The 72,089-nt window shown below is 41.7% G+C and overlaps 1 long non-coding RNA gene across 3 annotated transcripts; it reads left to right on the forward strand.

Moving 5' to 3' along the window:
• Window positions 1-15,631: 15,631 nt before the first annotated feature.
• LOC310714394 lies at window positions 15,632-44,833 on the forward strand. 3 transcript variants are annotated; one of them, XR_014529696.1, is made up of 5 exons: window positions 15,632-16,750; window positions 23,930-24,700; window positions 31,484-31,615; window positions 43,275-43,440; window positions 44,160-44,833. It is a non-coding gene; the product is annotated as an uncharacterized lncRNA (long non-coding RNA). The 3 variants fall into 3 exon arrangements; XR_014529697.1 differs by lacking the exons at window positions 43,275-43,440; window positions 44,160-44,833 and having other exon boundaries at window positions 31,484-31,739; XR_014529698.1 differs by lacking the exons at window positions 43,275-43,440; window positions 44,160-44,833 and having other exon boundaries at window positions 23,933-24,700; window positions 31,484-31,739.
• The last annotated feature ends 27,256 nt before the right edge of the window (window positions 44,834-72,089 follow it).

Here is a 72,089-nt window from a genome sequence, read left to right on the forward strand (position 1 = left end):
CATCCAAATGACAATGTAGACCCCCACCCTCTACCTTGGGTACTCTTGTGTAATTAATCACATAAATTATGTGAATTAAATGATTTTGCAATACAGCTAGACAAATTACGTACAGTGGTACCTTGGTTTTCAAACTTAATCCATTCCAGAAATGCATTCGACTCCCGAAACCATTTGAAGACCAAGGCGTGGCTTCCGATTGGCTACAGGAGCTTCCTGCACTCAAGTGGAAGCCATGTCAGACATTCGGCTTCCCAAAAAGTTTGAAAACCGGGACACTTACTTCTGGGTTTGTGGCGTTCGGGAGCTGATTTGTTCAACAACTAAGCCATTCAAGAACCAAGGTACCACTGTACTTATCATGGGAATTGGGGTTGCTTGTGTGTAAACCTCCAGCCGTTCCAAACTGCTTGGGGTGGTTGTGTCTTTCCCTGGCTGAGCAGCCCTTTTTGCGCTGCTGCTCAGTCGCTGGCAGAATCCGTCAGTGGGCGTCTCCTAAATTTCCTCCAGCATAAGAATTCCTTAACGGACAACCTTCGCCCCGCCTCTCTGCGCGGAAGCCTTCTGCGCAGAGTGGGCGTGCTAAGTGGTGGTCCTCCACCCTCCTCACTGACTTCACTGGAAGAGTCTCGTAGCCTCCCCTCCGAAGTGCTCTCTGCCTCTCCCTTCTTCCTGGTGTCACCTGGATTTCTTTCCCCAGAGGACGTTCTCTCTCTTCCCTTACTAGTTTCCTCTCCTGCAGAATCTGGGAGCCTCTCCTCTCCACTCTGCTCCGATGTCAGTTCCCTGACAGTACTTTTTGTGATAAACAAACTGTAGCAGAATGGAAACAGAGTGGCATGTGACAAATACAAGTTGGAACAGAAAATGATGCCATGTTACATCTAGTAAGTGTCACCAAGTGTTTTCAGATATATATCTCCCCTTCAAACTTTTTATTTTCTCATTTCTTTGTTTCAGTTCTACCCTATATTTCTCTACATTCTGGACCCCTTATGTGTCCCCCACAGAGAACAGTGGATTAACTTTGACATATGGGTCTAAGGCTGTCAAGTGTAAAATGCCCTAAGGTAAAATATACCAGAGAGCAACAATGGATAGTGTACTGGGTGCCCCTAGACTCAAATCCTACTCAGCTTTCATGCTATCTCCCAATCACATTCCTCCAACTGTAAAATAGTAATGACCTTCCTTGAACAGTTTGTGAGGATGGATGAACTAAGAATTTCAAAGCACTTTATGCACTAAGGTTGCTATATAAATGGTAATCAAAACAGCATTTTTGGTGCAGAAACACAAAATAACTTCACTTTTATGGAGTCTTAGCACCAGATGCTTTATAAAATGTAAAAACACTGGGGGCTTGCTATAGAAAAGAGTTACTTTCTCATCATCCCAGCATGTTGTAGAGAGAGAAAAACTCAATAAAAATGGAAAGGGAAACTGGAATAAATATTTAGCAGGATTTTCAAACCGGGCAGATTTAATGAGACTGAATGGTACATCTTTGAACGGAGCATTCTCTTTATATGTGTGTGAATTTGAGTATTAAAATCTTCATGCTGGCTTTGTATGATTAAGTCAAGCTTCACACTGTATAAACATATTGGGAAAAGGCAACATTTACAAATATTTCAGAACGGTAGAAATCAATAGACTACATTTAAGGCATTAGCATCAGAAAAGAGAGCGACAGCAGGAGAGAAGGAAGACAACAGTGATAGAGAGCAACCCTGCACAGACATACTCCGAAGTAAGTAACACTGGGTGAGTGTCATAAAGCCCACTAGCCCCACCCCCTATGACAGCATATTCTGATGAGTATCAGAATATCCAGCTTCTTCTACATCCCAGCTTCAAGTTAAAGCTAAAGTTTCTAATCAGAAGTCAGTCCCATTGAGTTCAGTGAGACTTACTCCCAGGTAAGGGTACATAGGATTGCAGCCTAAAAGTCACCCTGCCCCTTAATTCTTGCTATATGTGGAGTTTCTTTCCTTTCTTCCTCCCCCTCCTCTTTATAATTGCAAGATAGTAAAATATTTGTGTTGGATACATAAGGCTCTTCCAATTAGACTCAAACTCAATTGATTAAGTCTATTTGCATGGGGCGTTGAGGTTTACTGCAGTGCTCAGTATTATGCTTTCTAACAACGAAGAAAACTCATTCTCATTACACAACTATTGAGACAGTGAGGCTTGTTGTACATCAAACATGTCTTAAAATACCTTGCTCAGAGGCAAACAATATGGTAGCTAGGAACACAATAATACCTTTATGGTGCTTGGCTTTGAAACAATTATACCACTATGTCCAGATGTTCAAAATGCAAAGCGCACCAGGAAGAAAACAACTGCATATATTCTGTTTTGATTATTCAGTAAGGTGTTTGGGTCTGTGCAAAGCTGGGGTTGCCAAGGTGAAGGGGAGGGGTGTGATGTCACAGAAAACTTGTGTCGCTTTGAAATTAGAGGTGTGAGGAAGGACAAGCAGAGGGAAGGGGAGGTTTTGCATTTGGGGAGGGATGCTGGGAGGAGAAAGGAGAACAAGAGGAGACTTCCATGAGGTGATGGGCAGGCCAGAATCATATTGGGGGGCTGGCAGAAGACAGTCTAGGAGAGATGGCTGGGGACCCAATGCTGCACTGCTGTGGGTGACAAGCCCCTCTTGAGATGACCATGCTGTAAGGTCTGCACCCCCTCCATGCAAACTAGAGGTGTAACTATGTAGAATTAAACCATATTTCTTCAAGATACAACAGCCACATCTTGATTCTGAAAGGAAACACGACCCTGGGACTGCCTGGAGTCTTGTGCACCACTTGGCACAGATTGGAGGGTGGTGTGCAAGCTTTGTAAAAGTATCTTATGATACTTTCCTCTGAATATCAGTTGTTGGGGAGAAACAGTGGGAGAGGGCTATTACCTTTATGCCCTGCATGCGAGCTTCTTATCGGCATCTCTTTAGAGACAGTGAGAAAAGGATGCAAGATGGGATTGGGGTTTAGAGGGTGGGCGCCACTACCGAAAAGGCCCTCTGCCTGGTTCCCTGTAGCTTCTCTTTTCTCAGTGAGGGAACCACTAGAAGGCCCTCAATGCTGGATCTCAGTGTCTGGGTTGAACAATGGGGGTGAAGAAATTCCTTCAGATATACAGGGTTGAGGCTGTTTAGGACTTTAAAAGTCAGCACCAACACTTTGAATTGTGCTCGGAATAGTACTGAGAGCCAATAAAGGCCTTTCAGGACCGGTGTTGTTCCAAGAGCTGCTTCCAGTCAACTACTTTTGTCAACTACTTTTGTCTACTTTATTTCCATTAAGTATAGGTTCATACATTACAAAAAGCTGCAAAGTAAAACACCCACCCACGACATCAACCCCCTGCCCCTAAATCGTAACACATGATACAAGGCTGAGTTGAGAGGTTATCTTTCTCAGAGTTGCGTTATCCAAAAGGCAAGTAAACAGATATAATTGAACCTCTGAGGAGCAAAACACATCAGGTGGAATATGGCGCACCCACACAGATTCAACAGCTTGCATCTCTTCCCGCTGATTCTCCTGCCAGCTTATCTAAGGAAGCTATGGGAGGCATCTGGTGCTCTGTGTGTGATCTGGCGAAGCTCCAGAAGAATCACAGAAATCTTGATCTTCCCTTGTGCAACCATATATTTAAGTGTGGTTGTTTTTTAAAGCTAACAAAATTCCATACTGTATGCTCATTATGTTTTTGCCAAAATGGCTCCACAAGAACCAAGATAAAAGAGGTATGTGGACACCTCTTTTAAAGAAAGAATCCAAGAAAAATTGTCCAAATACGGTCACAATCTTGTGTTAACCAACAATTAAGAGGCAGGGGGACTATCTATGCTGATAACTCCTTATATTTTCAGTGCCTGACCAAGGGGAAATAATGAGGAATTGTTTCTGGTTTTGTTTTGTTTCGTTTTAATGTAACATAGTTTGCTTTGTACGCCCTATCAGGAAGTGAGCAGTGTTTGCCACACTGCTGTTAATAATGTGGCATATTACATCACAAACATAAGCATGTTTTTTGAGGGTTTGTCCACACTGGAGCAAAATGGAGAGCCCATCCCAGTGTTGCCCTGGACTCCCCTCCCTCCTTTAAATGTGCAAGGTTTGGATCCTTCCTATTCTAGCCCCAAGGGATGCGGGTGGTGCTGTGGGTTAAACCACAGAGCCTAGGGCTTGCCGATCAAAAGGTCGGCGGTTCGAATCCCTGCGACGGGGTGAGCTCCCGTTGCTCGGTCCCAGCTCCTGCCAACCTAGCAGTTTGAAAGCACAAAGTGCAAGTAGATAAATAGGTACAGCTCCAGCGGGAAGGTAAATGGCGTTGCTGTGTGTTGGTCTGGTTCGCCAGAAGCGGCTTAGTCATGCTGGCCACATGACCTGAAAGCTGTACACCGGCTCCCTCGGCCAATAAAGCGAGATGAGCGCCACAACCCCAGAGTCATCCGCGACTGGACCTAATGGTCAGGGGTCCTTTATTCTAGCTCCAAGATCCTCAGTGGGGCTTATGGTGGTGCAGTGGGTCAGTGCATCTGGCTGTTACCCAGAAGGTTGGTGGTTTGAGCCCACCCAGGGGCAGATGTGGACAAGATTCCTGCATTGCAGGGGTTGGGCTAGATGACAATTGAGTCCCTTTTGACACTACAATTCTCTGGTAAGTGTGCATTGCATAGGTTTGTAGGACATGCTGCAAAATGAAGTGGAGAATAGTGGGAAAGACTATTGAAAGTTGACTTAAGATTCACTGCCTGTTATTCTATAAAAGAGAACATGACGATGTTTTATAGATGGCACATGACACCACCAAAGATTGCCAAAATCTGTAAGACCAAATCCACCCTTTGCTGGAAGTGCAGGGAAGTTGAGGGTACTGTGATGCACTTATGGTGAGGATGCAAAAAAGTCCAAAAAAATTGGAGCTGCATCCATGAAGAATTAAAAAAGATGCTCAAAATATCTTTTTTTTTGGGGGGGGAACCTGAGACATTCTAGCTGAGCATAGTTGGAAAGGAGGTACCACAAGATAGGAGGAAACTATTCCTATATGCAATCACAGCTGCCAGAATACTCCTTGCAAAGAACTGGAAAGAAAATCACATACCTACAAAAGAGGATTGGTTAATTAAATTAACAGAGTTTATAGAATTGGCAAAATTAACTGCGGTAATAAGATATCAAACACACCAGAAATTAAGGGCACAATGATTATGGTTTGAAGAATATATGAACACACACTGCTCTAAAGATAACAAGCTGGTATGTTCAGACTAAGCTTGTAAGGTGATTTGATGTTATACCATAATAGTACTATAAAAGAAGTAATTACAGCAATAAATGATATGCAACGAAATAAGAACTTAAATGACTCAAAGATGACGAGTGCTGGTGGAGGGGAGTCAAATGGGTGTGGTACTTCATCCTTTTTTTCTTTCTTACCCTTTCCCTTTACTCTCTTTGGTTTTTGGGGTTAAGTGTGTGTACCTTATTGTTTGTTTGCAAATATGCTTAAATAAAACAAAATAAACATTAAAAAGAAGGTAATGTCCTGTGTGTGGTTCTTTTTTCTTTTCTTTTGAGAGAGATAAAACAAGGCATTTAAATGCACGCCAATAGTATTTTGAGATAATTAAATATCACAGACCAATGTAGGAAAAAAACAAGACTGTGGGTTGCTGAAGTTGTCACTGACTTTTGGAAAGAGTGCTGCACTGACAGCAGTAGAGGTGAGGCCAGCAAGTACAGTATTGCTGTTCACTCGGTGCCAATTTCTGTTTACTCCTAGGAGATGGGCAAATGGCAAACTGTAGCTTTGCTTGAAAGTTGTTAGGTGCCTATTTTCCAGGGACAGTCCTGGATTTACAGAAGCTATCCTGTTTTCTGATTTGATTCCAGAATGTAACGCTTTTTCTTAGGACGTCCCTATTTCACTGAAGAAATGTTGGAGGGTATTGAGTTATGTGGAGATAAGCAACTATACAACTGTTAGAAGACATCAGAAGGCAGCCATGCATGGGAAGTTTCTTAACGTTTTATGTTTTATTATGTATTTATGTATGTTGGAAGCCTCCCATAGTGGTTGGGGCAACCCAGTCAGATGGGCGGGTTATAAATAATAAAATGACTGTCATCATCATCATCATCATCATGGAACAGGATGCCCCTATTTTCATCAGAGAAATGTTGGAGGGCATGCATTCAGGGCCAGCCCTACTATTAGGCAAAGCATGACAGCTGTCTCAGGTGGCAGATACTGGGGAGCTAGTGAAGTCCACTGCTGCTTCTGAGTCTTCCATCCAGCCATCCCCCTCTGTTGCCGCATGACTTGTCCTGGCATTTGTGGTAGAGTCCACTATCCCACCCCCTAGTGCTGCAGTAAGATTCAATTGCTAGTCCATTTGCTTTCTGTACCTGGAATGGGAAGGACCCACCATCTTATCCATCACTGCAAATAAGCAAAATGTTTGGGATTGTGCCTGGTGCCTTTTAAATTCTTGCTCTCTTTAAAAATATATATATATTCCTGATATATGGTACAGTCTACTTAGGCTCTGCTGCTATGTAACCTCCATCCATTCAAATGAATGCATGAACAAAAAAAAATTTGTCCATGATGGTGTAGCAGCAATTCTCACTGATGTGCTCCCTTAAAAATTAGTGGAAAGAGAATAACAATTTCTGGACACAGATTGGATAATAATAATAATAATAATAATAATAATAATAATAATAATAATGCTGTTTCAGAAAGCACCATGAGCCTGGATAGAAAGGAAAAGGCCTATAAGCTAAATGTTACAGAGAATATTTAAAATTATATGAACTGTGTGCATGTTCTGTAGCAAACAGGAAAACCTTTACACCAGCTGTTAGCTAACATTTGAAAACCAAATGAAGCAAACTTGGAAAAGAATGCACCAGATGGAGGAAAAAAATACACACTGAGGGAGCTTTATCTGTCATTCTATCATGTGTGCTTATTAGCAATTAAATGTGGGTGTTATTAAAAAATAGATTTGCATGCCTGTAACATGCATGAGGAAAAGTGCAATCTATTCTCGTTTACTTATCAGTCCTGCTCTTAAGATAGAATCTGGATTTGAACATCTTCCTTGCCTCTGACTGTTATCAAACCAGAGCAGCAATAAATTCAAGTAGTTTCTAAAGCATACATACAACTGAGCAGCTTAAAGAAGCCATTTTTTTATGCTGGATGAGCAATGTTCCCTGTGGGGCATTTGGGAAATGCCTTGCACAGCTGAATAGCCGCAAGAAGCTTTGCCCAATATGGTGAAATGCAAAATAAATCCTCATGAAAGAATGGTGATTGATGGCGCTCAAAGATGTTGGTGGAATGTAGGAAGCCTGACTGGCCACAAACTTTCCTCAAGTTCCCCCCATGCCATATAGGTCTACTTTTACATATCCCACTTTTCAAATTGGCCTAGAAGACTACAATGACATCAGTGACAAACATGCAAGTAAAAACAATGCCATGATACTATAACAGCAACCAGGGGCACTGACTTGGGCCCTAGTGATGCCATGATGCCATGTTGCAATGTGACATCATGGGCCCGTGACCTCAGAACCTGACTTCCGGTGGCACTGGTAGTCAGGTTTCGAGGTCTCTCAAGGCCTTGGACAGCTTCATGAAGCACCAAATGTTGCACCGGAGGCCTTACGATGTGGGTGCTGAGCACCCACAACAATTTTTTGTGGGTGTTTGGGCCCCTAGGGCCCCCTAGAGATGGCACTCTTGACAGAAAGACTAATACCATAATTTTAAAGAAGCAGATATTAATATGACTCTTATTAAGCACGAAACACTTGCTGGGGGGGATCAGTAGGGAGTGAAAATGAAATAGGAAATGGTTCTAAGATTTTGGTCCTATAAATAACAAGTCTCACACTCTCTTTCTCTCTTGTACCTGATTGCTTGATCTATTGAAACTTTGGGATGGACATTGGGATGGGTCTATGATTTTGATCTCAGTGCTCAGGCAAGCACATATGGAAGTAAAGGTAAAGGGTAAAGGGACCCCTGACCTTTAGATCCAGTCATGACCGACTCTGGGGTTGCGGTGCTCATCTCACTTTATTGGCTGAGGGAGGCGGCGTACATGTGGCCAGCATGACTAAGCTGCTTCTGGCGAACCAGAGCAGTGCACGGAAACGCCGTTTACCTTCCCACCGGAGTGGTACCTATTTATCTACTTGCACTTTGATGTGCTTTCAAACTGCTAGGTTGGCAGGAGCTGGGACTGAGCAATGGGAGCTCACCCCGTCGCGGGGATTTGAGCCGCCAATCTTCTGATCAGCAAGCCCTAGGCTATGTGGTTTAACCCACAGCACCACCCGCGTCCCTTTACATATGGAAGTAGATAGTTATTAACTGAACCTGGTCCTAGGTAATTAGGGATTCAAAGACTCCAGTCATTGGGCCTTGGTAATATTCTGGAAGTTACATTTCACATCATTGGGAGTTTCTGACCTGTTTTTAAAGAGAGCCCATACGAACAGCATCATAGTCAGGGGTGCCAACCTGAATAAAATATTGGGGGGGCAGGTAAGCCCCTCCCTATGAAATCAATTACATGTCAAAGCACATTCACACAATTTGAGCATCAATTTCATCAACTTTGGAGGGCAGAGCCATCAAACATCTTATGGGTTGGGGAAGGACCTGAAGGGACCCAGCCCCTAAGTGTTGGCTCCTATGATCACAGTAGTCCAGCCTTAAGCTAAGTAGGACATGAATGAGTGATACCAAATCTGTGGTGGTGATGATGATGATTTACCTTTCGCTCCCTGTCTTCAAAGCAGGTGTGGAGGCTGAGCCAGTATTCAAACATGAAACAGACTTTTACTCTAAACCAGGCATAGGCAAACTCTGGCCCTCCAGATGTTTGGGACTATAATTCCCATCATCCCTGACCACTGGTCCTGTTAGCTAGGGATGATGGGAACTGTAGTACCAAACATCTGGAGGGCCGGAGTTTGCCTATGCCTGTTCTAAACATTGTACTGAGTTCTGGAGCACTTGTCTGAACTTCTGCTAAAATTACAGAACACCCATAGCATGTCTCTATTAAGAAAATATTAAAATGTAAGAGAATTATGTGCTGGTCTTCCATCCTTCACAACCCAGCTTAATAAGAAAGAAAGAAAGAAAGAAGAACTCCTTTGTTGTCAGCACAGTTTTTAATGTTGCATAGAAATGAAATTACTACTGAATGCTTATAGGTTTCCTTACCACCCCCACCCCCCAAAAAAGAATGGAAAATGATGTTTTTCTTGTTTGCATTACGACTACATAATAACTTTGTATAATTACTGTAGCAAGTGCTGGAAAAAAACCCACCAAATCCACAGAGAGAATTAAGTGACTGCAGTGAATTCTCACAGTACTGCACCATTCAATGTTCTCCTTCCTATGTAGGCAGAAAATATATTGGTTTATGAAGAAAGGGCTCTGACATCCAGATATCTTACTATGGAACATTAACAGAATTTTAAAAAAGTATTAGCATTCATTTTCTTTAAAATATCTCATTTTAGTGTTTCCCCCTCCTGGCTTCATTCAAACAACCAGATGGCTGGAGCATTTTGAATTACGAGCTGTTCACACTTTCCTGTCTTGCTCACTCATTTGACTTTAACACAGGAAAGGGAGACTCTGCTCCTTTCCCTTGAAGGAAAGGAGATATATTAGAAGCCAGGGAGGCAGGAACTCACTCATTCCTTTCTCCAAAACCACTCTTTTGCATTTTATAGCCCCACCACCAGTTTGGGTCTGAGTCCCGGTGCCCGATCACTGAACCAACAAACCACAGTGCCTTCATGCGGGGCTGAAACTGTATGCTTCAAAAAAGGGACAGCTGACTGTCCTGCTAGTGTTGGCCTTTCTGCCTCTGTATCCTCTGAATTTAGCTATTTCATCTGTATCCCAAAATTTCTAAACAATTTACAACCATAATTTAAAATACACAAAAAGTTAAAGCCACAGTAGAATAGGCTGGGACAAATTAAAACACATGCAACTTTTCTCAACATCTTGCTAAGCTTGTTTAACAACAACAACAACAACAACAACAACAACAACTTATTATTTATACACTGCCCGTCTGGCTGGGTTTCCCCAGCTACTCTGAGTGGCTCCCAACAGAAAATTAAAAACACAATAAAGCACCAAGCATTAAAAACTTCCCTAAACAGGGCTGCCTTCAGATGTCTTCTAAAAGCCAGGTAGTTGTTTATTTCCTTGACATCTGATGGGAGGGTGTTGCACAGGGTGGGTGCCACTTCTGAGAAGGCCCTCTGCCTGGTTCCCTGTAACCTCACTTTCTCACAGGGAGGGAACTGCCAGAAGGATCTCAGAGTTGGACCTCAGTGTCCGGGCTGTGGATGGGGGTGGAGACGCTCCTTCAGGTATACTGGGCTGAGGCCATTTAGCGTTTTATTTAAAGGTCAGTACCAATACTTTGAATTGTGATTGGAAATGTACTGGGAGCCAATGTAGGTCTTTCAGGACCAGTGTTATATGATCCCGGAGGTCACACCCAGTCACCAGTTTAAATAAGACAGTTTCCTGGCTGTGTCCTACCAACTTTAGCCTCCTCTGGAGAGCTAGTGTGGTGTAGTGGTTAAGAGCGGTAGTCTTGTAATCTGGGGAACCGGGTTTGCGTCTCCGCTCCTCCACATGCAGCTGCTGGGTGACCTTGGGCCAGTCACACTTCTTTGAAGTCTCTCAGCCCCACTCACCTCACAGAGTGTTTGTTGTGGGGGAGGAAGGGAAAGGAGAATGTGAGCCGCTTTGAGACTCCTTAAAGGGAGTGAAAGGCGGGATATCAAATCCAAACTCTTCTTCTTCTCTCTCACCTGCTGGCTTTCTTACTTGCAGTCAATCAGGTCTGACCCTGCCTGTCATTGGCTCTGTCTTCACTTCCTGCCTTTTTACCCTACCAGTCTCAATGAGCAACAGCCACCAATGTTGAGGACCTCGACATAAGCCCTAGGCTCACCATAGCCCCAAACTGATGAAGAGAATGATGTCAAGAGCAGTCTTACCATTCCTGGACAGTGCTTGAATGGGAGACCTCTTGCAAACCCCTTGTTTAGCATATCTATGTATGAAACTAGAAACATGGTTGGTTTTTCCTCTTTCCAGAACTGTGGCCATTCTGCCTTGTCATTGAGTAACTGGAAATTGTTCGTACCTGAATTTGCATGTTTTTCTCCTCCCTCCCATGCATTTTTCCTTTGTGATATGTGTTTGACTATAAGCATGAGGGTAGAGGCTGTATCATTTATCATCTTTCTGCAGCGCCTAAGAAAATGTATAAACAGTAATACTGATAATCAATTAATATCTCTGTTATCTCTGCAAAGGTTAAGAAGTCAGTTCTTTCTGCCGTAAATTTTGCAGGAATGGCACCTCACATTTGTACAGAGGAGCTGGTTTGTCCTTTATAGAAATCTTTAATGCCATCCAGCCATAGGGTTTTTCACCACATCCACAACAGCTATTGAACTAACCTAAAGTAGTGTGGCAACGGAAATGGAAACTTTTAGACAGATACACTTACAAATAATTGCAAACTGAAATGTTTCTAACTGATAGCATTGAAATTCCCGGATTTGCAAAGTTCTTCCTGCTTCTCTGACACTCTCCATCTGTTTCACAAGTCATTGTCTTTGAAGCACTAGGCATAGTTTTAACACTCGAAAAATGCTTTTGGATTTCCCCCCATTCTTCTAGGAGATTAATAAGCCCCCTGTAGCCTTCAGTAATGCTTTAAAAACCATTTATGAAAGCAAGAGAACATGTAAATACTCTAAAGTATTTTATTTTCTCTTGTCAGAGCAGTTATTATCCTGTCGGTGCACAGCTAGCTACTGCACTTATTATGCACGATAATCATGCCTCTATTTTTAGGTAACGAAGCAATCAATGATTCAGATAGAAATACTAAAAGGTAATTCATCTTTTTTCCTTCAATGTTCTCTTCACGCCGAAAAAACAAAAACACACTATGCAATTTGCTAAAGAGCTAGAAAAATAAGGGGGGGAGTGTGTTCAGCAATAATACATAATCGTCATTAAATAATATTTTGTATTTAAACAGTTCCTTTTCTCTGCAAAACTCAGAACTTTCAAAGGCTCTGTGCACAGGACAATTAAAGTAGAGATGGATGAGTCAATCTCTTTCTGGCCCATGTCAATTTCATATGTTTTCATCTGTAAGTGTATTCTATAGCGTAACTCAATTGTATAGTCTGCATTTTTTTTAAAAAAAAAAATTCATTTGACATAGTATCTACATTTAAATACACATTTTAAAGGTATATTTAAATGTTTATGAACAAAATGTTTTTATATACATATTTTATCTTGATGTCCACCTAGTTGTAGGAGAAACATTTGATTCAGTTCACATTTAAAGGCAAACCTAACTTTCCAAAGCAATATGTGAAATGAAACACAGACAGCCATCAAAGTTCAGACTTATCTGAATTTTGTAATGCAGTTCTCCAACCAAGCAATGAGGACAAAAATGCATATACTTGTGTAAAGTGCATATCAAAATGCATACATTGGTGAAAATAGCTGCATACATTTAATATATCTGAAAACTGCTTTGCAAAATGAGCACACTAAGCAAAAAATGGATACAAAATTATGTATAGTATTAGCGAAATTCATAGTAAAATGCTGATTCATAAGGACATGATTGGGAAGAAAAGAGAAATGAAAAAATGCAAGAGCCCTGGAATTCTTTCTTTTTTTAAAAGGAATATCAGATTCAATGTGATGTAGCTCAAATAAACAAATGTTATGTCAAGAACCTGGTTATCTGGGAACAACAACCTCTTGAATTCCCTTTAGATACCGCTTTATTAAACATTTAAAGGAGGGAATGATGAACTTGCTTGGAATTAACATCACATTCCACATCTCAGTTCATCCCTCTTTTAACTGGAATAAGGAGTCTTGCATGTAGTAGAAGAGTTGGTGTTATTTCTGATGGACAGCTGGATTTCAAAGCTTTAGTGAACATTTTTCTCTTTGGTGATCAGTAAAGCTTAGGTTGAGAGACAGGTTTAAGGTCACACAATGAGATTCATGGCTGAGTATAGGGTTGAACCCAGGTATTCCCTGTCCTAAGCTTGTACTGTCTTCACTAGGATTTCCTTCACCACAGTAAGCTCCCTTTGAAGACAGTTCAGAAAGGCAGTAGAATTTGGTAGCCAGACTTGTAACTGGGGCCAGAAGCGATCTCATTCTCTCTCTCTCTCTCTCACTCTCATTCTGGTCCATTTACCACGCCTTTGATTTACAGAACAAATTCAAAGTGGCTGGTTTAAACTTATAACACTTTATATGGCTTGGGACACCATTGCCTCATGGAGTGTTTCACACGGTATGAACCTGCCTGAACCCTCAGCTCACCTTCAGAGATCCTTTTACAAGTGCTCCCTTTAAATGAGTTGTGGATGGTGGCCCTTTTTGTATTGCCCCCCCCATCTTTGTTAGAGCTGGGAGATGCACTTGGTCCCAAGTCTAACATATTTTCATCTAAAAAATTTTTAATACACCAAAGCATTGGAACATTGATATTTGTCTGGGGATGTTTAGTGTGAACAACTTTAGTTATTATTGTACATTCTGAATATTTGTTTGCTATGTAAACTACCCTTAGACCTCTGGGTATAACGTTATATAATAATAATAATAATAATAATAATAATAATAATAATAATAATAATAATAATAATAGAAGAAATGTGGCATGCTATTCCTTCAAAGACTGCAAACCCACACATATAAATAAACCCAAATTAGTGGGAAGACAGTGTATCAATCTTTGGGTGTCCTACATTTACATTAGGCCTTGAAGCTCTGCTTCCTAATTTGTGGTCATCTTCGGGGGGGGGGGGGAGTAGTACAAGTGGCTAAGGTCTTTCTTTCTCTTCGTCATGTCTGAGTTCAAAGGCATAACATATCCAGTAACATGTTTCCAGTAATTATAATAATATAGCATTGAAGTTGAAATCTCTTTGTTCAATGCTCATCCTGTTTCTGCTCAGTGCTTAGGAATACAAAAGCAAGCTCGACTCTTAAAGACCTTCATTATACCATTCCAAACAAAATTATTCAAACCTAATGTTGAAAAGCTGTGAGGGGGGAAGGGAGTGGCTATGTACCTTTACTATTGAGGCAGTATGCCTCTGAATGTCGGTTGCTAAAAACCACAGGAGGTGCTTGTAGTCTTCCTGTCAAAAAAGTAGCCCCGCCTCCCCAAAACGTATTAGTAAGAAAAACCCTGGAAGGAATTTTGTGTTCCTCTTTGAGAGAGAAAAATGCCTTGTGTAACATTATTCACTGTCATATCAGGACACTGAGAATGCTTGCCAACACGAAAGACTGGGAAGGAAGGAAGTGATTTATCTAATTTAATTCATGCTTAGCCCCAAGCCTCTTTCATTAACGAAGTACAGTCCATTTAAAGAAATGTTTGAATGTGAAGCCCGTTTCCTTCAGAGGTATCAACACATCGGATGAACAATTACGCATTCAGAAAGCCAATGTACAATAGTGGCAAATGTGTTCCTACAGCTGTTATTGCAAAGCCCACTCCAATTTCCGATGCACAAGATAAAAATGACAACTGCAAAAAAGAAAGGGGGGAAAGGGATATCACCATAGAAGTAATCTGCTGCTCTGAGAGGGACAAAGGAGCAGTAACAGACACATAGCTATAGCATTTTCTGGATGGCCCTTTAAACAGAAGTGGCTTTCAAAATGGTGTTCTGTATCAAAGAAGCAATGGTGGTGTATTTGAAGTTAACCCTTGGGTAGGCAAACTAAGGCCCGGGGGCCCGATCTGGCCCAATCGCCTTCTAAATCTGGCCTGCAGACAGTCCGGGAATCAGTGTGCTTTTACATGTGTAGAATGTGTGTTTTAATTTAAAATGCATCTCTGGGTTATTTGTGGGGCATAGTTCACTATTATTTTTGTCAAAATATAGTCTGCCCCGCCCCCAAGTCTGAGGGACAGTGGACCGGCCCCCTGCTGAAACCCTACCCTACCTGCTATTTCCCCACTCCAAGTTACACCCGCTAATCAGCTTTCTGGCCTGCAGGTTCCAACATTTATGTTTTGCCCTTTGTGCAAATGTGCAAAACTTTGAAAGTAAGTGGCAGTATATCAAGCTGAAGCCAAAATCTTGACCTTAGTTCCAGAAATGTGCACATGGTTACACACAGAAATACAGAGGACTGTTTATAATACAAATACTGGAATGAGAAAAGAAGAGCTTTGATATGTGATCAAGAAAATCTGAATGAATGGCTTTAGAGTGAATAAAAACTCTACTCTACCCAGGATCAATATGTTAAGACTATTATTGTGGCACAAAACTATTGGACAAAAACAACATGGTTTTTGCTGATGAGCAGAGAAATTAATGGACTTAAGGGCACTAGGGACTTACACAACATGGAAGATGTCACAGGGAGAGGGGGAAATATCAGAAATGTACCAGTTGAAGATCCAGTGAAATTTTAGAATTTATGTTCTGAAATGATACAAAGATCACTTACATTATAAAGAGTCATTAGCTATAAAAACTAGGGAGAAGGAAAACTCCCAGAGCTTCTGGATTTGTATATGTCATGAATACACCAGCAACTTTTTGTAGTCTTATTAGCTTTCAAATATGCACAGATATACAATGATGTAAAGACCCATTTTGTATCATGTAACCGTTAGCTTTGGTCAAACTCATGTTAGTAGCTTTGAGAACACTGTCCAACCTTCTGGTCCTCTGTCGTCCCCTTCTCCTTGTGGCCTCAATCTTTCCCAATATCAGGGTTTTTTTCCCCAGGGAGTCTTCTCTTCTCATGAGGTGGCCCAAGTATTGGAGCCTCAGCTTCACAATCTGTCCTTCCAGTGAGCACTCACGGCTGATTTCCTTCAGAATGGATAGGTTTGATCTTCTTGCAGTCCATGGGACTCTCAAGAGTCTCCTCCAGCACCATAATTCTAAAGCATCAATTCTTCTGCGATCAGCCTTCTTTATGGTCCAGCTTTCACTTCCATACATCACTACTGGGAAAACCATAGCTTTAACTATATGGACCTTTGTTGGCAAGGTGATGTCTCTGCTTTTTAAGATGCTGTCTAGGTTTGTCATTGCTTTTCTCCCAAGAAGCAGGTGTCTTTTAATTTTGTGACTGCTTTCACCATCTGCAGTGATCGTGGAACTCACTTGCTATACTGGTTTTGTTTTGTTCTGTCTCCATAGGCAAGACCCTTTTGTTGTCTTGACAACTGCCCCTACCAACAAACAAAACTACTAAGCAGTTCACTGCAGTAAGCTGGAACCCAAACATTGTGACATAGGAGGCAGGTTTCCTTAGCAATGAACAAGAGGATCCTGCTTCCTATGTCACAGTGTTTAGGTTCTGGTTTCTATGAGGACAGAAATGTATAAAGGATGCTCCACAGACCTCCAGGCTCAGATGGAGTCAGCAGGAGCTTGAGGCTGGACATAAGAGATGTCTTGCTGGGTTCTCTTTGTCCTTCAGAAATGGAAGGAGATCCTGGTCACACTCAAGTAAGAGGAAGAAGATATAAGGGCCTCAGTTCAGCAGGGCACCAAGTACATTTAAATAAGTTGATGACTGAGGAAGCTAAACTGACTGAGAGATGATGGGAAAGGTAGGAGACTTGTTAGGGGAGGAAGGGAGAATTGATTGTATAAAGCTGCTGGGGGTGAGGGATTAATAAGTGAGCAAGGAATGATGGAACCTATTCGCGACTGGACTTAATTGTCAGGGGTGTCTTTACCTTTACCTTTAATGACTGAGGCAGAAAGAACAGTACTGAATCAAGGGAAGAAGTTGGATATTTTGGCATTTGAAGAACTGGGATGCTGTTAAACCTGAACATGTGTGAATTGATTGCTGAAACTGCAGCAGGGAAGGGTGATTTACTTGTTAATGATGGCACAGGAAAACTTCTCTCCTTATTTCAGTCAGATGAAGGATTTAAGAAGCATTCAAAGGAAATGCCCAGCCCGTTACTCTGACACCATTTGACACATGTAGGAGGGTTTAAAGTTTCCATGTTTAAATAAGGCAAGTCTTTATGTTTCCTCTTGGGTGCAATTTAGGGAAGTTTAGTTAACTGCCATCCTCCTCCTATAACTGTCAGCTCTCAGCATTCTTTCACTCCCCCTCCCATACTGGGCACCAGTTTCTTGAATTCTCCAGATTCTAGAATGTAAGGAGTATAGGATAGTCCACTCCAGTGGAAAACTAAGGCTTGTGTCTTGGCAGTCCAGCTCAGCTGTCCATAGATACTATGAATAGACAAATCTGTTGATTTCAGTTTTTCATCTTTCCATGCTTAAGTTCAATTCACCACATTTTTGCATCAGTTTGCTTCTACTTTCGGGGAGAATGTTATGTTGCCATCTTTTTTTGGTGATACCATGTTTTCTCTCTTTTTTGAGAGATTTTTTTCCCTACACCTATTTGCTAACCGTCTGGAGTTTTCCCCTCCATACTCGTAGAAGCATTGTTTAGAGTATAGAATGTTGAGCATTGTTTTGTTGATTTCTAGGGAATCTAGTTCCCTCCTTTTTTGTTCTATAAGTTTAAGAAGTTTCTTTTAGCTCCTGTTTGTTTGTAGTGTGATGAGAGGATCGTGGTCTTGTTCTATTTTGCTAATTATTGAGGATTGTTTTTTAAGGGATGTTTTCTCTTTTGTGCAAGATGCTCTGATGACTGCTTTCATTGCATCCCATAGGAGGGGAGTTGTTATAGTGTATTTTGCTAATATATACTCTTTTTTTGCCTAATATGCAGATTTTTGTAAGCCGTTTCCTCTAATACAATGCATTTCTGTATGCTATTTTCACTATTGCAATTTGCTTTGGTTAGCATACTGTTTTGAGAAGTGTGACTTGGGTAGGGTCACATTTGGCAGTAGTGGTTAGAAGGCTGAAAAAGGACCTGGGTTCAAATCCCCACTTGGCCATAAGGCTCTCTGGGTTAGTCGCTCTCAGCCTAACCTACCTCACATAGTTGTTATGAGGATGAAATGGAGTGGATGAGAACTATGTCTGCCACCTTCACCTTCCTGAAGGAAAAGCATGATAGAAATGTTTTGAATAAATAAGTAAATATGAAGCAAACCATTTTTTTTCCTCCATCCAAAACATGCAGGCCATAGAAGTCTTAGGAATTAATCAGCCGTGTACTGCATTTTTATTCAGTTTGTTACAAAACAACAAAAGCAAGCTTAACTTTTCTAGGGGGATACAAAAAGGAGAAGAGCTGTAGAGGCCTTACCTAGATTATGGATGAAAGCAAAAGAAATTAAAAAGTAGGAGGAAAAAATAAAGCAAGGGGGGGGGGAATAATGATGTTTTAAGAAAGCACTGAAATGTGAAAACACAAGAGAGTTGAATGTCACATTCCAAAGCATTTCTATGATAGGGTGCTGATCAGCAAAAGTATGCAGATGTGCAATTCAGAGGGCAATTTAGGCTGAACAAGAGGACTGGTGCCTGTAGATTAAAAGATGCAACAAGGAACATACAGAGGAGGAGGAGATAGATATGAAAGAATAAGACAATGGGGGCACTTGCAGTTAAGGGCATAAAGTTTCAGGTTAATACAAGATGTGTTAGAATTCCTCATATGATCAGCAAAAGGTGCCAAACCAGTAAGATAATTTGGAAAGGGGCAAAGAGAGAGAAAGTAGAAACTGGGAAACCAACAAAAATAATCTTAGAATAATCAGTGCAGAAAATAATAGGAGAAGGAACTAAAGAATTGATACTGACCATAGAAAGGAAAAAGCAGACTTTGGGTATGTTGACTGAAAATGAGAAGAACTGGCAAGAGCCAGGCTATAGGGAGAAAATGAAAGAGAAAAATCAAAAAGAATTCCAAGATTTATTGCTTGGAGAACAGAAAGCAACCACATTGTCGAGAACAAGAGAAAGTGATTTTGCAAAAGGAATGAAAAGCAGTACGAAAGACTCAAAGCTAGCAGTATTAAGTCTGAAAAAATAAAATAAAAAGGGCATTCGTCCAATGAGTTTAGCGAAATCAGCAGGTACTTGGGCAAGTTATGAGAGGGAAACATCAGTAGAATAGTACTTCATTGGCTCAGCAGTGGGGTGAAGATCAAATGCACTTATTGTGGGACCAAGTGTAAGATGTTTTAATACTGATCACTGAGGAACTCCTGTACAAAGGAGAAAGATGAAGAAAGGGATCTACAGAAAGATTTCTTAAAGGAGAGATATGATTGAAACCATGGCAGAACAGTACCTGAAAAAGCAAGGGAATCATGAAAAGAAAGGAGGAGCATCAAAGACCCAAGAACACTTCAGAAAAAGAAGTGTGAGAACCAAATCAGAAAAGACCAATAAGATAACAGAGAGAGAAGAAAGTATAAAATATTGGTTGAAAAGAATCTGGCCAAGAACTTTAGAAAGAAAATGAAGGAGTGGGATGAGATGCTGGATGAGAGAAGGTCAAAGGATCAGAAGACTTTTAAAAAGGGGTGGAATTGCATAACATAGGCAGACTTAAAAGAAGGATGGGAAAACAGAACAATTGTTGACATGAAATAAAGAAAGAATAATGCATGGGGCAATTCATATATTTTTTAAAGGACAGGGATGAAGCTATCCCACTCAGCAGAAACCTTCAGAAAAGAATTTTCTCATACACTTTCTAAGAATTTAGTTTTTGAGTTCCCACCAATTGTTGAAGTTCACACACCCCACACAAATAAAATGGTGAGCTTCAGTTGTACTGATGTTTCTGTCCCAATATAATTATTGAAGGAAGTCATGGGTTATGCTTCTTTGGTGGCGGAGGTGAAATGCCTCTACAGTTCATCTCCGAAATTCTCCTCTGAATTTTTTTAATTCACTTGATGATGAATGGAACTCTATAGTTAGTTTGTGTTTTTGGATGAGGGAAGCAATAGACTAAAGGATGGTAAGTGGAAGGAGCTTCCTTCAACAAAAAGAAATCTATCTTGAAAAATATATAGTGAACAGTTGTGCCTGAAAACAAATAGGTGGTAAAACGGAGAAGGCCATATCACTGAATATTCTTTTCAATTCTTGGAAATTCTCCAACAATTCAGGAGGAGCTTGGTGAAATAGGCTTTGTTTGTTTTTTTAAAGTCAGAAAATCATTTTCTGAGGCATTTTGGCTCATTCTAATTCACAAATATTCACTGTACATAACTAATGCCTGTAAAGACCTTTTATTTTTCTATGCATACACAAAACCACTTAAAACAGATTGGTTATCCTGTAACTGGATATGTTCAGTATCAGTCTGGTTAAGCTGGCGTTTCCTACCCTTACACTGTCAGCTGATAAAACCTGCATTCATATGAATTAATGTTTTATACCATACTGTATGTTGCCTATGGGCTCTTTACATGAGGCAACTGGGGGGGGGGGGATGGCATAAACAAACAGAAAAATACACAGTGGTCATTTCTTTTTCTCAGGATAGGGTGGATACAGAATCCGATTTACTTCCCCAAAACTAAAAGCCATCATTTCCCACCATCTATTTCCATTTAGAAATGTTGCTCACAGCACTGACATTTATAAAGCATGTCTCATTTCCACTGCAACAGCAGATGCTTGATGAATTGCCTAATGATTTGGCCACATGCATTCTTTAACAACGCTAAATAAATTGCACAGTAACATAACCTTGATAGCTCAAGCATAGTGGCTTAAAAATGATCAGCTGTGTACAGTCTGGAAGCTTTGCAAAATGAGATTCCATGAACATAAGATCATATTTCACAGCTGTTAGAGCATCTACTGAATGGCTTATAGAGTTTCATAATTAAAACAGTGTTAAAAGATGCTAAATAGTTAGGAACCAGTTCCATATTTGGTAGCTTGCAAAAGTGCTTTCTACGAAGACAGGATTCAGCGGCAGACCTGAAATTTCAGCAAGATCCTGTGCAGTGCCAAAATTTGGCAACCCTGCCTCTCATCTTCCATTCTACATCATAGTCGTGGCGCTCCCCTAAATCTGCTTCTGCAAGATTAGACAAACCAATTGTCTGCTACTATGAAGTACTCATGAGTTACTTTCTCTATTGCATCCCATAACAAACATTTATCACAACAAGTTACACCACTGAGAAACATAGCTGACTTGATCTTCTGCACAGCTTCTATAAGACTTTATCCTCTTTTTCATATGACTGACAAACAATTACTTTATGCTGAAGGTTGGCTTGTTGCCTATAGACACTAAACAATATGTGAGTTATAGGTAAATGAATTTTCTGCATCAGTAGGAATCAGTTAATGTCCTCTAAAGCAACATGGACCTTTTAGCTTCCAAATAGCCACAGTTGCTTTAAGATTGTAGTATGATGCACACATGCTTGAGAACATGCTCTGTTGAACCTAATGGGACTTACTTCTGAGTAAATATGAATAGTATTGGGTTGTAAGATACTAACTGCATGATCCTACTCAGAAATAAGCCCCCTGCCTTTATGGGAGTTATTTGCAGGTAAGGATGTATAGGATTACAGATTAATATGGGTTTATAATCAGCTTCAACTTTCATAGGGAAAACACACCCTGAAATCGGGCTGCAAAATTATGCAGCTCATTACTCGCGTATAGTGATCCATCAGTGGCTATGTAGATTTCCTGGTTTTGCTGCTCAAATAAGAAAGCAAAAATGGGCATTGATGAAAAATTGACCATGGCAGAGTGCCTAGGGTCAAAAACAAAGGCTCTGGTGCCTTTGATATTTGTTTACATCAGGAAACTTCAGAAGCTGCTTCTTTCATGGCAAATCGTATCTGCTTAAATTCCTTCTTCTTTACAAAGGTGTGTCATCCCTGTCCTATTCAGCATCTGGCATCTCGTAATTTGAGCCCATGCATAGTCTAAGGTAGGGTTAGTCAATAGGTGCCCTCAAGAAGTTGTGAATGACAACTGCTGCAACCCTGACCATTCCAATGCTGGTTGGAGCTGATGGGAGTTGGAGTCCACAACATCTACAAGGCACCACATTGGCTACCTTCTGATCTAAGGACATTGCAACACTGTAGATCAAAAGTTGTTTAATAGCCAGTCCCTGCTACTCAGGGAAATCTGGCTCTCTGTGGGGATTATTTGGACTTTGTGGGCCACAAGCCCTGGGATAGCTAAATGACAACTAAATGTTGGAAACAATGGTCAGTTCATGATAGGGCTGGACACATCTGTCATATTCAATTTCTCTCTCTCTCCCCCCAATCTTCAGCTCACGTCTCCACATCTCTGCATCAGTTTGTTTTATTTGTTTTTAAATAAAAAGTGTCACCAGCATTTTTGTGAAAATTTCTCCCGATGTACGTATTTTGTATGCAATTTTGCCTCATGTACGCTTTTTTGAAAGTCATTTCCCTAATAAAATGGATTTTATGTTATTTCCCCTAATATATGCATTTTTGTACACATTGCAAAAATCTGCAGCCCAAATTGTGTTCCAGTTTGCATATTGTTTTGGGAAGTGTGAATTGGGTTGTTGTTGTTTGTTGTTTAGTCGTTTAGTCGTGTTTGACTCTTCATGACCCCATGGACCAGAGTACAATAGGCGCTCCTGTCTTCCACTGCCTCCTGCAGTTTGGTCAAACTCATGTTAGTAGCTTCGAGAACACTGTCCAACCATCTCGTTCTCTGTCATCCCCTTCTCCTTGTGCCCTCCATCTTTCCCAACATCAGGGTCTTTTCCTGGGAGACGTCTCTTCTCATGAGGTGGCCAAAGTATTGGAGCCTCAGCTTCTGGATCTATCCTTCCAGTGAGCACTAAGGGCAGATTTCTTTTAGAATGGATAGGTTTGATCTTCTTCTATGAAAACCATAGCTTTAACTATATGGACCTTTGTTGGCAAGGTGATGTCTCTGCTTTTTAAGATGCTGTCTAGGTTTGTCATTGCTTTTCTCCCAAGAAGCAGGTGTCTTTTAATTTTGTGACTGCTGTCACCATCTGCAGTGATCATGGAGCCCAAGAAAGTAAAATCTCTCACTGCCTCCATTTCTTCCCCTTCTATTTGCCAGGAGGTGAATTGGGTAGGTTCGCATTAAAATCCAAACCAAACAAAATTTCATCCCATGATGTTTAGCGTGTGTGAATACGTTATTACAAAGCAATCATCACCATCCATTGTCTTTTGTATCCACTCAAAATACAATGCTTTTCAACAGAGCTGATTATTACAATTATTCCTATTCAGCTGTGAATCGTCCTGTGTTTAAAGATCAAATGATAAGATGATTTCTGCTAGGAACTGGGTTTGATCTAGCAGCTGAACCTGCCTTGCTTAAACCCATTGTTTAGAAAAACGTATTGAAAAATAAATGAACACAATGCTTTAGCTGAACTATATCAGGCCACTGTGGAATAGATAATTTTCAAAATTAGCAAAGTGGCAGATCAGCCATCATATATAGCAGGGATGACAAATGCACATTAGAAAGTTCAACTTAAAGTATCCTGTAGCATAATTAATGCAGGATGTGTTTGGTGAAGAGTATTTTAAAAAGAGAATTATGTGAATGGTGTCCTTCAACTTAAGCTATTGTATCAGTGACCTTGCTTTTAACATTTGCTGCAGAAAGCCATTAACATGAATTAATGGAAGTTCCAATGTCATTCAAAAACACTCTTCACCCCATTCCCAGAAAAGAAAGTACAGGAAGTCTTTAGGGGTGACTATGGGGTAACATTAAAAAAGAAAGAAATGTGAGATTTACTTCATTAATTCTTTTTCTACTTTTTTTTTGCTCCTGAACTGGCATCACTGGACTCTTGAACTTGTATTTGATCATAGAAGAAGCTCAGATAAGTATTCATATATACAGGCGCTAAGATAATGGAGTGCTAAATGTTGCAGGACTCTAAAACACAGAAACCAATTTAACTATTTTAGAATCAAGGCTTTCCCATGTGCTGTTGTTTTTTCTTTCCTATGCTGAGAACAAATTTTGGACAGTTTCCCACAGTATCTCATTGATCTGTAAGGTAAGGATATTCCTGGGGAGTTATAGAAATGTTACTGCAGCAGTATTGTGTACAAGCAATCCTTTAAAAAATAAAATACACTTTCATTACCTGAACTGCAGTGGAGAAGAGGGCAGGCTTTTGACCATATAATTGTAATTCTAAATTCAACTAAAAAACCCTGTGATTTGGCAAAGTAATTTTAGGCCCTTTATTTAATAGTTTTATGGGATTTAAACAAGAACGAGGGTAACACTGTATACAACAGTGTTGTTTTACATAGAAAGTAACTGATCTGTAGAAAAGTATGACCTGAATGAAGAGACAATGCATTAATTTTTCTAACACAAGAAAATCTTTAATATTTTTTTTCAAGAAAACAATAATAAATGGCAATATTTTAGGGGAAGTTTAGAATGCCAACTAGGAGTTAAGCAACAGAGTTACTAAGCAGTGAGCTGAAGAGAGAACAACAACATGTAAACTAAGGAAGAAGCAGGGTCAGAAAATGCTGCTGTCTGTTTTGAAGGCAAAGCGGTGCCTATGGGAGAAGCCAGAACCTCTTGGAATTTAATGCTGGAGATCCCTCCATTGGATTCAGGTTATCATAAAGACACCACAGACTTTGCTGTACCTCATTGTCCAAAAGGGAATAGAGTCCTTGGTAAACATGCCTTGTACCCCTGGAATCTCATGTCACATGGAGATTGAGGTGGCGTGTAGCAATGTAAACAGTTTCTCGGGGAATGGCCTGGGACTCCTACTTTGACCAGTAGGGCAATCTTTATGAACTGCGGGGGGAAGTACTTCCTTTCCCCCAAGCTGAAAACTGCCACATTGAAACGGCCCATCAGAATGTTGCCATATGGGCATGGGCATAACATCACAGGACGTTGAAGTTTTTTCTCCATTAACAGTCCATAGGAAGCTACCTTATACTGGGTTAGAGTTTTGGTCCATCTACCATAGTACAGTGGTATCTTGGGTTAAATACTTAATTCATTCCGGAGGTCCGTTCTTAACCTGAAACTGTTCTTAACCTGAAGCACCACTTTAGCTAATGCTGCCGCGCCACCGGAGCACGATTTCTGTTCTCATCCTGAAGCAAAGTTCTTAACCCAAGGTACTATTTCTGGGTTAGCTGAGTCTGTAACCTGAAGCGTATGTGTCAGAGCTGCTTGAAGATCCTAGCTCACAGAGGATCACGCTAGCCAGCGATCATTAAGTAAAAGTCTTTATTGAGTTACAGTTTCCATTCTCAAGCTGCTGCGTGCAACTCTACGTCTAGTAGCTAGATCGGCGAAGCTCCGTCTGAGTCTCCGCCCCGTGTGCACCAACTTAATATCCTAGCCCGGCTCCACCTTTTCCGCCTGACTGTCCTCCTCTGGGTCCCTCTACCCCCCGGGGTCTCTTCCTTCCGGGATTCTTCTGACGCTGACCCCCCGGACCCTCCTGTCTCCTTGCGCCGGGCTTTAGGACCTGGCTCCCTTTCCGGGCTGCTTACTGCGCCGCCTTCCTCTGCATTTGAACTTGGCGCGCGCGCCCAACCTTCCACTTTCCGCTTAACCGTTTCTTCGCTCCCCGATGGAGGTGTGGCCACTCCTGACTCGTGCCCTCCCTCCTGTGGTGAGCTGCCAGCGCTTGCCCCCTGGCTCCCTTCCTCTTCCCTGCTCTCTGGCGGTGACGCTGGTCCCGATTTCCAACTGCTCTCCTCTGAGTCCCCTCTGGCTCTATCTTCCTGGGGTGCCCCCCTAGACTCCCCCCTTGCCCTGGCCACTGGTGCTCCTTTCTGTGAATCCTCTGATTCACTGGAAAGACTCGGAGATCTCGGGTCGTCGTCATCACTCATCTTTTCTTCTGCCTCCTCCCCTTCGCTCTCTGTTTCCTCCCTTGCCCTTGCCTCTGCTCCTAAACCCCTGACAGTATGTAACCTGAAGTGTATGTAACCTGAGGTACCACTGTATTGTCTACTTTGAGTTGCAGCAGCTCTCCAGAGTCTTGGGCAGAGCTTTTTCACCAGGTACCTGATGCTCTTAGGTAGGGATATCAGAGATTGAACCTGGAAATTGTTATTTTCATTAATAACAATCCAATGAAGGCCACATTAATGCAATGCCAAATCATTCCAAATCACAATACAATCAAAAGAGCCAATGAAACAGTTCCGAATTAAACATTTTTGGATGACTTTCCATGTTCCGGCTATCAGGAGCTGATGTTATTCCTTGATCCTGTGCCAGTTCTCTTAATTAGTCCAAGTTCCACAATTCCGATCTTAATGCTTTGTTCTAGCAGCCACTGATGTGATGACTTCTGATTGTGTTTAATAAATCCAAATCGATTAACGTGCAGAGGGAATTTATATCCTGTAGCTGTGTGAAATATTTACCTTCTTCATTTCCTTCATGTTGTAATCACTCAATTTTCTTCAACATTGGCCCCTCCTCCAAAAGCTCATTTCTAGGTGTGTGACAGCTTCCTTTTGCCTCTCTGAAACCAAAAGCAGAAAGAAGTCCGGCTGCAACTTTTGACTTACTTTCAGTGTTTATATCCTCGTTTCTTCTTACGAGCTGGTGTCTCACCAAAACCATCATAATTCAGAACTAGAGCTCTCTTTAGTTGGCAATGTTACAAATCATCACAGAATTTTGCACAGTCTATTCTTTCAAGCACTCCGTAAAGAAAAACGATAAGTTATTGTTGAATTCCTCTTGCATTCTATATATAATTGTAATCCATTGGTGATTTCCTTCCGTTAATAATTGACTCTTTTTCAATTGCCGATTCATAGCACAGCAAAAATAATGTATAAGTAAAACAAAGGCTCCATTCACTTACGTAGCATTCCAGTTACGATGACGAGAGTCCTCTCCAGATCAAGACCTTGGCACTCAGTGACTGATTCATTTCGCAGGTTATCTTTCTCTTTCTTCCAAAACACGTATTTTTCTTAAGATCAAATTCAGATACATTTTAAAAGAAACAGAGATACCGGCACTCATGGTGACCACATTGGGGAGTTTCCAATACGTGCAGTGCTGTGCCCTCTGTGTCCCTGTCTCTGCATTCCATAAGAGAGAAGCAGTTATTGGACGATCTGCAAGAGAAAGCTCTCCCCCCCCCCAACACTCAAGGGGGGCTTGCAAGGATAATCACTCCCAAATTCAGGTATGTAGCCATGTTGGTCTGACGCAGTTGAATAAATAAAAAAATAAGAAAATTGTCCAGTAGCACCTGAGAGACCAACTAAGTTTGTTCTGGGTATATGCATACTATCACTTCCTTTTTCTTGTAGGGCTAATTGCAGTTGTTTACAGTTATCAACAGGTTTCCCATACCCACCGAGTCAATCACCCATCTCCTACTACCCTTCTGAGAAAAACCCCACCCCACCCTCCCACTATACATAAGGATCTGGTGGCTTCTGTTTCCGTGTGTCTGAAGAAGTGTGCATGCACAAGAAAGCTTATACCCAGAACAAGCTTAGTTGATCTCTAAGGTGCTACTGGACAATTTTCTTGTTTTGCTTTTGTTTTTACTCCCGAATTATCCTCAGTTGACTGCATGGCTGGCATCTTCTACCATGGGATCGGCAGTTCGCCATGGCGGCAGCACCAGAAGTCGAACCTGCAATCTTCTTTATGCTCTGCATGTGATCTCCTCTGCCTTCCATGCAAAATATATATTGGATGGTTTAAGCCAGCCTTCCCCAAATGAATGACCTCCTAATGTTTGGGACTACAACTCCTATGAGTCCCAGCCATCATGGTGAATGGTCAGGGAGAGTGGGAGTTGTGGCTCAAGGCATTTGGAAGGCACCAGATGAGGGAAGGCTGGTCTATTTAAGAAAATATGCAAATTTATGCATTAAACGTGAATAGTACTTTTTGAGCACCCTCAATCTGACCTTCACGGCTACATGCAGTGCCAATGCCACATCACAGTTTGTATATTCCTTGGTACGCTATGTATAAAGCTCTTGTTTGCTGCTGCAGCAAATTTTCATAGTGTAGGGGAACTTTGCATCTTAAGCATAGGCAAATGTCTATATATTTTGAGTCCATTATATAAATGGAGGATTCCCATAGAAAAAGAAATTACTTATCAAGGATATGATGCATGAAGAATGAGATTTGCCGATCAGTAAAATGTAAGCATTAAAACAGTACAAGAGAAGCCAGTGTGATTAAGCCAAACTGTAAAGAGACTAAGAAAAAAAGATCATTAGTGGCATGAAGAATTTAGTAAATAGGATGATGGGACAGATTTTGTGAAGGAGCTGAAGCCAGCAAAATAGAATAATTAGAAACACTACTACAAATGAGTGTTAAAATGGTAAGCATCTTAGCAATAATTGCTTCAAGAGGATGCTGAATATGGGTTGTGTGTATAGAGAGTGCTTTCCTTTCAGAACTGAGGAGATAAATTAGAACTCAAAGAACACTTGGTGTACATTTTCCCTCCTGTCACTTGGATCTTATGGAGTGCTTCGGTCCTTATGATCTGCATTTTGTAGATTTTATGCTCCAAAGCAATGCATTCTGATTATTCTTGAGATGTCTACATTAATTCTACTGCTGACAATATGCAAAAAAAAAAAAGAAAAAGAAAAAGAAAAAGAAAAGCTTAGGAAATGACAATACAAATGTGCAACAGTGTTGCATATTCTTTCCTCATCAAATCTGCTTCAGGTTTTGGTGCCCTGAAGGAGAAGAGTGTTCTCTGCCTGCCTGCCTGCTTCTGTAACTATCTGGACCTTTCAGAAAATCAGGTTTGCTATTTATTCTAGTTTAATGCTAAAGAGGCAGGAGAAAACCCTTTAGACCCATGCTTTCTAGGCATGAGACAAACAGAAGTATGTTTGTCTCATGCCTGTCAGACAATTGATCTGTTGAAGTAAGAGTAGAGAAATCACCTTTTGCCTGATGGTGAATTTACCATTTGCCTGATAATAAATGTTGGAAATGTAAGGAGACTGAAGGTACATTCTTTCACCTTTGGTGGACATGCCCAAGGATTAAGAACTTCTGGGAGATGATCTATAATGAAATGAAAAAGGTATTTAAATATACCTTCTTGAAGAAACCAGAGGCCTTTCTCCTGGGCATGGTCGGCCAATTGGTGTTAAAGAAGGATAGAAATTTTTTTTATGTATGCTACAACAGCAGCAGGAATACTCATCGCAAAGCACTGGAAGGCACAAGATCTACCTACCCGGGAAGAATGGCAGATGAAGCTGATGGACTACATGGAACTGGCAGAAATGACTGGCAGAATCCGAGACCAGGGAGAAGAGTCAGTGGAAGAAGATTGGAAAAAATTTAAAGTATATTTACAGAAATATTGTAAAATTAATGAATGTTAGAAGGATGCTGGCATGAATTTACATGGTTTTAGCAGAAAGGTTATAAAGAATTAAGTAAAATGGATTGTTAATGGGTCAAAGTGTAAAATTTAAGGTCAACCTGTATTAAGATAAATTATAGAACAAAATCTGAGAAAGAGGGAAAGGACTTGCTGAAACAGCTAATTGAATTAGAATACAAAAAAGGGAGGTGTGAGGAAGTTGAGGAAATAAGTAAATGAAAGATAAAGATATGAAAATATCGAATGTTTTTTTAAAATGTTTTTGTTTTTAAATGTTTTTGTTTTTTTCTCTTTTTATTGTTCGGCTGTACTGTTTTCTTTATTGTATTTTCTTTTACTTTTGAAGTATTGTAACTTTTTTATTGTTTGCTTTTTCTTTTCTTTTTTGTGATTGTTAAACTTTAATAAATATCATTTAAAAAAAAAGAGAAATCACAACTAAGAAGCTCAAATCATGTATAAAAAAACCCAACACCCTTTTTTGGAAATTAATGCCCCGGCTTTAACATTCAAAAGCTTTACTTGCATAATATTTACAGTCACATGCTTCTCTCAGCATGGGCTTACAGTCTCTTCCAAACAAATGTATTTTCCTCCCTTTCCAGAGCTCAGCACTTTCAGCCTTCTGTATCTCAGACCATGTCTTTATTATTATTATTATTAATATTTTTATTAAGTACAAATTAGAAAACATACATATTCACAACAAAAGAAAATACAAAAGAAAAAGAAAATACATCTAACCAAGGGGAAAAAATAGAGAATATTTTGTCTCTTTTCATATTTACAGTTATTTATACCTCTATAAAATGCTATTCACAATAAAGCAGTGAAATGAAAGATAAGATATCAGAAAAAAGAAAAAAAGAACAAGGAAAGAGTAAAGAAGTAAAAGAAAAAGATCATAAGTGAAAATTTTAAAAAGTAGATAATACACAGCCGTTTCCCATCTATATTTAGAAATTGTATAATTTCATCTTGTCCTTATCTACCTTAAATAAATTGTTGTTGTTGTTTTTTTTAAAAAAGACTTCCACCGTTTACCTCACGCGTTTTTAATAATCCATTCGTCAGAACCTCTGTTCTTCATATTTTCCCTTTGGATTTCCTTAATGTCTCACTTTGCATTTTTTATATTATGCACAAGATTATTCTAAACACAACCAGATTTTTGTAGTTGAGCCCTGGTTTTGTAAATAATCATTTAAGAACTCCCATTGCTTCATAACCATAGTTTTGGATTTTCTCCTTATTATATCCGTCAGTTTTGCTAATTCCAGGTACTCGCAAAGTTTCCCCAACCATTCTCTTTTTGTTGATTTCCACCTTTACCTTCTCCTGCAACTTTGCTGTCTTTCTTTCAAGCAGAGAAGAAGCACTCCAACACTCTATTCAACATTAGCAGTGTTCACAGTGGAATCCAAAACAGAGTCACGTTGCTTCACATAAAATGGAGTCTCTCCTTCACTAGATAGATAAAGGTAAAGATAAAGGACCCCTGGATGGTTAAGTCCAGTCAAAGGCAACTATGGGGTTGTGGCACTCATCTCACTTTCAGGCCAAGGGAGCAGGCATTTGTCCACAGACAGCTTTCTGGTTCATGTAGACAGCATGATTAAACTGCTTCTGGTGCAATGGAACACCATGACAGGAGCCAGAGAGGATGGAAACGCCATTTACCTTCCTCATGCAGCAGTACCTATTTATCTGCTTTTGAACTGCTAGGTTGGCAGAAGCTGTGATAGAGCAATGGGGTCTCACTCCATTCCGTGGATTCGAACTTCCAACCTTCTGATCAGTAAGTGCAGGAGGCTCAGTGGTTTAGATCACAGTGCCACCCGCGTCCCTTTAAAAATAAAGCATTAATGTGTCTTTATAAGTACACTTTTCACTTAGCTTCATGTGCCTGTATTACACTCAGAGGTTAGTCTTTGGCATAAGACTCCCCGTTTCCCTAACATCCTATATGTTGGCTTTAATTAATGTTGTTATTTGTTCCTGCTCTTTTGCTGTTCAGGTCCCTCACCCAAGCCCTGAATTTATGACCCTGCATTACAATGACCATCTTGAAGAAATCAGCTCTGATTCAAGATGCTCTGCTGTTAACTGTGTGGGCTACTCCCTGCAAATAAGGACATGACCTCTCCATGTTGGAGTTTGATCTCTGTGGTAGGATGGAGGTAGAGGGTGTATGTGTGATTGCTGGAGAAAAACATGTTCCAAAGTGTCTAGGCCAGAAAAAAAACTCAGCGAGGAATAAAACAAGCTTCAGGTAGCTGAATTTTCTTTTAAAGTAAAAACACAATGAACATGAGATTGTCTATTAGAGGAAACAGTCCCTTGCGAACCAGGTCTTTTAATGAACTCAGATATCACTCAGTGTGGTTCATGTCAACTGGAAAAAGTGAGCTTTATTGATTTTCTTGAGAGCAAATGTCCTTTTGTATCTTAGCAGACTGCTTGTCTCCATTGGAGACAGTAAAATGCCTTTTATGAATATATAGAGAATTCATTTGCTTTGGCTGTAGCCCAGTCTTGCAAGATTGTTTGGTAGTCCCATAACTATGGCTTTCCTATGGACCTTCCTTCCTGTAATGTTGGGGAAACAGTTTTACACACATGGTTAGGCCTTGGTTGCAACCTAAGCCCTTAGTGTCTTTTGAGCAGACTCAAAAGTCATTGGAAGCTGAAGATGAAAGTGCCAGTATTTTCATTCTCCCATTGCTGATGTAACATGATATCTATGTTTACTGTTATGTCTGGGAAGAGGAAGAGGAGGAGGAGGAGGAGGAGGAGGAGGAGGAGGTAGAGGAGTTTAGATTTGATATCCCGCTTTATCACTACCCTAAGGAGTCTCAAAGCTGCTAACAATCTCCTTTCCCTTCCTCCCCCACAACAAACACTCTGTGAGGTGAGTGAAGCTGAGAGACTTCAGAGAAGTGTGACTAGCCCAAGGTCACCCAGGAGCTGCATGTGGAGGAGTGGGGAATCAAACCCGGTTCACCAGATTACGAGTCCACCGCTCTTAACCACTACACCACACTGACTCTCTCAGTGAAGTTCTGTAACTTCCGCTCTTTGTTTTCTTTCTCTCCGCTCTCAGACAGAGAAGATATGTGTGAGACACTCAGCTCACACTAGCCATGTTTGTTTGTTTTAATTCACTGTAAATGATAAAGAAATTCAGAATGCCACATATCTGAACAGTCTGCTACCTGCTGCTACTCTGCTGCAGCCCAGAAGGAAGTTATTATACCTCCCCCCGCATATGCGGGGCTGCCAGTAGAAATTGGCACTGCCTTTAGGTGTCATGGTTGTATTGCCCTTTGCAACATCATGGGGCTAGCTTTGCACCCAATTTGTAGATAATTAAGCTACAATACTAAACAAAACGGTTGTTCTCAGAGCATGGTCTGAAGGTGTTATGTACTGAAGTTCTCACCCTGGGCCAGTAGAGGGAAACTGTAGATAGTTTTCACTCAGGTCCACATATGCAAATAAGGAATTGAAAGTGACGTTCAGTGATTGGATAGTTACAGAAAGTTGTTACTGTTGCTTTGTAGGGGAGCTCTATATATGCAGGTTGGCTGAATGCTTCAGTTCAGTTCTGTTCTGGCCTGTGAACAAACAAGAGCTGTCTGAAGAATCACTGTGTTGTCTGATATGTTCACCCTCAACTTAACAGAAGACACACAATGGTGTAACCTTGCTGAAGCTAGCAGGTCTTGATGGCAGACTGCCTGGATGGCAGACTCCTAGGGAAATACATGTATGCTACCATGAATTCTGTGATTGAAGAATGACAAATTATGAATGGACTAAATAAATAGGAGTAAATCTCACCATACTCAGTGTAGGATCTTATTGGAAGTGAGACAGTCCAAGGTGGGTGCATTCCCTGCTCCCTCTACACAAGTATTCTGATCCCAAAGTTTTATTTCCTATTGTGCTCCCCGTTTATTTCTACCATCTCTCATTACATACCCCATGAATCTGTTATGGTCATTTTGAGAACAATTGTCCAGCCTCACTGGTCTATTGATATAGGTACTTATATTTTACTATGAAATACTATTGGCAAATGCTTCCATTATGCCTTTGGAAGCCTGTTTCTCTTAAGTTGTAATAATGCAAGGTGAATGAACTCTGCACACTATACCTTCTTGTGCAATCAGAATCAGGCAGTCTTCCTTTATAACTCATTAAAAGATTAATCAAGGACTCGGAGTGTAACCTAGTGTGTCAGTTCCACAGATACACTCCTCCCCACCTTTAACAATTGAATAATAAAGCGCAAAAACCAAGGCTTACAGTGGAAGCTCCGAGTGACCTTCTACTTAAAAGAGTGGTATTGGAGGCTGCAAGAATCTAATTGCCATGGTGATTTTAAAATGGCTTCAATTTGAATTGCCTGATGACATATTGTGTTCTGTGATCATTTTAAAGTTTAATCAGAACAGATTGCTTCCTATTAAGTGCAAGATAGCATTGTTTTTCTTTTTTAAAAAACGACAGCAATCCCATAATACTCCTGGAAGGAGCATCTTGCTTATTATTTATGTATTTTGCATGCTCCTTCTTCTAAATTCAAGCCGATTATTCATGAGCGTAAATAAAAACAGACAAAATATACAAACAGAGTGCAATATATAAACATTCCACAGCTTACTAATAAAATTCAATCCAATATGGGGAAATCCTATGGCAAGATTTGAAAGGATGAGAGCTTAAGATACAGTAGATCTAGAGCTCAGATGGCTGATTCTCAGCTTGCCAAAGATATACAAACAGAACTTAGGGTTGCCATATTTCAAAAAGCATTTTTTTACAAGAAATTCACCTTCGAAATCCCGGTAATGTCTGGGAAAATGTCAGCCCTAGCATAACTTGCTCATCCTGTCTTAACTGGGGCTCAGCTGGCCAAGGCCAATGTAAGTATGAAAAAAAGGCATTCCAGGACCATGCATGGCTGGACCAGAGAAGGTGAACTTAGGTTGAATCCTAAGCCTGTTCAGCTCAGTTATGTGACAGAGCAGCCCAGCATGGAAGACTTTTAAAGGCTAGTTTTCCCTCTATCAGGATTAGGAAGAAGAAGAAGAGTTTGGCTTTGACCAAAGGGACCTTTCACTCCCTTTAAGGAGTCTCAAAGCGGCTAACATTCTCCTTTCCCTTCCTCCCCCACAACAAACACTCTGTGAGGTGAGTGGGGCTGAGAGACTTCAAAGAAGTGTGACTGGCCCAAGGTCACCCAGCAGCTGCATGTGGAGGAGCGAAGATGCGAACCTGGTTCACCAGATTACGAGTCCACCGCTCTTAACCACTACACCACACTGGCTCTCGAAAAACAGCAAAACAGAAGCCCTACTGCTGAGCAAAGTTTGGATCTGGTACGAACACATGCAGCTTGTACGGCCCTAAATCTACCACTGTGAGGAACCTTCTGGGGCCCTGTGACGTTAACATATGAGAGTGATGGAGGTGAAATAGTTAAACAGGTTACCCAATCATGACCCAGGGGGGTGGAGTCAGAGGGAGTATAAAACCAGCTCTGGGAGGGGCCAAGGGAGGAGTTCATTGGGAGGTTGGTTGGAGTGGGTGTTTTGGAATAGAGTCTGTGGGTAGGTTGAGTTAGTGTAGCAAAATAAGCTGAGTCAGGAACAGTTAGGAGCTAGGAAGACAAGTAAATATCTGAGAGGTGGTTTAGTGAGGGAGAGCAGGTAACTGAAGTTATAGGTCTGGATAGGCACCCTATAATTGTAATTGACCGATACCGCTTATGAAACCACATGCTAGTTAAACTGCAATAAATAAACAGAAGTTTATGTTCCAATTTAAACCTGACTGGACTCAGTATTGTACCAGGTAGGGCCTGGGTGGTGGCAGCGAGAAATAAAGTGGTGGCACAGGGATCAATAGACGGTGAAACGTCCGGGGACCCTGTGTGATCGCCACAGGCCCAGGAATGGGGGAAGAGTTTGTCAAAATCAGACTCCAAAGCATATTTGCCTGATTTGTTCTGGGCAGCTCATGAAGCAGATTGGATTATGGATTCACTTCCGAGAGTTGTGTGCTGCCTCCATTTCTCAAAAGTGGAGCATCTCCATCATCCAGCCTGGACACTGAGATTCAGCTCTGAGGGCTTTCTGGTGGTTCCCTTATTGTGAGAGGTGAGGTTGCTGGGAACCAGGCAGAGGGCCTTTTCAGTAGTTGCACCCACCCTGTGGAACGTCCTCCCAGCAGATGCCAACCAGATAAACCATTTGTTTGGTGTTTAAAAGACATTTGAAGGCAGCCCCATTCAGGGAAGTCTTTAGTGTGATGTTGTGTTGTGTTTTTACTGTTGTTGTTGTTGTTGTTTGTTAGGAGCTGCCCAGAGCGGCTGGGGCATCATATAAATAAATTATGATTATTAGGATTAAGATTAGGATTCTTACCACTGTGTGCTCTGAGTGCGCCTACTGCAAATCCCTTTGGGAATGATGGGACATACTTAGTTCTGGGTCATTTATTTATTTTTAAAATGAACTTTTTAAAGATGGGAAGGCTGGTGTCGATTTCAGTGGGTCCCCAACAATTGTCCAACTATGATAGGTGCTGATGCAACACATGAACCTCAAACAACAAACTATAGACTCATAGGCACATACTACTGGCAATTCACAATTTCTAATGAAGAGGAAACCCCTCTTCTAATGCAGAGAAATTTCAAAAATTTCTTTGGTTCCTAAATTTAGAAATTGCTATGATTTTTCAACTCGCCTCTGCTGAAAGCACTTTAGCAGATATTATGTGGACCAAGAGCAATAAGACCCAGCCTAAATACAGTTACACAGCATTTATATGGCTCACTTTAGGTAGCCTATTGGAAAGGGAGTTTGGGATTTTAAAGCTACAGCATCATATGAAGCTCTTGAGACTGTGGCCTTTTGATTAGATTTCTAGAAAGCTTTCAGCTGGAGACAAGTAAATCATTTCTTCTTTTTTTTTTTAAAGCCAGCAATGAATTAGGAGTGACCTGACTGACCCAAGAAGATATGGAGCACTGTCAAGAAAGATACTATTTGTAAAACCCCATCAGTCCTGCCGATAATTAAATGTGCAGAACTGGGGAAGAAGTCGGAACAGGAGCCAAGAAATGGTAGAGCAGTAGGAGGAGAAAGTCAGGGATGGGAAGGCACAGAAAGCAAACTTGGACTATGGTGGTTCTAAAAGAGTAAGGAATTAATTAAAAGATACTGGTAACCTTTCCTTTGGCTTATAAATAAAGCACTGCTGGAGCAGTGTGTGTCTCCCATAGCACATCATTTGGCGTCCCTCTTGCTTTGCTCTGAAATTCAGTTAAATCTAGAGGCCTGCTGGCAAAGCAATATTTGAAAACAATACATTAGGGATGGGGGACCCTCAATTCCACAGGAGTTATGGAGCTACAACCCTTATCATTGGATGGGGCTATCTTGGCTGGAGCTGATAGCAGTTGGCGTTCATCTGGAGGGCCACAAGTTTCCACCCCTGAAATATTGGTACCTTAGCTCTTGACAATACAGATCCCTTCTCTCTAGCCAATGTGATGCCCTTCTCTCTAGCCAATGTGATGTCCAGTGCTGGACTGAAATTCCCATCGGCCCCAGCTAGCAGAGACAATGTTCATGGATTATTGGAACTGTAGCTGACCATCTTTATGGTACCACAAAGAAGGCTGATCACTGAAGAATTGATGCTTTTGAATTATGATGCTGGAGGAGTCTCTTGGGAGTCCCATGGACTGCAAGAAGATCAAACCTATCCATTCTTAAGGAAATCAGCCCTGCGTGCTCACTGGAAGGACAGATCCTGAAGCTGAGGCTCCAATACTTTGGCCACCTCATGAGAAGAGAAGACTCCCTGGAAAAGACCCTGATGTTGGGAAAGATGGAGGGCACAAGGAGAAGGGGACGACAGAGGACAAGATGGTTGGACAGTGTTCTCGAAGCTACCAGCATGAGTCTGACCAAACTGCAGGAGGCAGTGGAAGACAGGAGTGCCTGGCGTGCTCTGGTCCATGGGGTCATGAAGAGTCAGACATGACTAAACGACTAAACAACAACAACAACAGCTGACCATCATCTGGATGGCACCACATTGACTACCTCTGCTCTAACTCATTTCCTCTCCCACTTCACCTCCTTCATATCCCCCCTTTGTCCTTCCTCTCTGTTTTCTGAACAACTTGATTTTCCAGCCCTCCTTTCCTAGCCATATAGTTTCCAATAGCCTGGAGACTTCTCTGGCTGCTGCTCCCACTTCAACCAACGAATTACACATGTCAGGTGGACTGATACCTATTGGGCAAGAAAGCTACGATGTTAGAAGGAAGTACATCCTGCATCTTTGCATTGTCTACCACTGTCCAAACTAAAACTTATCTTTTCTCAGGGCCAGTGGGCTGTCAAGTAAATCTGTAAAATGCACCCAGCAGCTTGCCAGTGTCACAGGAAGGGCCCCAGTGTTACAGGAAGCCTTGCATATGGTGTCTGAGTCAAAAGAATTACAAGTTCTTCCAGCTACTAAAAAGGCCAACCTGTAGACTTCTGAGGCTGCTAGTTTTGGAACTACTTACTATTTATTTTGTCAAATGGTTGCATGTCTCCTGTGTGTATAGCCTGAGGCTTCTGCCACAATCAATTGCAATGCATTTCCAAGTGTTGTTGTTTTTTTCTGAGCTGCATTTGTTTGCTGTGATGAAACTAGGTGGTTCCATAGCTTGATGATAAAACACATGCTTTGCATGTCTAAGTTCCTATGTTAACTCACCAGCTAGTGAACTTACCTAATCATAGGACCCAACTCCTAGGGGCCAACGGGTCTTCTGTTGGTTTCTATTTCCCTCACTGAGCAGCAACTGCAGTCACAAGACATTGTTTTGCATTCCACAGTCCAAGTTACTGTTGGATTCCCATGGGAATGGGAGACTGGATGTGACGTACACTGGTTTCCTGTTTTTCACTGTTCTCTCGGTTTCTTTGTTAGAGAGACAGTTGCTTCTCTGCTCTCACAGAGGCAAGATGCATGTTTGTATTCTCTCAACATAGAGTGGAAATAAAGTTAAGAATGTGGCACATACTGCTTATCCTTCTGCTGTGTGGACTACTCTGCTTGGGCTCAAGATAAGACGAGCCTGTATCAGCTTCAGATGGGCCGAAGCTGGTCAAAATCTCACATTTTTACCCCCTCAAAAATATTTGAGCCCCCTCTCCAGTTGATTGGCATTGTCATTCAAATGGCGTGCGTGCACCACATCACAGGATCAATTATGTGGGGTGGGGCTTACCTGGATCCCCCAATATTTTATTCAAGTTGGTAGCCCTGTATCTAATCATTAGACTTTATAGGTGGGAAGCAGGCCAAGCCGAGCACTTTAAGGTCCTTCTAGTATAAAGAGGCCAGACTAACTCTTCCCCTGAGATAATGGGTCCGAGAAGTGCTTTACTTTGGCTGGATTGTAGCCAAACTGGCGAGATTAGGTGGGTGATAAAGAAAAGACTGTTGTTTGATGTGCTGTATAACAGGGATACAGAACCTGTGATCCTCCAGATAGCTGATGAAGTACAGCTTCCATCATCCACGGACATTTGCATGAGTGGGAGTCAGAATGCAACCACACCGGGAGGGCCACAGATTTCTTTTCCATGATGATTTGATCACAACATTTGTAACGACATATTCAACAATTGTTTCATTTTCAGTGTGATTATAAAGGGCTGAGTGTGCTATTATTTATTTATTTGACCCCCCCCCCCAAAAAAATTACACGTTCGGAATGGAAAATCCCAGAGTTACACACACACACACACAGAGAGAGAGAGGTTTTGCAGGTTTTGTTTCATTTTCGCATTCAACTTGTCCCTCTTGCTTGTCTTCCTAAAGTAGGGGTAGGCAACCTAAGGCCCGTGGGCCGGTTGCAGCCCAATCACCTTCTCAATCTGGCCCACGGACGGTCTGGGAATCAGTGTATTTTTACATGAGTAGAATGTGTCCTTTTATTTAAAATGCATCTCTGGGTTATTTGTGGGGCATAGGAATTTGTTCATTCCCCCCCCCCAAAAAAAATATATATATATATAGTCCGGCCCACCACATGGTCTGAGGGACGGTGGACCGGCCCACATCTGAAAAAGGTTGCTGACCCCTGTCCTAAAGGATGCTTTGCATAGAAGAAAAAGTGGAACCAAACTGCTACATAGAAGATATTCTGATAATGTTTGACTCCTGTTAAAACTGGGTTAGGAACACAGAAGGCTGCCTTACTGAAAGTCTATTGGGCCATCTACCTCAGTATTGCAAACACTGATTGACAGAGATTGAGACAGGAATCCACTCCGGATCTGCCTGTAAATGCCAGGGATTAAACCTGGGACTTTTGCATGCAAAGGAGGTGATTTATTACTGAACCATAGCCCTCTCCGAATTCCACTTGCATTTCAAAAGACTCAGGTATTCACATCTAGAGGACTTTGCTCATGTGACTTTGGTGTTTTTCAACTTCAAAATTTGTACTCTTACAGTGAATTGCATGCAGCTCTGGATAGTTCCTTGACATTCAAAATACATTTGGGGGAATATATTGGGATGTGGTAGAAAGAGGACCTGAAGCCTTTTGATCCCAGCCCCTATGAAGCCACTCCATTATAAATTGAAGAATGCTTTGTGATTAAAAAATTGACAACAGCCTTGGCTAGTGTGGAAGGGGAAATAATGAGGTTACCTTCAGGCAGCACAAGTGGATTCCTGGTTGTGCTTTGAATGTTGAAAGCATTTAATTTTTAACTCCTAGACATGAGTTGTCAACCCCAAACTGCAGTGCTGCCTCTAATCTTTCATCCCATTTCTTTGGGCCAAACCAGACATGGCTGTTCCCTAAAAACCAAAACCAAACCAAAAACAGAGTCTGCCTATCTAGTGCCTCTATCTTCATCACATTCAGTAGAACCTGACCAGGATTTTGGACACCATAAGCTCCTTTCTCACATGCCTTGTAAATAAAATAAATGTGCAGAAGAAGGGTGACTGTCCCTACCTGTCATGCTCCACTCTGATTTTGCCTTGTCAATCATGCCCCAATGTACACTCACTGAGTGGGATGAGTGAAAGTGCATTATGATGAGGAACAGAGAGCTAGTCACATGGTTTCCATTTAGTGGTTGTGGGAGAACTTGGGCTGACGACCACTTATTTAGGGTAAAGTCTAGGTTAACCCTAGTGGGACGCAGGTGGTGCTGTGGTCTAAACCACTGAGCCTCTTGGGCTTGCTGATCAGAAGGTTGGTAGTTCAAATCCCTGCAATGGGGTGAGCTCCCATTGCTCGATCCCAGCTCCTGTCAACCTAGCAGTTTGAAAGCTCACCCAAAAGTGCAAGTAGATACATTGGTACTGCTGTGGTGGGAAGGCAAATGGCACTGCTCTGGTTTCAGTGTTCTGTTGCACCAGAAGTGGCTTAGTCATGCTGCCCACATGACCCGGAAAAACTGTCGGTGGACAAACACCAGCTCCCTTGGCCTATAAAGCGAGATGAGCACCGCAACCCCAGAGTCGTCTGCGACTGGACTTGACTGTCAGGGGTCTTTTACCTTTACCTTTACCTAGGTTAACCCTGACAGGCTTAATGAAATTGTACAAGTAGAACAATTTCCACACACACAATGGAACTTCTTCTCCCTCACATTTCCCTGCCTGTCCCAAATCTGTTCCAGTGGGTTGGAAAATTTTTGAGGGAGAAGAGAGAAGGGAAGTTCTATTGTGTAAGTGGAAGATGTTCTGCTTGTATAATTATTTCCTTGGATTCAATCTAAATCTTTGAAACTTGACAGAGGGGAACACAAAAATCAGCAGCACCCCATCAAATTCAGTGAGTCCTTTGAATGCATCATTTTGTTTGTAAAAAAAGAATATCAATTCAACTCACCACGTACATAAGATTTTGCACGAGAATCTATACTGAGACTACTGATTTTGTGTGAGTGTGTGAGTGTGTGGCTGGATGGGGCACTTGGCAGATACAGTGGTACCTCGGGTTACATACACTTCAGGTTACATACGCTTCAGTTTACAGACTCCGCTAACCCAGAAATAGTGCTTCAGGTTAAGAACTTTGCTTCAGGATGAGAACAGAAATCGTGCTCCGGTGGCACGGCAGCAGCAGGAGGCCCCATTAGCTAAAGTGGTGCTTCTGGTTAAGAACAGTTTCAGGTTAGGTACGGACCTCCAGAACGAATTAAGTACTTAACCCGAGGTACCACTGTATAGGAAACATAGAGTTAGCCAAGGTATCTGAAGCCAAAATCTTATTGCAATTAAGATGAAGAATTTGCATTCTGCCACAGAAAGGAAATGAATAAATCTTGTACCTTCAAAGGGCAATAAGGTATAGCATTTACGAAAAAAGCCATTCCACATTAGTCAAGTTCCTAGGGTATTTTTTTAAAAAAAGGCATTTGACATTTGAAAGGATTACAATGTGTCAGAGTTGTTAGGAGTGACATTATACTTTGAATCTGGAGACCTGAGGAGCACAGTGAAATGAATAAGCAAGTGTTACTTTGTGAAAATGATCAGACAATGAACACTGAACTTGTTCTGATTAAAGAAAATGGCCCAAGTACAGTGGTACCTCGGGTTAAGAACTTAATTTGTTCTGGAAGTCCATTCTTAACCTGAAACTGTTCTTAACCTGAGGTACCACCTTAGCTAATGGGGCCTCCCACTGCCGCTGCGTCACCAGAGCACAATTTCTGTTCTCATCATGAAGCAAAGTTCTTAACCCGAGGTACTATTTCTGGGTTAGCGGAGTCTGTAACCTGAAGCGTCTGTAACCTGAAGCATCTGTAACCCAAGGTACCACTGTATTACAAGGAGATGACAGAAGCTTACAACCCCCCCCCCCAATTTGTCCTATTTTTTTAAAAAAAGTATATGGAATACTAATTTGGAGCAATGAAGACAAACTAGAGATGTTAAAATCCTCTCCCCTAAGAAATGTCTTTTAAAATCACTGTTACTAATTAGCCACTAACTTCAAATGAGGCCTTCCTCAGAAACACTGGATCCAGACAATTTTGCCCTATTTCTTGAGCCCCTTAAATTTTGTGAAGTCTGTTATGCTTAAAAACAGGAGTGGCTAACTCACGGTCCTTGGGCTATATACGTCCCCTGAGGAGGTTTTTTGTGAACCCAAAATTTGTTTATAACCTCCCTGCTGCTATGAGTTCCCTGCTGTGATACCCCCTCCCAAGGCCCTTTACATTTTATTGTTAGTTTTTGTTTTGTTTTGTTTTTAGTTCTCACAGGTTCTAATACAGAACAGCACATTTAAAATTTCTGGCACACTCCTGGTAAAGTTCAGCTCCCTACCACCAGGCATGCACATGAAAGCTTATACCCAGAACAAATTTAGTTGGTCTCTAAGGTGCTACTGGACAAATATGTATGTATGTATGTATGTATGCATGTATGTATATATAGACTGTGTCAGACCAACACGGCTACCTACCTGAATCATTCTCTGCATTTTTAAAAATCATTTTTATCCACTGGTTACACCTTTACATTCTCTATTTCCTTTCTACTTACAAGTGCTTAATCTAAACCTGCCAATGTGCCACCTTGTTGTATTTCTGCACATACACAATACATTTCCCCCATTCTTTTTTAAACTTCTCATTGTCAGAGTCTCTGAGTTTTGCCATCAGTTTTGCCATTTCTGTATAGTCCATAAATTTTATTTGCCATTCTTCTATTTTTGGTAACTGTTCTTCTTTCCATCTTTGGGCTAACAGGATCTGGGCTGCTGTTGTAGCCTATACCATTGTCTCTTGAGACAGACAGATGCCAAGAAGGAGTCTCACTGAATATTTATTCCTTGATAGCTACACACACATACATACATATATATATATATATGGTCTGGATGTACTTAAACAAAAACCCAAATCACCAAGATGAGTGAGTTGTTCTTTTGGTTGTATCAGACCCTCTGTAGCATTCTGGAGAATCTGTCATGTTAATCAAAAAGGATGGTGGCATATTTTATCAGTACTAGATAAAAGTTTTTGTGTGCCTTTATTTCATTTTATTTTACCAATATCTATGCAGATGGAGTGTAAAATATTCAGCAAGAGGATGGCTTTTCTTTTCTTGCCTGCTTTCCAGTTACTGATCAAGAACTTAGAGTGAATTATTGCTGGCAGCTTATTTGGAATTTTGAATAATTTAAATCTTTCTCCACCCCACATTTCACATGCAGATAAGCTGGTAATACAGAGTTCTAACAGAAAGCAATGCCATTAAATGAAAAGCAAGCATCTCTCTCTCTCTCTCTCTCTCTCTCTCTCTCTCTCTCTCTCTCTTATTACAAAAACAATGAAGCCAAGTAAACTATTATAGGAAATGAGAAATCACACTCAACTGTGATTTTGATAATGGGTTTTTAATATTCTAGTGTTTACCTTGCCATTTTTATAATCCTGCCTCACAATGTCATGTTTGGAATGAATTATTGCTCTGCTTTCAGTGAGGCTGCATACCAAAACATTTGCTCGTTGGCAAAGAGGTCTGTTTCTCCCTATGGGTTGTGTGACCAACTCACAGAATAGCACTGCTGTTCCTGAGCAAATGAATCAGTATTGGTTGTACAGCAATCTTCAAAACTATTTTATTCTTAGATGCAAAGGCTCTGAATGACCAAACCGCTCAGGAGGACTCCTTCTCCCCTGACAGGATTTGGAGGAAAAGTCACACCAGCAGGATGGGCTCTTGAGGGGCGCACAAATCACTTTGTTTCTGAACCGTATCATTTTCCTATGTGCTGAGCCACCCACCAGCTGGTTGCAGCACATTTCTGCATATTTCTGATGTTTTAAAGATGATTTCATAGAGCACAGTGGACAACCTGTGGCCCTCCAGATACTTTTGGTCTCCAAGCTGCCTCAGTATACTTCAAAGGGAATCTCAGAGCTCATCCACACTGTTTGCTCCAATTCAGCGGTAGAACATGGATTTTCCTGAGGAAAGGATTGGGTCAAAAAAAGAAACCGCTGCTCACACCTTGTCAAGCGGTAGTGGATCCAACCCCCACAGCAGGTCGCCAGGAATGGATAAGACAAGGAAAAGTTCTTACCAACAGCTTTTTATTCAATATTCACAGAGAGAGTCTTGGAAATGCAGCTTCTTGAATAATGGCATTGCCCCGAGTGAGTCTCCACCCCCTCCCTCTCTCCATTCATGGGTCATCGCTACGGGTGCTGAGAAGTGCCCTCTGCCTTTGAGCACTCTGCTCTCCTACTTTCAATGGTTGCTGGGTTCTGGGAGAGGAAGTCCCACTGTGTCCATCAGCCCCCCCCCCGGTGCTTCTTCTTCCTCCTCTCCCATTATTTCCCAGCTCCCCCTCCCCCTCGTCTGCCATTGAGCTGTGATCACCTTTAAACCCCTGTTGTAACTCTGAATTGTCTTCTTCTCTGGAAGGGTCAGGCTGGGGAGGCATTCTCCACCATTCCTTCTCTGCCGAGTCCCTGACACAACTGGACCTGGAAAAGGAAGTGTGGACAAGCACAACAGTCTTCATTGTTGGGTCTCCTAGACGTTTGTCTAACCCCTCTCTTCTGCTGGGTTCTGGCAGATGAGGGCACCTCCCCTGGGCTGACTGGAAGGGTGCATGGTTCCCTTGCTGTGTCCTCCTCACATTGCCTTCTCTGTCCTGCCTCCCGGGCTGCTCAGGTACGCCCGCTCTGGAAGCTGAGAAAACACTCTCCACCATAGCTCAGAACCATTCAGAAATGATGCACACTCTGTTGTTCTGATTCCATTTCATACATGAAGTCATACAAAAAGGCTTTAAAGCTTCCATGTTTAAGTAAGGCAGTTCTTCACATTTCCCCTTAGGTTCAGTGAAGAAGATTAGTTAACTGTCGCCCTTTTCCTAAAGCTGTCAGCTCTCATCATTCTCTTGCTCACCCTCCAATACCAGGCACCAGATTCTTGAATTCTGGAGGGGGGACATTAAAGTCTGTTTCAGTCAAAAGCAGTCCAGCTCAGCTTTCCAACGAAGGCAGAAACTACAATCAGTGGGAGATTATATGTACAGTGGTACCTCGGGTTACATACGCTTCAGGTTACAGACTCCGCTAACCCAGAAATTTTGCTTCAGGATGAGAACAGAAATCGTGCTCTGGCGGTGCGGCAGCAGCAGGAGGCCCCATTAGCTAAAGTGGTGCTTCAGGTTAAGAACAGTTTCAGGTTAAGTACGGACCTCTGGAACGAATTAAGTACTTAACCCGAGGTACCACTGTATACCAGGGATAGAAATAACTGTCAATTTCAGGTTCACTCCCCAGTCAGCGTGCATCACCACATTTTTGCAGCAGGTCCTTAGGCAGCCATAGGGGAGGAAAGGACCAGAAACTTTGATGGAACTCCTTAAGAAAAGTTACCTTAGGATTCAAACCAATGTTCAATTAGCTCCTGGAATACAGAACTCAGTAGCATCCCAGCTCTAGTCTCGAAGTTAAAATAAAAAATAAAAAAATCTAAAAGGAGACATTCAGCTCCCTTTTTTAAAAAAAAGAAAAGAAAAGAAAGAGTACAGATGTGAGGAAAGACTAATTAGAAAACAAGAGGTCACTGACTTAAGAAATTGGCCTTTGTGGAATTGGAAGCTCCCTCGCCAATTTCATTTAAATAAGAATAATTCTTAGCTAGCTTTCAAATTAAAATGGGGAGAAAATACCAAGGAGCTTAATAGTTTAGTTTCTATCTGTGGGAATATCTATCATTTACAAAAAGGGAGGTAAACATCTATTTTAATAAATCCTTTTAGTCAATGCATTTTTGCCAGATAATGCATTTCAGAGAATGATAACTGCCTCTGAGCATTCAACCCATTTATAATGTGATTTTTGCCAGCTGAGAAATATGTTACATTCCTTTCATAGCATCTGCTCCTTCCTGAGGAAATTAAAAAAACCCACTACCACCACCACCCTTTTCCTCCTCATTTTCTCAAAGATATTTTCTTAATATTTTTATGGCATTTCCTGGAGAACAAACTTCTGTTTGCTGCTACCATTCCTTCAGTTTGTTTTCAGTATTGGATGGGTCTTAATAATTTTTCACCGGTCCCAGATTCTGGAAGAATTCAAATAGCTAAATGTACAAAATCAACCTGGGTAAGTACAGCAATAGATTAATTTTAAATGAATTTCACACTCATAATCAGCATCTATGACAGACCTCTCATGTCCACATTTTCTGTGAGAAAGTGAAGTTTGACCAGGGCTACCCAGTTCACCCACAAGGGTCTTAATTAGTCTCCTCAGTGCAAGACCAACTGAATCATATTTGCTGTGATTGGCTACAAATTCCATTTGCTGTGAAAAACTGGGGATGCTTCCAAAATCTCGTGATGAAATATTTATGCTTAATCTGTCTTGAATATTTGGGAGGCAAATGAATGCCAGCATTTATTTGAATTGCAAGGTAATATTTATATTGCTTTCTGAAATAACTTGACAGATCTTGAGTTTTGAAACAGCAACAGAAAATTTGGAAGGCACTTTCCAGGATATAGCAGAGAATAGCACAAGGCTGCATTCATACAACAGTTTGTTCCGCTTTCCTTACGTTTCCCTAACTGATATTTTGTTTCCATCTTCTCTTTCTCAGTGGCAGGCTGGTCTTAGAACCTTGATATGGTTTATTTGATTGCTGTATTTGGGGTTAAGAAGAATTGTTTTCCAGCAGAAAAACTGGCCAATCTGCTGGGGTTTTTTGCCTGCCTCATATCAAATGCCACAACTTTGGCATATAAGGCATTGGGATGGATCCTTAGCTGATCCCTGTTAAAGGGATCCAGGAGGGATATCTCTGTCCAAGAGTTCACACAGGGTATGATGGGCCATAGCACCCTGCCCAATGACGGCCCAGGTGTGATTGTATCACCTGGTGCATGTTAGGGGAAACCCCCAAACCAAGGGTCAACTCCACCTTCCTTATCAACCAGCAGTTGGGTTATTTGATAGTGTACACATAGCCAATGCGTTGGCCAAAACCTATATTCTATGGTTAGCCCCTCACCGTGCTGCAGGCAATATGAGGTACTTATGAGGAACGGCTAAGGGAGCTGGACATGTTTAGCCTGGAGAAGAGGAGGTTAAGGGGTGATATGATAGCCATGTTCAAATATATAAAAGGATGTCACATAGAGGAGGGAGAAAGGTTGTTTTCTGCTGCTCCAGAGAAGCGGACATGGAGCAATGGATTCAAACTACAAGAAAGAAGATTCCACCTAAACATTAGGAAGAACTTCCTGACAGTAAGAGCTGTTTGACAGTGGAATTTGCTGCCAAGGAGTGTGGTGGAGTCTCCTTCTTTGGAGGTCTTTAAGCAGAGGCTTGACAACCATATGTCAGGAGTGCTCTGATGGTGTTTCCTGCTTGGCAGGGGGTTGGACTCGATGGCCCTTGTGGTCTCTTCCAACTCTATGATTCTATGATTCTATGATTCTATATGTGCCTGGACATGTAATGGCTAAACAGGTGCCATGAGAAGTCCACAAGCAGGACCTGAGCACAACAGTACTCTCCCCACTTACAAATTATAGCAATTGGTATTCAGAATTATGCTCCCTCCAACTATGGAGGCGAGGGACGCAGGTGGCGCTGTGGGTTAAACCACAGAGCCTAGGACTTGCCAATCAGAAGGTTGGTGGTTCGAATCCCTGCGACGGGGTGAGCTCCCATTGCTCTGTCCCAGCTTCTGCCAACTTAGCAGTTCGAAAGCACGTCAAAGTGCAAGTAGATAAATAGGTACCACTCTGGCGGGAAGGTAAACAGCATTTCCATGTGCTGCTCTGGTTCGCCAGAAGTGGCTTAGTCATGCTGGCCACATGACTCGGAAGCTCTATGCCGGCTCCCTCAGCCAATAAAGCGAGATGAGTGCCACAACCCCAGAGTCGGTCATGACTGGACCTAATGGTCAGGGGTCCCTTTACCTTTACCTTAACTATGGAGGCAGAACATAGCCATGGTTTTTGTGCTTAGAAGCAGTATGTTTCTAAATATCAGATACTTGGGGAAGGGCATCAGAAGAGGGATTTTGCCCCTAAGCTCTGCTACTAAGCTTCCCAGAAGAATCTGACCACTGTTGGAAACAGAATACTCAACTAGATCAACCTTTGCTGTCACCCAACAAGGATATTCATTAATTCATGTGCAGCTGCCCCTGGAAGCTTCGCCACTCAAAGTGGGGGGAAGCATCCAGGTGAATACATAAGCTGTCTGTATTGTGATTTATTCTGAAATATAAGAATTCTTTGGACATCACTAGCTGAAAAACAAACTTTGGTTTCCTTTTCTTGTTTGCTTGTTTTGTACCCACCCCCAGGACCAAGATTCCCTGCACAGTTCCATTGCACTTTAGAGTTCCTAACAATCTCCAGTTTGAATAATTTACTTCTCCTTTCTTTGGTGGGAAGACACATTTTGGGTTGTTGGTGTTACTTTGTCCTGTTTTCCAAGTAAAAAGGTTAGCTCCCCACCCTCCGCAAATGTTGTGATTTTCCTCTGCAGCCCAGGCATCATTATTCCTTGATGCCAGCTTCCCTGAGCAACTGCTTGATAAGCTGAATATTTTTTCTATCAGTAAGTGACTTCTGTCCTCAAATTAGATGATATCTCCTTGAATGCTGTCACACTTCCTGGACCTGTCAAGAGCATTTGAGGAGGGGAGGGAGGCGAAGAGAGCTGAAATGAAGGATCAGTCCCAATTGGTGAAACCCTTTTGGGTGGCATGTGAAGCGTTTATAATAAAACTCCATGCTGGAAGAACTCACTTGCTTTTCAGCTTCCTTCTCACAATGAGCCCAGGTTCAGCAAAGTTCATGAACCTTTCAGCAAATTCGGCTGAGCTTTCAGTAGCTGTGCCCAATTTGCAGCTCCTGCTATGCATCTCGTTCTGAGCTGGTGCTCTCTGAAAGGAACACAAGGCAAGCTAGCCTGTAGGAAATACTGAGATCCTCATGCAAGATGGAAATAGAACAATTTCTTCAAAGCTCTCCTATTACATGGTTTTTTTCCCCACTCAGAAAAGCAAACTGATCAATAAATCCTCCCCCACCCACTCTTTCTTCCTAAAGGGCATCTAAATATTACCGAACAGCAGTAGTTGCTTTCAATTATATGCTCAATTCATAATGGAAAGAAGATGTGTTGTTGCAAGTCAGTGCCCATTAAAAACCTGGAGGTTTGGGAGGGATGAGATTAGTTGCTAGAGGTTCTCATATGAGTTACTTTCATTGCGAATTGTACGTGTGCACTCTCAGGCCCTCTCATTCAGTGTTTGAACAGAAAAAGATTTGAAAAGGAAATTCCCCTTAAAGGACTGTGTATAATGCAAACCTGAAATTAACAGAAACCTGGATTATGGTTTGGGCACAAGTTATCCACCTATCAAGGGTCATCAGTTTAGTGAGCAGAGGTCCACAAGTTTTAACTGGGCTTGATAGACAGCCATTGTACTTAATAGCCAGCTAGAAGCTTAGCTTTTTCATTGCCTGCTCTGCAGAAGCGAAGCAAGTGCACATTTTTCAAGCTGAACCTCCTTCTTCCAACATTTTACTTCTAGACTCCCATGGCTGAAATCAGAAGAAACACCTGTTTAAAAAGAAATAGTTAGGCTTAAATATCAGACCCAGTAATGAGGTTGCTCTTTATTGGCTCATGAGTGGCAAGGCTGCATTCAGACAATACTTTATTCCAGCTCTCAAACATTTATTTACCCAATCATTTCTGCATTTTATGTGATCTTTCACATGACCAAAGAAAGAAAGAAAGAAAGAAAGAAAGAAAGAAAGAAAGAAAAGCCTTCTCAGAATCTCGTGGAATCTACTGGAAGTTTAGCGCTGATTCCCATGTTAATTGGTTCCAGGAAAAATAGGTTTGAAGCCTTGTTAAACAAACACACAAAAAATACAAATCCAAAACAAAATGGGGGGGATATCCCAACATACACTTCTTTCCCTTCAAATTCATGGGTAAATCATTCGGGCACAGAAATGCACAGACAAAAAGGGTTGGAGGAGGTGGCATGTCTGATGACACCTGCAGTTGTGTCACACCACACCCACTGATGTGAATGAAAGTTAGTGTGAAATGGCAGTATTTTGGTCACTAGTTCTTAGTTGCAGAGTTCTTACAAGAGCTAGCTAGAATTCAAAGAGTCCAAGGACAAAAGAAGCCAGATATTGCTAGTATTTTAACTGCAGTCCACTTCCCCTCTCTCTAGAGCCTGATGGGATGACTGCTGCTAGTTGTAGATCTACCACATGTATACATATTAATACCTATTTGTGTCTTCCCACCCCCTAAAACAACAACAACACTTGGCCTCATAATAACCCAACAGCCAGGGATACGGAGAGATTGAAAGTGGGGGGGGGGGGTGGAACCTGACAAATAAATAGAAGAGAAATTGAATGGAGAGGTTGGACCAGGAGGACAGATAAACATAGGTAGGTAGAATATTACATTTATATCCCATATTTCCTCTAAGGAGCTCAAGGTGGCAGACATGGTTCTCCCCATAGTTCTCTCTTCTGTCTTTTAGCCTAGTACACAAGTACACAAGGTAGCCTAGGCTGAGATACAGTCACTGGCCCAAGTTCACTCAATAAGCTTCATAGCTGAGTGAGGATTTGAACCTTAGTTTCCCAGGTCCCTGTCCAACACTCTAACCCTCTCAAAATACGAATGATAGAGGCAGACAGATCCATCTGAGTGTTTGGATTGGTCAGTCCTTAGTTCACAATGACTAGCTATTATTTTTTTTAAAAAGGGGGTCCAGAAAAGAGATGTCAGTGGAGAAATTGAAGAATGTTAACAGGGATTGGGTGCATGTGTCCAACCCCCCCTCCCAAGACCATGGAAAATACCCCCAAACACCAATAAGGATATGTGGACAGAATTCTGGCTGTCTGTTGCAGAAGAATGGAAAGCCTGGAATCCTGACCACTTGCCTCTTCAATTCCTAACATTTTATTGCTGAGCCCTGTATATGTTTCTATACCACATTTTAGCCCATGGGGGGGTTTTAATATTTTTTGCCTACAGAAATCTCACAGGAGCCCTCCTACTATTCCAAACTGCATATTCCAGTTAGAAGGTAGGAGTCGGGGTGTATCCATATATGACCTAAGATGGTTGACTCCGTTGCAACTGACTTCAACCCGATTCCCCACAGAGGGCAAATTCACAGGATAGAATGGTGAACCGTACCTTGAGCTCCTCAGAGGAGAGGCGGCTCGTAAATAAAGATAAACAAACCACCAGATGTCTGAGTGTGTACAGCGCATGAACCAGCAATTCATCTTCCGATGTTTCCAACAAAGCTACCTGCTACTCATTCCTTATGGCGTAAACCGAAGCAGAATGACACAAAGTGTCTCTTTTATGTTGTTATACGTACTTTGACAAGATTACAGGTTTCCGTGGACGGACGGACATTAAAGTTGAATTAAAGTGATTGCTGCTGAAAGGGGCTGAACAAACACAATGCACATTATCCTGTCACGCTGTATTTTCGTACAGCAGATGCGCGCACACAATTCAAAGGAGCAGTTCTGCTAGTTACAGTTAGTATTTATGATAGGTATAGTACAGATGTGCATTTTTGTGATTTTGAAGGGGGGGGGAGAGAGTGTTTTACTTCCAGCAACCATTTATTCTTTTTCTGATGCACATACTCGCAGACATATATTTATAGAGGTAATTTATCATTTTCTGATTAATCGAGGGGACTCGAAATTATGGGGACATAGAATAATGAGATTAACACAGGCCTGTGGACAGCAGCAATTAGGACAGAATAAGTTTAAGCAAAGCTTAGGCCATTGAGCACACTTAGGGAAGAGTTTTAAATACACAAGTCAGTGTACAGTGATACCTCGTGTTTCATACGCTTCAGGTTACATATGCTTCAGGTTACAGATTCCGCTAACCCAGAAATATTACCTCGGGTTAAGAACTTTGCTTAAGGATGTGAACAGAAATTGTGCTCCGGTGGCACGGCAGCAGCAGGAGGCCCCATTAGCTAAAGTGGTGCTTCAGGTTAAGAACAGTTTCAGGTTAAGTACGGACCTCCGGAATGAATTAAGTACTTAACCCAAGGTACCACTGTACTGCAATAAGGGGTCAAATTTGCTTATCAAGTCTGTGACAGGAAGTCAAGGAAAGCAACAAGACAAAGATCTGGAAAGCCAATCAGAAAAAGAAAGTCCAAGTTGGATGGGGATCAGAAAAGCAGAAAAAAGGCTTTATTCAGATTGATACAAGGAGCAGGAATGGAGGTCTTCCTCCCTTAAAACATTGTACTAAAAAATGCTGATGATCACAACAAAGTTGCTTTGCAGTACATTTTCAAAGCACACGTGTACATTGATTGGCCCCAACCATCTGCACAATTTAAGGAGATCTCCCCAATGTGTTGCTGTTTCTGGTGCTGCCAAATAAGAATTGTTGTGCTTTAATGAGACAATTTAAAATTGCCAACAATAAAGGGTTTAGGGTAGATTTATTAACTTCTGTGTCAGAGCAATGCCAACAATGGCAATGAGTTGTGCCAGCAGGGAAACAGATACTTCAATAGTTTTTCTCCCCTTCTCTTAGAATCAAAATGCTATTTTAACCTGCCTTCTTTTGCAGGTTAACCTCTTCTTCACAGGTACGCGGGCGCTACTACATTATGGTCGCTGTTGAAGAGCCGGAAAGGAATTTTTCTGCATTGGCAGGTTTTGCCTTCCCCCTAGCAAAATGTCACAACTTTGGTGGTTTCAGGCCTTGGGCAGAATCCTTTAGTCTATCTTCCCTAAAGGGGCGTGAAGTAGTGACCCCCCCCCCTGCGGTGGTGATCCCAGGATTCTCCGTTAAAGGGGTTGTTTTGAGGTGAGGCATTGGCTGTACGCCATTAGGTTGTCATTGCTCTCCCCTGTGATGGCGGCGTAATGGGGGGGAGCGGGCTGTCTGCTTGAAAAGACATTCTCCAGAGCCAGCCCAATCCCCACACATTCTGGATAACCCTGATGTTCCCCAGATCCCTGGCTGGGGACTGTGAGGGATAAACGCCCAATGCCTGAGGCAAGGTCCACCCACATCTGAAGTTTTAATAAAGTTGTGGCCAAATTTTAATCCCATAACACATTGTTTTGAGTCATTATTCCACGCGGGTGTCTCCCAGAGTTGGGGGTCTCTGCCTGTCCATGCAAAAAAGACAACCACATTGATAGTACTTCATCCATCAGGATGGTTTCCTGTTCAAGCCCTGATGAAATGAATGGCAAAAGTACAACATAATACTATATTAATGCCCTTCTCATAACTCAGATTCTTTTCGGTAGAGCATCATGGTTATTTATGTCCTGCTTGAAGATTGGCCTTGCTTATTAATTAAAGTTTTCTGGCCCCCACAGGCCTTATGTCAACCTGGATGTGATCTTGCTTTTATTTTTTAAAAAAGGTATTGCTTGGAGTTGTTAGTTATTCTTTATGTCTTTACCTGAAGCTTTTTAGATTAATTCACTGGACCAAAAATGAAATAAAATGAGGAATTGGCAGAAGCTAGGTCCTTTTTACCAACCACACACACAATTTCCTGTTGTTGTTTTTCTCCCCACATTTTTAACGAATGGCCTTTAGGAGGTTGGCAAAGAGGAACTACGCAGCTATCATTCTTCATTAAATTCACTACTGAAGGATGGCTGCAGAACGAAATGATCTTCCATTTTCACCTGCGATAAACAATTTCTGGTACATCTGCTATAATGCCATTAAATATTAACTTTAATTGCCTGCTTCTCCAAAGTTCTCCGTTTGCATAACATATTTAATATATGTCCAGTTGGGAGAGGAGCAATTAAGCAGGGATGGGAACCAGCTTTTTCTTTGATAAAATATTAATTAAGATGCCGTTTCTACTTTTTTGACAGCTAAGGCTGCAATTTGATACACACTTACTTGGAAACTGGCCGCATGGATCTCAACGGGGTTTACTTATGAGTAGACATATATAGCCTCACTCAAGGAATCTCAAAACTTCAGACCAACAAAACCACAGACATAATAAAATTATCATCATAGTCTCTTATGTCCAAGAGGCTTGGACCATGCACATCCGAATGAACAGGAAGACAGACTTTGTTCAAAGCATACACACAAAAATCCACCTGGGGAAAAAAAAATACCACGGAAGCAATTAAACAGTAATCAAGAAACTATAAGGCACTACACTGGGGTGGTTAGATGCTAAGAGGATAGGGCTCCAGTACTTTTTAAAGTTGTATAAAGAAGGAATTGCTCTTCCACACAACTAGTAAAAGTACAGGGCCTTGTCCTCTTTTGCATCCATCCGCCCTAAATGGCACATAAATGTTCAACTCCAACTTGGAGGAAACAAGCCTATACCCTCCATCATTTCTCTGATGAAAATAGGGGTGCCCAGTGCTATTTTTTTCTAGAAAAAAGAAGTGCCAGAACTCACCATGAACACCTCTCTCATTCCCTGAGAATGGCAATAGTGGCCTACCTGGGAGGTGCCGGAACTGAGTTCTGGTGAATTCCAGCTGGGAGGGGGGAAGCCCTAGGAACATTCTATTCCATACCCTCCAAAATTTATCCAATGAAAACAGGGATGTCCTAAGGAAAATTGGGACATTCCAGGATCACATCAGAAACTGGGATGGCTTCTGTAAATGTGTGACTATCCCTGGAAAATAGGGATGCTTGGAGGGTCTACAAGCTTTGATTTCTTTATTCTGCTTCACAAGCTGAACCAGCAAAAAAGCAAAAACAAACAAACAAAAAACAGCCCACAACACTCTCTGCAGTTCTTAAAAGGTATAGGAGACCTGTCCTGCTTTGCACTGGGCCATTCCCCTCCCACCTTAGCGGTCCCCACAGATTAACAGCCTGAGTGTTGGCTTGGAATTAACTCCTATTGATTAAATGAGGTCTACTTTAAACAGAGGACTCTCCTCTAGAAAGTAGGATGGGATGGAGATGGGACTGCATCCTCCACCACATTTGAGGGCAGCAGGCTACCTTAGATGGGGCAGGGTCAAGCTGTGTGGCACACAGTTCTTCAACATCTCCCAGATAATCCCAGCATCTACTGGTTGAAGCAGCTGCATGACACTAGCTAATGGTAGGGTTGGCCATGGTTCAGGTATATTCGGCCTGTGACATAATTCACATTATACCATTCACAGATCTTAGAAGGCTAAGAAGAAGGAGTGTTTTGACAAACCAAATGAAGCAATTTGTCCTCGTGTTAGCAATATGTGACCTCAGGATTCATTAGCCAACAGAACTGGTTAAAAAAATGTTAAAAATACTATCTGCTCATGGTGAGCTTCTTCAATAAAGGGCTTCTGAACCCTCCCTTCTACAAACCACTGGTAGGAATTTGATTGTGACCAACAAACTTTATTTTCAGTGTGTGGAATATATACAAATACAGTATTTAATGTGCCATGAGCAGTGTTACTCTCTTGACTGGAAAATCATTTTTACAGCAATTTCAGGTATTTGAAGCTTAACGATGATCTTACAGGGATCATGAAATATATATATATATATATATATATATATATATATATATATATATGGGGAACAATATTACATTTGCAAGATGTAGGTCATTTTTCTACTTTAAAGATGCCTGTTCTCGGAATGTAAAAATATCCTTAGTGAATTGGAAAGGGCATAATAATAAAAGTAGCTGATCTGGGGAATGAGTACAATAAGAAATAATTTCTGCAGGACACAAAGGAACATAAATTGAAGGGTTGAAGTGAAAGCATTTCTAAAGCAAGCAAGCAAAAGAAAATCCACACAAAGCCCCAGCAATACCTCACAACCCTCAAAAATCCCAGGTTGCCACATACATGTAACATAAATCATTATCCCAGTATAACTGAGAGGAAGAAAGAGAGAGAAAACAGAATAGGAAAGCAATGGAGAAAAAAGGCCATACTGTTTGTATGAATACCCTTTCTATGACCTTTGAACAATTTTTAAACCAATCTACTTCCCCTGCCACTCCATATCAGCGAAAAGGTAATGAACCCTAGAAGGAAAATATAGTACCCTTTTGAAATTCAGCACGAAATAGCGGATAGCAATTCACAAGGTCCCACTTTTGACTGTATATGTAGGTTTTCATCATGATTGCATTGCTCTTTGATACGTACTGCCTGATAGTAAATTCCATACAAAAGCAATGTCTTGGGAGAATACAAATGGCCTGTTAACATGAAAGGTTGAGAGTTCTATGATTATAAATTTGTGCATTTGGATACATTTAAAGGATATGTATCGAGTAATAACAATTTGTGCGGCAAATTATTGCAGCAACCAATCTGTGTATCATCAGTGCTCCATCACAATCCTGGACATTAGAGGGAAAAGGCAAGGAAAACTAAAGTGTCGCCCCTGAAAGGCATGTGGCATGAAAATGGTTGTATTAGATACACACAGTGTGATCTGACAGAAGGTGGTGGCAACTCTGTCCTGTTACAGGAAATAACACTTGAACTTTTTGTGACTAACCTTCATCCTGTTGTCTCCAATGTGTCTGATTCATAACAAACTTTTGCTGTACTGTGACCACAGAGAATAATAGAATTTGTTGTTATTTAGTCATTTAGTCATCTCCGACTCTTCGTGATCCCATGGACCAGAGCACGCCAGGCACTCCTGTCTTCCACTGCCTCCAGCAGTTTGGTCAAACTCATGTTAGTAGCTTCGAGAACACTGTCCAACAATCTCGTTCTCTGTCGTCCCCTTCTCCTTGTGCCTTCCATCTTTCCCAACATCAGGGTCTTTTCCAGGGATTCTTCTCTTCTCATGAGGTGACCAAAGTATTGGAGCCTCATTTCCTTAAGAATGGATAGGTTTGATCTTCTTGCAGTCCATGGGACTCTCAAGAGTCTCCTCCAGCACCATAATTCAAAAGCATCAATTCTTCGGCAATCAGCCAATAGAGTTTAAATAGGGTTAGGGAACAGGGAAAAGTTCATGCCAACCAAGCATTGTTTGCTATGATGCAGATTTAAGTGTTTTCAAAGTGTGTGCACATCCCATCAGAATAAGGATTACCACTTCTGCAATGGGATTTCCTCCACTCTCCCTTCCCTAGACCAGATGGACAAACAGGCTGACCTGCCATAGCCTTAGGGGATCAGATATCAGTCTGTTTCTGGTCTGTGACAATGACACTTTTGTCCACTCATTAGTTCCTGTTTCTACCTTTCTTTGTGGTATATAAATGCACACACATTTTATCTTTAAATGTCTATTTCATCACAACTCCTCGTTTAAATACATACTTTATTTCAATGTGCAGATTTCTAAATATATTTTATCCTAAAGTACAAATCTGAAGACATTTTGTGTGTGTGTATGGTGGGGGGGGGGGGTTAGCCAAGAACTACATCACAACATTTTTAGAGGCATGTTGTCTGTCTGGAAGATAATTACATTTCCATTCTGCACTAAACTGAGCTGCTCAGTTTACACTGGAATTCACAGAAGCAAATTCCTCAGGCCTCCCTACATAGTTTTCTACGTTCCTGGAAGGGCTCAAATGGAAAACCCTAGAAAAGATAAGGCCACTGATCGAATCAGTCAGGCACTTTTCATGCATTACTTTCAAGTGCTCAGAAAACACAGGTGTGGCAAGCAGGGATGAGTGTCCACTGTCACTCATCATCTTCCCCATCACCTTCCAATTCATGGGTGGTGACTGTTTGAAGATGGCAGCCTTCTATCATTGTAGAAGCTTTCCATGCATTTTAGAATCCTAGAAAAACGCCTTCTGTGATTACAAAACCAGAAGGTCAGCCTATCTGTATTAGAGGCCAATGGGAATGTCAATGAGGGTGCAGAACTAGTATGTTCTTGCTGCATACCCTACACACACACACATATGCAGTCAAAGATGATGCAGAAGAGGGCTTACATGGTGGAAGAGCTTTCAAAAGACAGTTACATGTCCCTGCAGGGATTTTCAAGTTTCTTCAAGGGCTTATCCTTCCTTCTCGCCTTTCACCATGCATTACTGTTTCACAATGCAATCCTACATCATGTTGACTCAGAAGTAAATCCCAGGTAAATGTATATAGGATTGCCCATCCACTGGCAGCTTACACTGACGAGCCAATATGACTCCACTCTCAGTTGAACAGCTTTATGGAAGTCTGGCTGAATGAACCCTCTGCAGCACATGCAATCAATTAGTTATAAAAATACTTCATCATGGGGCATTGGCTGTTTCCACATGAATCCATTTGATCAATAGTGTCGCTTTGGTAGACCTAATAATTTCATTCAGGCAACCTCTACCCCTCGTTCCATGTAGACCGCAACCAAAGCAGAGGAAATTGACACAGGGAATGTTCATTTCATTTTATTTCTGAATGAAATGAAGTCCAAGGTTCAGGTGCTGAATCTCAGGAGATCTTTCAAGCTCAATATGTTCTCACGTGGTGTTGGGGTAAATACATCTTGCAATGGGAGAGCTGACAAACTTGAGCTTCAAATAAAAGGAAGAAGACTAGAGATTTGTATTTGCTATTGACACCCTCCCCCCACCTCTGTATATTTCTGAGGCTGCCCACCATGTATGGGGAATATAGGCATTTATAAGCAACCTTTGCTCATCACAAGGAAAAGGGCTCAGAGCTTGTTTAACCACAGCATTGATCCACATTCCACATGATCTGAATTTGTGCTGAAGATTCTGGAAGAAAAGAAAATCTTTTCCTCCTGTTTTCACAGTAAGATCTAGCAGTGTGAGCTTCAGTTTAAATGCTTAGTTTTTATTAGTATTACTTATTCATAGGGATAAGTTTCTCTAAATTCTCAAGCCATTTATTTGCAAGGGTGTGTTTGTGTGTGTGTGTGTGTGTGTTATTTCTTTCCCTTTGCAGCAAAGTAATGCATAGCTCAGATAAATGGGCAACTAGATTTTTTTTTAAAAAATGCTGACTTTATATTAAAGTTGAATTTACAAATGCCTTGGAAGCAGCTAAATCCTTAAAATGCAGCCCTGGTTGCATTTCTTGGCTATTTATAGTGATGAGGCAAAAAATAAGGCAGACAACATAGTGGCAGAAGCTGGTGGCAGTTGGGATTCGTAGGGTAGTACCAAAGGAACCTGACAGTAGGAGGAGCCACAGCCAATGAGTGATGCAGGCAGAACCAGGACCAATAATAGATAGAATCAACTAATTGTGGTTTCATCCCCATCTTCCTCCCTGTTGAGACTACAAGATATGGAATTAGCCAGTGGTGTAGATGATTTCCAAAGGGGATAAGATCAATTTATGGAGGATGTGCCTATTCATTATGATGGCCATATGGAATATTTATCATCTGCATACTGGTTCTTCTGGGTCAAGAAATAAGGGAAGGCTATTGCCTTCATGTTCTGTGTAGGCTGCCTGGACATATCTGGTTGGGCACTGAAGAAAAGAGGGCTAGATAGATTCTAATCTAAGAAGAGTCTTCTTATAGGAAACATATCACTATTGCTACTGCCAGTTATCTGTGGGGGATACACAAGCTTATACTGATGGCTGTGCATAGCTCTCTGAGGTGAGTCAGGAGTTCTGAACCAGGAGCTATGTGGGGCAACATCAGTAGTCAGGACTGAATGGTAAGTCAGAACTGAAGGACATACAAGAGGCAAGATTGAAGACAGTAGATACTAGTCCATTAAGGCAAGTGAGACGCTGCCCCACCAAACTGCCCTGAGCCAGCCCCAACCTGCCTACCTCCTGACGTATGACCAGTCTAGGGGGTATCACTGGCTGTTAGCCAGTCTCAATGTTGCCTTTATGGAACTCAGCAGGAAGGAGGATGGGGACAAAACTATAATTAGATGGTTCCCTCAATTTTTGGCTCTAGCTCCAACAGTCATTAGCTCTGGTTCCATCTACTGTTGCCCTCCCTGCCAGTCCTAATGGGCACCATCCTCCACTGGTTGAGGAGCAACCCTGAAATCAGGATGGAAGAATATTCAAGGATACAGGAAAACCAGAGCTTAGGAAGAACAGAATTCTTGAGCAAAGCTTGACTGGATCCAGTCCTTCCCATCCTGCAGGATCCAGTGACCATTCAGGCTGCAACAATTCATATGGGGCAGCCAAACAGAGACCCAAAGGCTTCTGGGTGAGAACTTTGCAATAGCTATATGTCCTGCAGGTCACCAGTAAGCATGTGTGCAGGTGCATCAGCACCATTTTCTTTCCATGAAAAAGGCATTAATTCAGAAGGTTTCTAAATAAATATTAAAAGTTTCGGCACTCCTAAACACCTGGAGTTCTGTGTCGTTGCTTGAATACATCTGGAAAGGTCACTCTGTAAGGCAGTATGGTTGTTATGAAAATGATGTTTTGAACAGAGCAAAGTTCAGAGTTCTGCCTTAGCAGCTGAGAGAACTGTTATCCAAAACTGCCTATGCTGCTTTGTCAAAGTTTAACCCAGCTATTTCTCCAGCAACAAGAGTAAGTAGTTTAATTCAATCTCATGAAGCTTCTCTTCTTGGTAGATAATTGCCTGTTTTCACTACTTGGGCATCAGTCAGAGAAAGATATGTCAGAGCCCTAAATATATCACCCAGTTTAGTCTAGCACTTTGAGTCACAAAACACTAAGTGGTGTAATAATGTTGATAGCAGGTGCAATTATAGGAGTAAACACTCAGTGTAACGCATGTGGAGCTGACATGCAACTTCCATTAACTTGAATGGTTGAGCAGCAGCTAATTCCCACAGAGGCCTCAGAAATTATTGTGTTGCTGCAAATATATAAAATATTAGTACATTAGTCTGACCACTACCAAACAAAAGTGTGAAGCTGAGCAGTATATTGGAGATAAATATGGGGGAAACAGGGCACTTTGAAAGGAGAATGGATGCAATTCAAAAGTGACAACTGTGGTGGCTATGCTTGAAAAGCCTAAAGTATGACAGAGGGCCATTATGGTGGGCTCAAAATATGTACACAACCCCTGTACCTTGTCATAGCTTTGCCTGCAGAATACTGAGCCAAGCAGCAGATGTGTCAGGTGGCAGAGGAACCAACCCCCAAAGCAGGATGCCAGGAATGGACAAGACAAGGAAAAGTCCTTACCATCTGCTTTGTATTCAATATTCAGAGAACACAGCCTCTTGGAATAATGGGGTTGTCCCGAGTGAGTCTCCACATCCTCTGTCTCTCCCACTTCCTCATGCATCATCGCTATAGGTGCTGAAAAATGCCCTCTGCTTTTGAGCTCTTGCTCTCCTACTTTCAATGCTTGTCGGGGTCTGGGAGAGTGGGGGGTCTGGAATGCTTTCTAAAGACACTGTGTCCATCAGCTGTTGCCCCCTGGTGCTTCTTCTTCCTCCTCCTCTCCCATTATTTCCCAGCTTTCCCCCTCATCTGCCTCTTAGCTGTGATCTGCCTCAAACCCCTGTTGTAATTCTGAACTGCCTTCTTCTCTAGAAGGGTCAGGCTGGGCAGGTGGTCTCCACCATTCCTCCTCTGCCCAGTCCCTGATGCATGACATGGTAGAAGCAGGCACTGATACACTCAATTTGTATTCCCCATGATGACTCAAGTTTGCTGTTTGGGTTTATGTGCTCCTGGATTTAGCAGAGAAACTAAATGTTCAAGGCTCAGCACTAGCCAGGAGCACTTGTCCCTAGAAATGTCAGATCTGCCCATGGTGACACACAACATCATTACATCTCATTTGGACTATTGTAATTCACTCTACATGGGGCTGCCTTTGCAGAGTTTTCAAAGGTTCAGAATGGTGAAGACACCAAGACCAGTGATAGGAAGCATGTGACTGTCATGTCACAACAGTTTTACTGGCTTCCACTGTATTTCCAAGCACAATTCAAAGTGCACAACCTGGCACCAGGTTATGCCAGCTGTCCACTATGATCTAATAAGAGCCTACTTGGGCTTTAAGATCTTTGGGAGATGCCCTTCTTTCCATCCCAGCAACATCTGAAGCTCCTTGGTGACCTTCATATAATGCACATTTTTGTGATTTCAGCACGTCACTGTAACAATTTGCAATGATTTTAAAAGCAGAATGGTACATCAACAGTTAATAATTTCCATGCATTTTTCCTACCGTAAATGTGCCTTTGCTTATAACCAACGAGAAGGTCCTTATTTAATGCATTTTCTGCCAAGAAAAACATGTCTGGGCATGTGTTCAACTCCTCTTACGGCTCTGATAAATGCATTTAATCATTCAATGAGTCCAATGAAAATAGTATTCCTTCGGTAAAAGGTAAGGAGCAAAAGGAGAACAGTCACCTTTAATTATACAATTCCTGCTTTAATAACAGTTTGATGCAGCTATATGGAGAAGTCCCCTCTAGGCCCCATTAATGATAGATCAGCCGATTAAAGCATAAGAAAAATGATCTTAAACCAAACTGGCTCTTGTCACCAGGTACTTATTTGATTTTTAATTTGGATTCCATTTTATCAATAGCCAGAATTAAATCCTTAACTTTTACAAAGTTTTTTAAAGTAGGCATGGCTTTTCTTATAGCTGCTGTTTAGCAGGCGGTACTAGGATCAAACATTCAAGCAGAATGCCATTGCTTACAGAACAAGCAATGATGCCATTAGATCACTGCAATGCATTGTAAATGGGTGTGCCTTTGAAGATGGTTTAGAAACTGTATCTAGTACAGAATTTAGTGGCCAGGTGCTCACCAGGACAAGACCGTTTGAGCATGGACACCCCAATTTAAGAAGCATATTAACAAGCTGAAGTGTGTGCAGAGGATGGTGACCAAGTTTATCATGGGTCTTAGAATCAAGCCTTATGAGGAATGATTGAGGGAGCTGGGTACGTTCAGACTGGATAAGAGGAGCTCTGATAGCAATCAAATATCTAAAGGGCTATCACATGGAAGATGGAGCAAGCTTGCTTTATCCTGCTGAAACCAATGATTTCATGTTACAAGAGGTTCTGACTCAACTTTAGGAAGAACTTTCTGATGGTAAGAGCTGTTCAACAGTGGAATGGACTCCCTCGGAAGGTGGTGGTATGTCCTCCAATTGAGGTTTTTAAGCAGAGGTTGGGTGGCCATCTGTCATGTTTGCTTTAGTTGAGATTGCTGCATTGCAGGGGTCACCTGTTTATAGTATTGTAAACAAGTCATTATAGGCCCATATTCCTGCCGATGCATGCTAGAGTGTGCTACACGCTCGCTTGTTAAGACCTGTTGGTGGACTCGACCACTGATAGGTTATAACATGCAATCTGTGTGTTTATCTGGAAAATAAAATAATCACTGCAACTTTAACTCTATGTTACATCGGTAAGTGTCATTGCACAGCAGATGAAACATGTACAAAAGGTTTTGCAAAACTGGAGAAGAAGGTGGTCTAGGCCCCGGCATTAAAAATCCATGGGAGTGGGGGACTAGAGTGAAGCCTGCCAGCTCAATTCAATCCACCCCAGGGATGGGGCCAGCACTGCAGCCAACTTGCCATTGTTCAAATAGGCAGGCAAGCTGCAATCCATTTCCCAGCCCTGAGTGAAGCCAAAAATGGTTCACCCAAGCCTGGGGAAAACCCATCGCCTCTAATATGACTGCAGGATCCAGGAGAGGCGTTGTTACCATCCCGCAATGGTGCCCAACCTGACAGTAAGCATCATTACACAACAGATGAAACATTTATAAACAGGGTTGTTTTTTTCCCATATTTTCCTTCTAGTAAATGGTAAACAGTTGAATACTTTTGTAGGTTTAAGTTGAAATGTTTGGTAATGGGAAATTAAGGAGCTAATTTACTTATAAGAAGGTGATTGTTAAAAGTTTGATTTAAGGTAAAAAGGTGAATTTAGGAATGTGGAGAAATTGGTAATGAGATATGGAAGTCTGTTAGAGGGAAGGAAGGAGGTCGATGCTTTATTTAAGCAATGTTTTAAGTCATGAATTACTATTATTATTTTTTATTCTTTGAGACTGAAATGTAATAAAACATGGAAAACTTAATAAAAATTATATTTTAAAAAAATCCTTCTCGTTTCTCCTTTCTTTATGCTTCAAGGCATTTATTTTTATTCAAGGCCGCCCCCCCCCCATTGCTCCCAAGACTAAATAAGGCTACCAGACGTCCCTGTTTCCCGGGGACAGTTCCCAGATTTACAAATCAGTCCCCATACAAAATCCATTGAAGTTGAAAAGTGTCCCGGATTCATTGAAAAAAATCTGGTAACCTTCTTAACACCCTCCCCCTGGATTGTTCCAGTGCCCCGATGGGGATGGTATCACCCACTTTGGGAAACACTGAACTAGATGAATGAATGGCCTGACTCAGGGGAAAACCTCTTCCCATCCTATGCTCAGGCCAACCCAATGGACTCAAATCTGTGTTGGTTTGTGACTAGCAGCTCTTCTAAAAACAAGCCCAATGGCTTTCAAAATGAAACAAAATTAATTTTTGACAGCTGTATTTAAAAGCTGCATCATTCTTGCATGTACAGTGGTACCTCGGATTAAATACGCTTCAGGTTACATACGCTTCAGGTTACAGACTCCGCTAACCCAGAAATAATACCTCGGGTTAAGAACTTTGCTTCAGGATGAGAACAGAAATCACGTGGCGGCTGTGCGACAGCAGCAGGAGGCCCTATTAGCTAAAGTGGTGCTTCAGGTTAAGAACAGTTTCAGGTTAAGAACGGACCTCCGGAACGAATTAAGCATGTAACCAGAGGTACCACTGTACTTGTTTTTCATGTATTTTTCAAATACAAGAATATATTTGTACACTGCTTTTTAGCCCCAAAGGAACCTAAAGCAGTTATACCTACAGGATTAAGATACAAGGAATATAGAGTTCAGGTGATTTACTAAAGAGTCATTTGTGTGAATAAGGGAAGAGAACCAAAGAATCATTCACCTCCTTGCCTTTCTGGCTCTTAATTAAGCATTTACTCCTGTGGCCTTTTTTTTTTTTTTAATCACAGGTTTTGAAATTGCCATCCTAGACAGGCAGTCTCCACTCACCTATCCAGCTCTCACACATGCAAACAGTTCAATTAGCTTTAATGAGACTCTTCACAGAGATAAAAAAAGGGAGAAGGATCATTTCCTGCCTTATTTATTTGCAGTCATATTAAGAGTACAATTTGTGTGGAAGCTGCCATGCAGAATGGAGCCATAAGATTGAAGGGTGATACAGTTTCTAAATATGGCAGTAAAAAAATAAAAATAAAGCGCTATATTAAACTATATCAGATTTGGCAGCAGCCAAGCCTCAGGTGAAACATGCCGTTATTCATGCACTGAGGATGGAGTTTATAATTAGGAAATTTTATAGTATGTGAGAGCTATGGATATAAATAAAGGCCTAAAACTGCTTTGCAGGGCAGCCCATAAAGGCACTTCATAAACAGATCCCACTAACAATTACTTTGAAGGTTGAATATTTGAATGTTGGGATAGCAGTCTTGCATCTGCTGCTCACAGAAAGGGTGGCATCCCGTTGTGAGCAGGGGGAAGATCTTTTAAAGTTGGGGGAAAGCTCAGAAAAAGTGCAACCAAAATGATAGAGCAACTCCCTCTGGGGAAAGGTTGCAGTGTTTAGAGAAAAGGCAAGTGAGAAGTGACATGACAGAAGTTTAGAATAAGGTTACCAGATATTTTCAATGAATCAGGGGACACTTCTCAACTTGAATGGAGTTTGTATGGGGACTGATTTGTAAATCCGGGGACTGTCCCCAGGAAACGGGGACGTCTGGTAACCTTGTTGTTTAGTCATTTAGTCATGTCCGACTCTTCGTGACCCCATGGACCAGAGCACGCCAGGCACTCCTGTCTTCCACTGCCTCCCGCAGTTTGGTCAAACTCATGTTAGTAGCTACAAGAACACTGTCCAACCATCTTGTCCTCTGTCGTCCCCTTCTCCTTGTGCCCCCATCTATCCCAACATTAGGGTCTTTCCCAGGGAATCTTCTCTTCTCATGAGGTGGCCAAAGTATTGGAGCCTCAGCTTCAGGATCTGTCCTTCCAATGAGCACTCAGGGCTGATTTCCTTCAGAATGGATAGGTTTGATCTTCTTGCAGTCCATGGGACTCTCAAGAGTCTCCTCCGGCACCATAATTCAAAAGCATCGATTCTTGGTAACCTTAGTTTAGAAAACTATGCGTAGTACAGAGAGAGTGGATAAAGAAACCCCAACAACAACACTTGAACTTCTGGGAATCCAATAAAGTTGAACATTGGAAGATTTGGAACAGATAAAAGAAAGTACTTTTCCATGCAGTTCATGATTAAACTATGGAACTTTCTCTGACAGGAGGTAGTGATCGCTGCCAACTTGGATGGCTTTAAAAAAGGATTGGACAAATGCTTGGAAGACAAGGCTGCTAGCCTTTGCGATTTTCTGCCTTCACTGTCAGAGGCTGCAATGTTCCAGAATACCAGTTGCTGAAAACCACAAGAAGGTGCTACTTCAGGGTTTCCCACAGGTATCTGAGTGGATGGTGGACTAGACAGGCCATTGGCCTGATCCAGCAGGCTTTTCTTATGGAAGTGATATACTAGTGGGGTACGAACTATAACTTAGTTGCAAGTCAAACCCTTTGCAAATGTTCAAAAGGGAACAGCAGGAAGACTACTCCTCACACAGAGATGGAAACAACAGGATATTCCAACAACTGAAGAATGACAACAGAAAGTATTGGAGTATGCGGAAATAGCAAGGCTGACTGGAAGAATCCAACAGCAGGATGATGAGAAATTCCAAAAAGAATGGTCCAAATTTATGGTATACTTAGAGGAAACTGTACATAAATAAAGAAACTCACAGGACTGAAATAAAACTCACAATGTTTATTGTAAACATTTGGTTAGACCACAAGATGTAATGCTGTAATATAATAAGGAATGTATGTCTAAAGTATAATACAAAAAATTATTAAGGAATTATAGACATGTATATATAGTAATTACGCGTAGGTAAGAGCAATGTAGAGAAGCCAGAAGAAGGGTGGAGGGAAGTTAATTCGAATAAGATATAGATTGAAAGGAGAATCATATTGTTAAGCTGTATTGTGTTTCAGATATTTGGAAAAAATAATAATAAAAATTGTGGGGGCGGGGAGCAAATGTTCAAAAGGGCTAAAATGAGTGTGTGTGGTGAATAATGGACAGTGGTTGCAACCCATCGCATCTGGCTCCATGATGCCTTGGAGCAATGTCCATTAGGCAGCCTGCCATTGGGAAATTCCTGGGGCAGCCACAGAGCACACCAGGCGTTCCCACCAACCACTTTATGAATTTGGGCCAGTCTGGCCAGACCTGGGGGATGGGGATCATGAGAGCCTACTGGAGTGCAGAAGTCTTTACTCTGGTATTTTCCCACCCCATATAAAGCTACCTGCGCTGCCCTCAGCACCACATTTGGCCAAGGAGCAACAGGAGCAGCAGCACAGAAGATGAGTGATGAGTGACAAAGACGAGTGGCGAAGATGACGAGAGAGCAGTGAGCGAATCAAGGAAAGAAGAAACACAGAGCGCAGACAGAAGAGAGAGGAGGCAGGAGGCAGAGGCAGAAATCGCAGGACAGAAAGCAGCAGTGGTACTGCTAAATAGGTACTGCTGCATCAGGAAGGTAAATGGCATTTCCGTGCGCTCTGGTTTCCGTCATGGTGTTCCGTTGTGCCAGAAGCAGTTTAGTCATGCTGGCCACATGGCCCGGAAAGCTGTCTGTGGACAAACGCCAGCTCCCTTGGCCTGAAAGCAAGATGAGCGCCGCAACCCCGCTGGACTTAACCGTCCAAGGGTCCTTTACCTTTTACCCTTACCTTCCATTCTAATAACCATGCATTGATTGGGGTGGAACCATAGTGTGTGCTTATGTCTGATTGACCTCAGCGGGGATTAGCTGTCACTGACTTCTTCTGGATTAACCCCTATTTTCTTAGATCTGGGCCAGTGTATGAATCTCACTGCATATTACGATTCCCTCCAGATACTGCAGCGTAAACATTTCCTTTTTCCTCTTGAAAAGATATTTCTTTCAACAGGAAGACAAATTAATTGCTTAATACAGATACTTTTTTTTCAGTATGCGTGCACACATTGCGCACACATGCTGAAGCCACCTTTTGAAAAGGCATTTATTATTTAATATTCCTCAAAAACCAGTTGCTAAAATGACACTTCTCTTGCTGGTCACATTCTCTCATTGTAAAGTACCTCTTTCACTTAAGGGTATAATGGAAACGATAATGACTACTGAGTTACATAAAAAGCAATCCACTAGCTAGGGCAAAAATAATTCCTTCTGTGAGATGATAGCACCGCAGGTTTTCTTACAGTGCTGACAGACCAGGGAAGGTGTAGTAGTAGCATTCAGACAGCAGAGAATGAGCTCCACAGGCAAAACATAAATGACACAGAGCATACCTGGTATTGATTTATTTTTTTCTTTAGGAAGAGTGGGGCTTTCAACAGAGTAAAAACAACGCCATCGTCACATAAAAAGTCAGTGCTTGGGTTCTGCCTCTCTGTCACAGTCTGGTGTGATCAAGAGACAAATCCTATGTCAGGTAATGCAGATACGTTTCCCATAACTCCAAGCAAATACAGTGGAACCTCTACCTGCGACCATAATCCATTCTGGAGGTCCATCCTGAGGTCAAAATGGGTCGCTTGGAGAGGCGCCGTTGTGCGCAGGCGGCGATACCACTTCTGTACATTTGCGGATGTTGATCGCTGCTCTTGTGCATGCATGGGCAGTGAAAAACCTGCTGGTTACTTCCAGGTTTGCTGCAGACGCTGGGTGAAATGGACGCAAGCCGAGATGGATGTAAGAAGAGGTTTGACTATACTAGGAGACTCAGTGGAATTTGAATCAGTCTCTGATGTGCATACAGTTGCGGTCTACTGTTTACAACTTGAGTGTGGGAACCCAGATGTCCACAGATAATATTTGTGTTTTTAGCATAGGAATGATTTGTGGGACCCGGCAATTTGATTTGTTTGTCAGCATTTATAAATCAAGTTGGTTTGTGCAAAGCAGATTGCTGTTTAAGAGATGCAATGACTTATCACGTGTTATTTACAATTAAGAAGAAGGAAATAAAGCTTTGAGACTTCAGTCCCAAACCTTTTGCACATCCCAAAGCAATGGCATTAAATCTTTTGATGATGGTTGAAAAGAATTTTCTTTGCTTTGAAAATTATGATTAATTTATGGTTGGTTCAAACTCCGCATTGTTATTACTTTCTGATGTTCTCCCCCTTTCCCTTTTAACTTTTTTGAGCTCGTGTGTTCTGATTACTCCAGGATTAGCCAATTCATTAAAATATCCCTGTATTGGCATTTACTAATCTCTCTCAGCATTTCTAAACCCTTGCATTTGGAATTAAACATGCATGAAGTCAAAGCTCTCTGTGGCACTAATTAGAATCATTAGTGTTTATTCAATTAGGTCTTTTTTGTGGTAATCATGGACAGGTATTGTTCTGGGGTTTTCATCGCTGGAGCCTCTTTGCAGTAACTCAGATTGTGCAAATGTATAAAGAAATTCAAAACTGCTTTGTCCTTATTATGAAAGCAAGTGAATATTAATGCACCTTTAGATTCATCATCATCAGTTTTCCATTTGAGTGTTACCAGATTTAGGCCTCATGAACACCATGCATTTAAAGCATCACTTCAGACATTCATCGCTTCCCACAAAGAATTCTGGGAGCTGTAGTTTGTTAAGGGTGCTGAAAGTTGTTAGGAGACCACTATTCCCCTCCTAGAGCTACAATTCACAGCATGGTTTAACAGTCAATTCTTCTTTCTAGGTAACTCTAGCTTTGGGATAGGAATGTGGATTTGTGACAACACTGTTTGACAGGACATCTGACTTTCTCAGAAAGTATTCTGAGCTCCAGATCGATGTGACCCACTTCAGACTGGTCCAGAGCTGTATTTTTTAAATGCTTTTTTATTACAGAATTTGTGGGGTTACAAAAGTACACGCATCGTCTCTACTTGCAGATCATAAAGTTCTTTCTACAGATCAGTTCTATTTGACATGTATACAAAATGAGGTTGGGGGGAAAGAGAGTTATGGGGAAAGAGTGGGGAGAGAGCAGGTGGGTAGTGAACTTTCAGTCTTTTACAGTGGTACCTCGGGTTAAGTACTTAATTCGTTCCAGAGGTCTGTACTTAACCTGAAATTGTTCTTAACCTGAAGCACCACTTTAGCTAATGGGGCCTCCTGCTGCTGCTGTGCCGCCAGAGCACAATTTCTGTTCTCATCTTGAAGCAAAGTTCTTAACCTGAAGCACTATTTCTGGGTTAGCAGAGTCTGTAACCTGAAGCGTATGTAACCTGAAGCGTATGTAACCCGAGGTACCACTGTACATGGTATATGTGTGAGGTTTCTCTATCAGCCTCATGTGGGTAGGTTCTCTTTCTATTCATTTATTATCGTTCAGCCCGGACACTGAGATGCAGCGCCGAAGGCCTTCTGGCAGTTCCCTCATTGCGAAAAGTGAGGTTACAGGGAACCAGGCAGAGGGCCTTCTCGGTAGTGGCGCCCACCCTGTGGAACACCCTTCCTTCAGATGTGAAGGAAATAAGCAGCTGTCCTATCTTTAAAAGACATCTGAAGGCAGCCCTGTTCAGGGAAGTTTTTAATATTTAATGCTGTACTGTTTTTAACACTTGATTGGAAGCCGCCCAGAGTGGCTGGGGAAACTCACCCAGATGGGTGGGGTATAAATAATATATTATTATTATTATTATTATTATTATTATTATTATTATTATTATTATTATTAGTTTCCATTGGCATTGGAAGAGGTTGGGATGCCCAGGGCCTATAGTTGACTACAGCGAGTTTTGTTTGCTTATGTGAGAAGGGGGTTGTTGGGTCAAGTAAGCCATATTGATTCATATGCTCTTGGTGAGTTCTTGTTGTTGTCTTGTTGGGTTGTGTTTGTAATGAATGGGAGCCACACTGGGGTGAAGTCATCCTCTTTAATTTGTCCCTGTGTTAGTTTCAGTCTGTTGGTTAGCTATTCTAGTAAGGAAGTTTCCCATATGATTTGGTACCAGTGGTCCATGTTCACACCTGAGCTGTATTGACCTGCTCTGCAACAATTTCAGTTTGGTTCAGAATCTGGGATTTGTCTCAGCCATACTGAGAGGTAAAGGTAAAAATGTAAAGGACCTCTGGGTGGTTAAGTCTAGTCAAAGGCGACTATAGGGTTGCGGCACTCATGTCACTTTCAAGCCGAGGGAGCCGGCATTTGTCCACAGACAGATTTGTGGGTCATGTGGCCAGCAGGACTAAACCACTTCTGGTGCGACAGAAAACTGTGGCGGAAACCAGAGGGCACAGAAATGTTGTTTCCCTTCCCTCTGCAGTGATACCTATTTATCTACTCACACGGCGTACTTTTGAACTGCTAGGTTGGCAGGAGCTGGGACTGAGCAATGGGAGCTCACCCCATCATGGGGATTCAAACTGCCGACCTTCCGATCAGCAAGCCCAAGGGGCTCAGTGGTTTAGAC

Source organism: Podarcis liolepis (assembly GCF_965112155.1).
Source record: "Podarcis liolepis genome assembly, chromosome: 8".
Taxonomy (NCBI): Eukaryota; Metazoa; Chordata; class Lepidosauria; order Squamata; family Lacertidae; genus Podarcis; species Podarcis liolepis.